Source organism: Opisthocomus hoazin, chromosome 1, assembly GCF_030867145.1.
Source record: "Opisthocomus hoazin isolate bOpiHoa1 chromosome 1, bOpiHoa1.hap1, whole genome shotgun sequence".
In the NCBI taxonomy this organism is placed as follows: domain Eukaryota; kingdom Metazoa; phylum Chordata; class Aves; order Opisthocomiformes; family Opisthocomidae; genus Opisthocomus; species Opisthocomus hoazin.
Genome location: NC_134414.1, coordinates 1,148,664 through 1,209,611, shown reverse-complemented (window position 1 = coordinate 1,209,611; position 60,948 = coordinate 1,148,664). Strand labels below are relative to the sequence as shown.

The 60,948-nt window shown below is 54.0% G+C and overlaps 1 protein-coding gene across 9 annotated transcripts; it reads right to left on the bottom strand.

Moving 5' to 3' along the window:
• Nucleotides 1-1,560: 1,560 nt before the first annotated feature.
• LOC142360571 (uncharacterized) lies at nt 1,561-44,700 on the bottom strand. Of its 9 annotated transcripts, XR_012763177.1 has the most exons (4): nt 44,350-44,557; nt 43,715-43,850; nt 34,134-37,857; nt 1,561-1,711 (listed from the first exon to the last, which is right to left on the bottom strand). XR_012763177.1 is itself a non-coding variant. In XM_075414011.1 (3 exons), the coding sequence occupies exon 3, from the start codon at nt 35,162-35,164 to the stop codon at nt 34,349-34,351; it is 816 nt and encodes a 271-aa protein (XP_075270126.1). In that variant the 5' UTR covers nt 35,165-37,857; nt 43,715-43,850; nt 44,652-44,700; the 3' UTR covers nt 32,009-34,348. The 9 variants fall into 8 exon arrangements, 8 of the variants coding, with proteins under 8 accessions (XP_075270126.1, XP_075270166.1, XP_075270177.1 ...); XM_075414011.1 differs by lacking the exons at nt 1,561-1,711; nt 44,350-44,557 and adding an exon at nt 44,652-44,700 and having other exon boundaries at nt 32,009-37,857; XM_075414062.1 differs by lacking the exons at nt 1,561-1,711; nt 44,350-44,557 and adding an exon at nt 44,652-44,700 and having other exon boundaries at nt 32,009-37,857; nt 43,766-43,850.
• Between the last annotated feature and the right edge of the window lie 16,248 nt (nt 44,701-60,948).

The window sequence follows — 60,948 nt, the reverse complement described above, 5'->3', positions numbered from 1 at the left end:
GAATCGTAAGAATTGCTAACGAGCTACGAAAAGCTGCTGAGATTGCCAAAAGAGACATGTTGGTAAGGAGGGGAAAGGGAATTCTGGCAGGGGGAGATGGTGATCACCGGCTCACGGCTCACCTACCCCAGTTATAGCCCAGATTCAAAAGATGAAGAAACGGAGCACGCGTACTAATTTACATGCTGGACGAAGACACTTTAACCAATCATTGAATAGAATAACAATGTATATGTATTAGGAAGATGAATATGGTAATGTTAAGGGCACAAATGACTGCTGATTTGTGCACAAGATGCGCTGTCTTGGGACAGTCACCTATATGTGCGCAAATACGGAATAAAATACCTCGGCTCTCTGTGTGTATTGTCATAGTGCACACCGGGTAAAGGGGTCGAGCAGGTCCAGGTCGAGTGGCAGATTCTCTAGTGTTAGCTAGGCAAGTGGCTTCTGCTGAATATGTATCCCAACGCTGGAATGTCCCGGCAGCCATCGCTGGTCGCCATCAAACTTGTTTTTCCAGGCCCAAGACAGTGTTCCGGGCAGTGGCATGGGTCACAGGGTACGTTGCCGACCATCCAGTAGTCGCTTCCACCATGCTAAGCACATAGAATCACAGAATCACAGAATAGTAGGGGTTGGAAGGGACCTCTGTGGGTCATCTAGTCCAACCCTCCTGCTGAAGCAGGGTCACCTACAGCAGGCTGCACAGGACCTTGTCCAGGCGGATCCTGAATATCTCCAGAGAAGGAGACTCCACAGCCTCCCTGGGCAGCCTGGGCCAGGGCTCCGGCACCCTCAGAGGGAAGAAGTTCTTCCTCGTCTTCAGCTGGAGCTTCCTCTGCTCCAGTTTGTGCCCGTTGCTCCTTGTCCTGTCGCTGGGCACCACTGAAAAGAGCTTGGCCCCATCCTCCTGACACCCACCCTGCAGATATTTGTAAGCATTTCGAAGGTCCCCTCGCAGCCTTCTCTTCTTCAGCCTGAACAAGCCCAGCTCCCTCAGCCTCTCCTCGTAGGGGAGATGTTCCAGTCCCCTCATCATCCTCGTAGCCCTCCGCTGGACTCTCTCCAGTAGCTCCTCATCTCTCTTGAACTGGGGAGCCCAGAACTGGACACAGTACTCCAGATGGGGCCTCACCAGGGTAGTGTAGAGGGGGAGGAGAACCTCTCTCGATCTGCTGCCCACACTCTTCTTGATGCACCCCAGGATTCCATTGGCTTTCTTGGCAGCCAGGGCACACTGCTGGCTCATGGTCACCCTGTCGTCCACCAGGACACCCAGGTCCCTCTCCGCAGAGCTGCTCTCCAGCAGGTCCGTCCCAAGCCTGTACTGGTGCGTGGGGTTGTTCCTCCCCATGGTGCTGGCCGTGGCGGGCTCCTGGTGGCATGACGTGATCAATCTGCCAGGCTTCTGCCGATGGACGTTTCAGCCATCCGCCTCTGTCCCAAAAAGGCTGTAGCCACTTGCTGTCTTTGATTCTGGCGCAGGGTTTCCCTTCATGGACAGCCTGTGCAATGGCATCAATGGTCAAGTCCACCCCTCAGTCACAATCCCCTTTTTTGGCTGCAGGGCCAGGTGTGGGGCTTCTCCTTCTTCCTTCTCCTTCTGCTTCTCCTTTGCCTACTCCTTTTCCTTCACCTTCTCCATCACCTTCACCTCTGCCTTTGCCTTCCCCAACTCCTTGCCCTTCTGCTTCCCTTCTATGTTCCCCTTCTCCTCTTCCCTCTCTCTCTCCTCCTCCTCCTCCTCCTCCTGCTTCTCCCTTCCCTCTTAAGCACCCATGGGTTCCCCCATCCTGCAGACTGCGGCCTTCTCCCAGCTGCCACCCCTGTTTTCTACATGGACGACGCAACCCCTCCTCAGACACTGCCTGCACAGCTCGGACTGCCCCGCGGTGTCACAAAGGGGGCCCTGGCATGGCTCACGGTGTCATAAAGGGGGGTGTGCCTGCCTGCTATAAAAGGGCTCTGCGAGAGCAGGCAGCTGGCTGGGGGCTTCAGTCTGGCGTTATCTCGGCAGACTGCAGCCTCAGCCTCGGCTACACCAGTAGTTCTGGGGGTCCCATCAGTGGGGTCCCAGGAGGTCGCTGCGGATCCGCATCTCCAGCCTGTGCGGGTGACTCGGAGTGCCGCGGACGCACCAGAGCTGGTGCCATGGGACACTCCAAAGTCCCCATCCTGGATTGCAGGGTCATGCTGCTGATGATGTACAGGCTGCTGTTCATCGTGGACACTGCCAGGTCGTGGGTCAGGCAGGCCAAGGTCGGTGACTGCTGCACCGCACTGCAAGGCAGCATGGCGTGGCGTGGGGTGGGGTGGGGTGGCGTTGGGTGGCGTGGGGGGCTGCAGCGTGGGCTCGGGAGCTGCTCTCGTCTCACCCAGCTCCTGGTTGCCCTGCAGCTTTTCTGGAAGAACCTGAAGCATTGGATGAACGTGGTGAGAGCCTGGCAACAGAACCGGAGAGGTGAGCGGCCCCAGCACCAAGCGCCCTGCAAACAGCCAACACCCCACGGCAGCGCTGAGCCGGGGCTGTGCCGGGGGCTGATGGCCGCTCACTCCATCTCCTCCCTCTATAGATTCTCCCACTGCTAATGGAGGAGCGGTGAAGGCCATGCCGAGCGTGGAGACAGTGTGAGTGCTGGGGGAGTCCCCAAATCCTGCCCCAGACCCTCTCCCCATGCCCTGCCCCTGCCCGCACTGCCCAGCCATGCCCGCCGGCCGAGGTCAGGGTGCTGCCCGTGGGTCCCGGTGGAGGGGCCGGGCTGCAGCGGGGTCTCTTCTCTCTCCTCCTCTGCAGGGACCGCACGGAGGAGTGGAGCAACGCCCCGCGGGACTCGCTGGCCTCCATGGACTCCGTGGGCTCCCAGGTCCCCCTGTCACAGAGCAGCTCCATTTCCACAGGCTCGCTCGACTCCTTCCCAGAGCCCTGGTATGATGCGATGATGGAGCCGCCGGCACTCAACCGCTCAGCACCGTCCCAGTCCCCCAACGCTGTCTGGTGCTCGGTGGGAGAGATGGAGCCAGATGGTGGCCAGGACCGCCCACTGCAGCCAGTGTCGGGGGCAGAGCAAGAGCAGGTCCCCGGGGACAAGGAGGACAGGGTACAGAGCCCCAGACATGTGAATCTGTCCCCCAGAAGCTCCCCAGACATGCCCATGACCATGGCGCAGTTCATCCCGGAGGTCATCTGCGACATCTGGGCCAACCTGCTGTCAACAGAGCAGCGGCGCGAGCTGCTGCAGGCACTGCAGGCTCTGGAGCAAGGGGGAGAGGGGGGCGGCAGGGGAGCCTGTGGTGGGACCTCCCCTGGGGAGCTCCCACATCCCCCCACCAAGATGGAGGAGGACGTCCCTCTGGCAGTGTGGCCCCAGAGCCTCGGAGAAGACGTGCCATGCATTGATGACAACGTGGACGAGGCTGTGGATGGGGTCCTACACTGGGACAGAGCAATGAGCCCGGAGACCCTCAGCTCCATGGAGGTGGAAAGGAGCAGCTCCATGGTGTCAGGAATCAGCACCTCCACGAGGCAGAGCGTGAGGAGCCTGACAGTATTAAAGAGGAGCAGCCCAGTGGGACCAGGCCGGAGCAGCCCCGTGCAGATGGACAAAAGAAGCCCAACAGAACTGAAGAGCAGCAGCCCCACGGGACCAGAAAGGACCAGTCCCAAGGGACTCCAGAGGACCAGTCCCAAGGGGCCAGACAGAAGAAGCTCCATCGCAGCAGACATCATTACCTCCATGGCAGGACCGGGCAGCAGCATCTCCGCTGGTCCGTGCAGCAGCACCCAGGCAGAGACCGGACCCCAGCAACGGGTGCCCACAGGAAAGGCGCATGGCCGGCCGGCCCCGGGGCCGTGCAGGGCCAGACGGTGCCTGCGGGAGGGCTGGCGACGCCTCAAGGCCTGCGGCAGACGCCGCTGTCGGCCCCAACGGACCGATGCTGCTGGCTGCGTGCTTCAGTCTGGCGTTATCTCGGCAGACTGCAGCCTCAGCTACACCAGTAGTTCTGAGGGTCCCATCAGTGGGGTCCCAGGAGGTCGCTGCGGATCCGCATCTCCAGCCTGTGCGGGTGACTCGGAGTGCCGTGGACGCACCAGAGCTGGTGCCATGGGACACTCCAAAGTCCCCACCCTGGATGACCTGATCATGCTGCTGATGATGCACACGCTGCTGTTCGTCAAGGACAATGTCTGGCCACGGGTCAGGCAGGCCAAGGTCGGTGACTGCTGCACCGCACTGCAAGGCAGCATGGCGTGGGGTGGGGTGGCGTTGGGTGGCGTGGGGGGCTGCAGCGTGGCCTCGGGAGCTGCTCTCGTCTCACCCAGCTCCTGGTTGCCCTGCAGCGTTTCTGGAAGCACCTGGAACGTCGGATGAACGTGGTGAGAGCCTGGCGACAGAACCGGAGAGGTGAGCGGCCCCAGCACCAAGCGCCCTGCAAACAGCCAACACCCCACGGCAGCGCTGAGCCGGGGCTGTGCCGGGGGCTGACGGCCGCTCACTCCATCTCCTCCCTCTATAGATTCTCCCACTGCTAATGGAGGAGCGGTGAAGGCCATGCTGGGCATGGACACAGGGTGAGTGCTGGGGGAGTCCCCAAATCCTGCCCCAGACCATGACACCGTGCCCTGCCCCTGCCCGCACTGCCCAGCCCTGCCCGCCGGCCGAGGTCGGGCTGCTGCCAGTGGGTCCCGGTGGAGGGGCCGGGGTGCAGCGGGGTCTCTTCTCTCTCCTCCTCTGCAGGGACAGCACGGAGGAGTGGAGCAACGCCCCGCTGGCCTTGCTGACCTCCATGGACTCCCTGGGCTCCCTGGTCCCCCTGTCACACAGCAGCTCCATTTCCACAGGCTCGCTCTACTCCTTCCCAGAGCCCTGGTGTGGTGCGATGATGGAGCCACCGGCACTCAACCACTCAGCACCCTCCCAGTCCCCCAGTGCTGTCTGGGGCTCGGTGGGGAGCCGCAGCCAGACCGTGGCCAGGACCGCCCACTGCAGCCAGTGTCGGGGCAGAGCAAGACCAGGTCCCCGGGGACAAGGAGGACAGGGTGCAGAGCCCCAGTCATGTGAAGCCGCAACCCAGCAGCTCCCCACACATGCCCATGACCGTGGCAAAGCTCATCCCGGAGGTCATCTGCAACATTTGGGCCAACCTGCTGTCAACAGAGCAGCAACGCGAGCTGCTGCAGGCACTGCAGGCTCAGGATCAAGGGGGAGAGGGGGGTGGCAGGGGAGCCTGTGGTGGGACCTCTCCTGGGGAGCTCCTATAACCCCCAACAAGAAGGAGGAGGACGTCCCTCTGGCAGTGTGGCCCCACAGCCTCGGAGAAGATGTGCTGTGGATTGATGATGATGTGGACGAGGCTGTGGATGGGGTCCTACACTGGGACAGAGCAATGGGCCCAGAGACCCTCAGCTCCATGGAGCTGGAAAGGCGCAGCTCCATGGTGTCAGGAAGGAGCAGCCCCACGGGGCAGAGCGTGAGGAGCCCGACAGTGTCAAAGAGGAGCAGCCCCATGGCACCAGAAAGGACCAGTCCCAAGGGGCTCCAGAGGAGCAGCCCCACGGGGCCAGCAAGAAGCAGCTCAGAGGTGGCAGACATCATTACCTCCATGGGAGGACCGGCCAGCAGCATCTCTGCTGCTTCCAACAGCAGCACCCAGGCAGAGACCGGACCCCAGCAACTGGAGCCCACAGGCAGGGCGCATGGCCGAGCGGCCTGGTCTCCATGCAGGGCAGGACGGTGCCTGCGGAAGGGCTGGCGACGCCTCAAGGCCTGGTGGAGATGCCACTTTCAGCCCCTACGTGACCGATGCTGCAAGTCCCAGTAGTGGCAGCGATGGTTCCACAAGGACAAGGGGATCCCCTACCACTGAGCGGCCGGGGCGTGCGGGGATGGGAACCCCCCCTGGGCTGCCCTCCCATCTGAATTGTTCAAATATTAAATGTTTTCTCTGTCCCTGGAGCCGTGGTTCATCCACCCATCTCGCGGCTGGGGGTGCAACCCCCTCAGTGCCCGAGCCCAGCGGGGACGGGCTGGCACCAGGCACCGCTGGCACCCACCAAACTGGGGCTGGGGCTGGCCGGTACCCCAGTGGGTGTGCTGGTGTCCAGAGGGACCTGGGGGGGCTGCAGAAATGGGCCAGCAGGAACCTCACCGAGTTCAGGCACATCTCTGCAGGGAGGTGCCAAGAGGATGGGGGCCGCAGGTGGTGGGCACAGCCGCGAGCAGTGGCAGCAGTTTGGGGTGCTGCTGGGTTTCTTGGGTGGTTTTGGGGTGGCGTGGGACCCTTGAAGGGCTAATTCTGACTGTAACTGCTCCACAGGGGTCACTGGTCAGCGAGGATCCATCTGGCCTGAAGGGCAAGGACACCCAATGGCAAGAAGGGGTTGAACTGGCTGGAAGCTGGGGTGCCAGGGACAGGAGGACTCCTTGCGAGGCAGTGAACTTTCCCTGGGTGCTGAGATAAGGAACAGCCTCAGCACTGTCTTGTAGCCGTCCTGGAAGGGGAGCGCTCAGGGCCCAAGCTCAGGGGCCACCTTAGGGCAGCAGAGCTGGGCAGGAGGATGGACCTGGGGCTGGGCTGAGGTGCCCCATGCCCGATCCTTCCCCCTGTCCCTTGCTGCATGTGTCCTGCTCTCCCTTGGCTACGTGTGGGCCTCAGCTTTGTGCTCCTCAGTTTTATGTGGGACCAGAAGCCACATGTGCGTAGCGTCTGAAGAACTTTCACATGGAGGGATCGAGTCCAAGCTCTGTCTTCTCACGCATGCCCGCGCCTCCCCTTCTATCTCTTTCCGCTGCACAGGCCTGTAGCTTTGTTGTTCCTCACAGAGAAAAGCTAAACTCTGAAGGCTTTTCACACAGAGGGGATCAGGTCACAGCTCTGTCTTGTTGGGGATGCTCAAACCTTCCCTCCTGCCCCTTGCTGCACATCTCCTGCTCTCCCTTCGTGCGGGCCACAGCCTTCTGCTCCTCTGATTAATGTGGGCCCAGGAGCTCAATGAGTGTAGCGTCTGAAGGGTTTTCGCGTGGAGGGCATCAAGTAAAAGCTCTGTCTTACTGGGGACGCTCAGACCTCCCCTCCTGTCCCTTGCTGCACATCTCCTGCTCTCCCTTTGCCATTTACAGGCCTCAGCGTCATGCTCCCTCAGTTTTATGTGGGCCCAGGAGCAGAATGGAGCCTCTGGCAGAAAGCGCCTGGAGAGACTCCAGGTCGCCCGTAGGGTGCTGGAGTCGGGGATCTGGAGGATCTGGAGAAACATTAGCAGCACATGGAGGAACTGGACTGCTTCCCAAGTGGTTGCTTCTGAAGCACAGCTCTTCTTGGCACCTCGATGGCCGGTGCCAAGCTGGGTGTCCAACGCGAGGGTCCCATCTGTCTGCAGTGATCACGCATCGCTGGAGTTCACAGTCCTGAGGGATGTGGGAGAGGAGTATAGTCAGGACCCTGAACTTTTGGGAAGCCAACTTGCAGCTCTTCAAACAGTCAGTCAGTCGGACCCCACGGGAAAGTGCCTGCAGGGACAAGAGAGCAGAAAAGAGTTGGCACTTCTTGAAGGATGCTTTCCAGAGAGCGCAGGAGCTCTTAGTCCCCAGGTGTAAGAAGTCAGGCAAGGAAGGGAAGAGACCAGCACGGCTGAGGCGAGACCTGCTGCTCAAACGAAAGGGCACGAGGGAACTGCACAGGCAGTGGAAGCGCGGACAGGTAGCTTGGGAAGAGTACCGGGATGCTGCCTGGTTGTGTAGGGATGAGGTCAGGAGGGCCAAGGCGCAGCTGGAGCTCAACTTGGCAAGGGATGCTAAGAATAACAAGCAGGGCTTCTCCGGGTATGTCAGCCAGAAATGGAAGGCTAAAGAAGGAGTACCCACCCCGCTGAACAAGAATGGTGACCTCCTATCAAGAGACGAGGAGAAGGCTGAGGTGCTCAGCTACAGTTTTGCCTCAGTCTTCACTGGCAACCTCTCTGCTCGCCCCTCCCCCGTCGATGGACTGCAAGGTGGGGACCAGAGGGGCAAAGCCTCTCCCTGCCAGCTTGGACTCATCAAAGAGCATCCCATCATCACGAAAGCCAACACCCCGGTGACAGCACCAGCCACGCAGCCAAGTGCTGAGCCGCATCACACACCTGCTCCTGCCTGCACCCCTTCCTTCAGATGCTCAGAGCAGAGCAAAGGACATCGTGAGCACCCACCCCCTCCAGCCGCAGCCCTGCAGCTTCGCACTCTGGCTGGATCCTGCCCACCTTCCCGCTGGCTGGGTGGACACCAACTGAAGGTGACTGTAGAGAATTTAGAATTTTGTGTCCATCTTGTTTCTTGTTTTACATATGTGTAAGATAATCGGTGTTTCTGTGTATGTCGAGAGACTCCCTCTTAAAATGGTTCGGACTTGAGTCGTAGGAAAGTCTGAGGGAGGGAAGCTATTGGATAAGAAATGGGCATTTTTCCTTAGGAGGAGTGTATGTCACTGCGGCAGGGTGGAAAGTAGCCCTAGATTGGGAACAGCCTCCGGTTACGGATATAGTCCTTAGAATCAGCAACCAGGCAAGGGAAATCCCGTGCCTGGAGTGTGGACTTGCCTCTGGACTGTAGGAAGCTTGCCATCAAGCATGGGTGTTGTTAACGTGTAGGCTGTGTGGAAGAAGGTGGTATTGTGCATCCAGTAGGCGGGGAGCAAAATGTCTGAAATGTCTTTTACAAAATCCGCAGTTTGATGGTTGGGAGAGTCCCAACAAGAGCCTGAGACAGCGAAGTGGTGTGTGGGAGAAGGCACCTAATCCCAGGGATCTGGGACGCGTGGACAGAGGACTGGGAGAAAACTATTAAACAGTGTAGAGAAATTTGCATGGAAGTTCATCAGGAGAGGAAGTAAAAAGGAGATAAGAATGGGTAACTCTCAGGGAGGAATTTTATGGAAGAGCCCTTTAGGTTGTGTACTTGCTCACTGGAAAGATACTGCTGGTACGGGTGGTACAGAGAATAAGAAAACCCTTATAAAGTATTGCAAGCAATGGTGTCCATTGCACAAGCCAGATGATGGAGAACAGTGGCCCCTTAACAGAACCTTAAATTATAATGTGTTATTACAACTAATGTTATTTTTAAGGAGGGAGGGAAAATGGGATGAAGCATCATATGCTGATATGTTCTTTACCCTCTGAAACCATCCTGAGCGGTGGAGGGATTGTGAGATGACATTACCACAAGACCCGGTGGTCCTCGCGTTGGAACGGGAAAGTAACAGAGAACAGAGAGGAAAATTGAGGAGATGCTGTTCAGCACGTAGCACAGGGCAGAGATGCCTTAAATTAGACAGGGTAGAGGATACCGAAGGAAAGGACCTACCAGAACACTACAAACCACCGGCTGAGATACCACAGAGAGACGAACGTGATTTGCAAACTCCTCCGCGAAGCCCAATATCCTCTCGCACTCGGAGAAAGGGGGAACGTACAATAACACAAGCACCCTTAAGGGAAGCAGTGGGACCAGAGGGAGGCCGTATTTTGATAAAGGTCCCTTTCTCCTCGTCTGACTTAGAAACATGGAAAAATACTGTAAAGAATCGCAGCGACTCTGTAGGGGTAACCAAACATTTCCAGTTCCTTATCAAACAACATAACCCCGACTGGAATGATGTCCAGCTGTTGTTGGACCATATGACGGAGACTGAGAAGCAGCTAATACTAAAAACAGCCCAAGATTTAGCAAGTGATCAGCTCAAAAATACCGGAGAAGACATCAAGGATGGTTTTCCATTACAGGTCCCCCACTGGGACCCCAACAGGGGAGCCCACATGAAATTGCTAAATACATATAGGAAATGGGTCGTCAAAGGGATGGAGAGAGCAATCCCAAGAACCATCACCTGGTCAGCTTTATATGCTGTCCAGCACGGTCCGAAAGAAACCCCCCTCGGAGTTTTTCCATTAATCACGGGACACTATGAGGCGACACACCCCTTTGGAGCCAGGATCAGAAATAGGGATCCAGCAGCTAGTGTCTCGATTTTTAGGCCAGTCCATGAGGGACATCCGAAGAAAGTCACAAAAGCTAAGGACAACAGACAGCAGAAGCTGAAGAGAGCTTGCTGGACGAAACACAGAGAGTATTTAGCAATGGGGAAGAAGAAGATCGAAGGAGGAATAAGCCAGTGTTGGTGGCGGCGTTGCAGGACAGCAAGGGATTTAGAAATGAAGGGTTTAAGAGACCTCTGGAGAAAAATCCATGTGCATGGTGTAAGCAGAGAGGGCACTGGAAAAAGGATTGTCCAGAAAGGTTATAGAGGAGAAAAGGGATACAGGCGCAGATCAAGGAGGATTGACGGGGACCTGGGGAATCTACCCTTTGACAAAGGGAAAGTAGAACTCCGGTGGGAAGCGAACAGCTAATTGAAGTTTTGAGTTTAGCCCTTATAGATGCCCCTGTTGACGCAGGGGTGCCTGAGAAAATTCAAAATCGGGTATATCCAGGAGTATGGGCTACGGAAATGCCAGGAAGAGCGAAAAGCGCTTCCCTGATTGTAGTCAAAGTTCAGCAGGGAACACAGTCTGTAAGAATTAGGCAATACCCCCTCAGAATGGAAGACAGGGAAGGAATTCGACCAGTAATTGAACGATTCATCAAATACGGACTATTAATTGAGTGTGAATCGGAATATAACACTGCCATTTTACCAGTTAGAAAACCGGATGGTAGTTACCGAATAGGACAAGATCTTAGGGCCATCAATATGATTGTGGAGGACTTACATCCTGTCGTAGCAAACCCTTACACGTTATTAACCAAACTGACACCTGAATTGGCCTGGTTTACCATCCTGGACCTAAAAGATGCTTCCTTTTGCCTCCCATTAAGTCCAGAAAGTCAGTGTTATTTGCATTTCAATGGGAAAACCCTCACTCTGGGAGAAAGACGCAGCTGACATGGACGGTGGTGCCACAGGGCTTTAAAAATAGCCCCACTCTTTCTGGAAATCAATTAGCCAAAGATGTGGAACAGTGGGAATGACCTCATGAGGCGGGAACAGTATTGCAGTATGTAGATGATTTATTAATAGCCACTGATACGAAGGAGTTTTGTATAATATGGACAGTCAGCCTGTTCAATTTCCTCGGACTTCATGGCTACCAAGTCTCTCCACAGAAGGCCCAAATCGCTCAACAACCGCTGAACTACCTTGGATACCAGATAACTGCGGGCCAACGAACATTGGGAACAGCAAGAAAAGAGGCCATCTGCCAGACCCCACCACCACAGACAGCGAAGGAGCTCCGCACCTTCTTGGGAATGATGGGGTGGTGTTGCTTCTGGATCTAGAACTATGGACTCTTGGTAAAACCGCTCTATGAACTATTAAAATCTGATAAAAAGATCCTCATTTGGAATGAGGAAGCAGAAAAGGCATTCCAACAGCTAAAGAAAAAGCTAATGGATGCCCTGGCTTTAGGACTGCCAGACACTACTAAGCCCCTCTGGTTATTTTCTCATGAGAAGCAGGGACTTGCCCTGGGAATCCTAGCGCAGAATCTGGGACCACATCAATGGGCAGTCGTGTACTTCTCTAAGCAGCTGGATGAAGTAAGCAAAGGCTGGCCTAGCTGCCTAAGGGCAACAGCAGCAGTGCTATTAAATATCCAAGAAGCACCTAAGTTTACCCTAGGCCAGAAGACCACGGTGTTGCTATCTCCTGCTGCGTCGGCAGTATTACAAGTAAAGGGGGGACATTGGCTCTCACCACAAAGGTTCCTTAAGTATCAAGCTATCCTGGTAGAGCAAGATGACATAGAAATAGTGGTTACTGACATTGTTGAGCCAGCATCTTTCCTCAGCGGGACCACAGGGGAACCAGTATCACATGACTGCTTGGAAGCGATTGAAGCAGTCTATTCCAGCCCACCTGACCTAAAAGCGAAGCCGCTGGAAGATGCTGAAGATTCCTGGTACACGGATGGAAGCAGCTTTGTTCAACAAGGTGTCCACAAGGCAGGATACGCGGTAACCACTACGGATCAGGTAATCGAGTCAAAAGCCCTTGCCCTGAGCACCTCAGCTCAAAAGGCAGAAATAATAGCTCCAACTCGAGCATTAGAACTAGCCAAAGGCAAGAAAATTAATATCTGGACAGATTCTAAATACGCTTTTGGGGTAACACACGCCCATGGGGCTGTAGAGAAGGAAAGAGGACTCCTATTTACCCAAGGAGAACATATCAAACATGCCAAAGAAATTCTTCAGCTCCTGGAAGCTGTACAACTACCTGAGAAAGTAGCTATCATGCACTGTAAAGCTCACCAGAGAGGGGACACTGCTCAACAGCTGGGCAATGCCATGGCAGATCCTGAGGCTGGAAGAGTGGCTGAACAGAGCGGATTGGGGGTGCAACCTTTAGTCCCAGGCGGTAAAATACAAATTGATTGTGAACCCAAATACTCTAAGGAGGACCAAAAATTAATTGAAGATTTGGGAGGAAAAACAGAGAAAGACAGGGGGGCTAAGACTCCTCAGGGTAAGATAAGAATACCATTTTCTCTCTTATGGGCTGTAGTTATGGCAGAACATAAGAAATCTCATTGGGGAACGGAAGCCCTGCATAAATATTTGAATCAGCTCATGGTTGCCCGAAATCTAGATAAAAATATTAAACAAGTGACCCAACAGTGTGAGGTGTGTCTACAAAGCAACCCAAAGGTCGGACCTAAGGCCCCACTAGGGCAGACAGGGAAAGGAAACTACACAGGGCAGCAGTGGCAAATTGAGTACCCACCCCGCTGAAAGAGAACGGTGACCTCCTATCAAGGGACAAGGAGAAGGCTGAGGTGCTCAACAACAGTTTTGCCTCAGTCTTCACTGGCAACCTCAGAGCAGAGGAAAGGACATCGTGAGCACCCACCCCCCTCCAGCCGCAGCCCCGCAGCTTCTCACTCTGGCTGGATCCTGCCCACCTTCCCGCTGGCCGTGCCATTCGTGCCCAGGGGAAGCAGCCACAGCGGCTGACAGTGCGTGTTCCTCACAAGCTGGGGCCTCCTCCAGCCACCCCCTGGCCCTCAGCACCCGGAAGGCAGCCGGCGTCACGGCATTCCCGGGCGGGCCCACAGGCGGCTGCCTCACTGCCCCTCAGCACAGAGTCCCCCTCGACGAGCCCTCGCCGCACCCTTCTGGGGCTCCTGGTGTGGGCGGCCGCTACCGTTCCCCATGGCAGAGCTTGCTCGCAGGTGGGACCCCCACAACCCTGGGGAGCCCCTGTGCCGACCCCCCTCAGGACAGAGGTGCAGGTCCATCAGGGGTTGCTGGGGGTCACAGCGTGGCCGTGGAGCCGGGGAGTGGAGCTGCCGGGGGTGGACGTACACAAGGCTGCAGATGAGACATGGACAAGGACAAGGACAGCAGCAGACTGCAGCAGCTCCGCGGAGCCGTGAAAAAACAGCCGGACGGGACCAACAGCGCAGAGCTGAGCAGGAGCAGCTCTGCACGCCTGCACAGAAGGTGCTTCATGGACCCAGGCAGGAGTAGCCCCACGGGGCTGGGCAGGACGATCCCAGTCGAAGAGACCAGCACCCCCAGCTACTTTTCTCTCGACTCAGCCACGCCAGTCTCTTGCCTCCCTTTCTGGATTTCATGCAGCTGGGGATTGAGAGCTCTTCTCTATGGAAAGCGTCCCTAAAGATCTGCCAGCTCTGTTCTGCTCCCTTGTCCCTCAGGGCAGTGTTCCAGGGCTCCCATTGACTCACTCCTTGAAGAGCTGGAAGTTTGCTTTCCTAAAATTCGGGCTCCTTGACTGTACTCTTTGCCTGACCCTCATCCCTCAGGACTGCGAAATGCACCAGTCCACTCTTCCCTAAGCCTGTGCCATTGCATGGGGTCGTTGTGACCATCCAACCAGTGAAGAGTACGCCTGTCCATGCCATGAGCTTGGACTCCTAGTTTGGGCAGCTGCCCAGCCCTGCCCGCCAGCCGAGGACGGGGTGCTGACCATAGGTCCCACCGGAGGGGCCGGGGTGCAGCGGGGTCTCTTCTCTCTCCTCCTCTGCACGGACAGCACGGAGGCGTGGAGCAAGGCCCCGCGGGCTTCGCTGGCTTCCGTGGACTCCCTGGGATCCCTGGCCTCCCTGTCACACAGCAGCTCCATTTCCATGGGCTCGCTCTACTCCCTCCTGGAGTCTTGGCCCAGTCCGATGGCGGAGCTGGCAGCACTCAACCGCTCAGCACCCTCCCAGTCCCCCAGCGCTGTCTGCGACTCGGTGGGGGAGCCGGAGCCAGACCGTGGCCAGGACCCATCACAGCCGCCAGTGTCGGGGGCAGAGCAAGACCAGGTCCCTGGGGACAAGGAGGACAGGGCACAGAGCCCCAAACATGTGCAGCCACCCCCCACCAGCTCCCCACACATGCCCATGACTGTGGCGCAGCTCATCCCAGAGTTCATCCGCGCCATCCGGGACAACCCGCTGTCAACGCAGCAGCGACGCGAGCTGCTGCAGGCACTGCAGGCTCAGGATCAAGGGGGAGGGGGGTCGGCAGGGGAGCCTGTGGTGGGACACCTCCCGGGGAGCTCCCATGTCCACCCACCAAGACAGAGGAGCAGGTCCAGCTGCAACAGCTGAGGGCCAGAGTGTGGCCCCAGAGCCCTGGAGCACAGCTGCCATGGATTGACGAGGACGTGGACGAAGCTTTGGATGGGGTCCTACACAAGGACAGAGAAGCGGGCCCAGAGACCCTCAGCTCCATGGAGGTGGAAAGGTGTGGCAGCATGCCACAATATGTTACGGCAGTCAAAAAGGAAGCAAGCACAGCAATAGAAAGCAGACAGAAGCAGAAGCACTTTACTGGGTATCCATAACATTTTTATATTCCCTTCTCCCCCACCCCCTGAATCTCATTGGTGAGGGTCTCTTGGCACGCGGTTCCTTTGTGCTTCTGATTGATCATCTTGTGTCGTTCACCCAATCTTCACGCTTGGCTAGCAGTTGGGGTCTGGCATCCTGTTTCTTTGTTCCTTTCCTCCTGTCCTTCAGCCACAGCTGCACCCCTCAAGGTACACCCTGGACTCCCCCATCCTTCCACATTACCCACCAGGTGCATGCAGGTGCTTGAGCAGAATCGATCCCGTGGATAGGTTTTCCCTGTCCCGAGGAGGGAAGAGCCCAGACTGTTTTTCCCGGCCAGTTCCTTAGATGTGTCCCAGGGACCTTCTCTCCTCCCACAGTGCGCAGGGGTTTGGGTCGAGCAGGTCCAGGCCGAGTGGCAGATTCCCTGGTGCTAGCGAGGCGAGTGGCTTCTTGTCTTGGTTTCGGCTGCCGCCGGCAACAAAAGCGCCACGCGGCCGCCCCTCCCCCCGCCGGCGTGCGGACGAGAATGGAAAGAAAAGAGGCAGAATCCGGTGGGTCGGGACAAGGGCCGTTTAACAGAACAGCAAACAGAGGGAAAACAGGAACAACAACGGTACAGATAAGGAGAAAACACAACGAACCACACGACCCAAACAGCCGCTCTCCCAGACAGGACCGGCGCCGTGCCCCCCCCAAACCACGAGAGCGTTCCCGCCGCACCGTCCCCCCCACTGGAACCCAGCGTCACGGCACATGGTATGGAATACCGGGCTCTGTTTGGCCAGGTGGGGTCAGCCCCCACCCCCCGGCTGTGCCCCTTCCTGGAGTCCTGTGAAAATTAACCCTCTCCTGGCCAAACCCAGGACATTATCCACCCCTTATTCCATACCATGTACGTCATGCCCAGGTCCCCCATTGTCCAGTTGATCACCACCACTTCTCCTGTCTCCAGATATCATTCCCTTAGTCTATGGATCATCACTCTAAAGTGTCCATTGAGTTCATTTAATCCATGACTTCGGGCTCCATCTGTCGTAATGGTCTTCCGTGGCAGGAGAGGTGATGTGTGGTGATGGGCGGTCACTTGCTGCATCCGGAGCTCATGGCTGATGTATCTGGTGCGGCCCGTGCCCACAGTCTGCAGGAGATGTTGATCTTGATGAAGTTGATGGATGCCAGTTGTTGAAAACCAGGTCCAGTTCCATCATCGCTGTGCTCTGCTAGGTTTTCATCAAAAAAGTCCATCCTTCTTTAATCTGGACAATTCTTACTATGCTACTACTGGTACAAAATATAACAATTATAACAGTGATATTAGAGACAGTGACAGGGTTATTTAACAATTAACTTTATACAATTTATTTATGGACTATTCTCGCCCAAAATTAAATCCCCATGAGGTACACATCGGACTTCCCCATCCTTCCGCATTACCCACCAGGTACACCCAGGTCCTTGAGCAAAAGCAATCCAGCGGACGGGCTTGCCTTTGCCCGAGGCAGGACTAACCCAAACCGTCTTCCCTAACATGTTCCGTATGTGCACTACAGGGACTTTATCCCCTTCTACGGGGCACTGAGGTTTTGACTGGGCAGGACCAGCCCGGTTGGTGGATCACCTGGTGTTAACCAACCAGGTGGCCTTTGCTAAATGGGTATCCCAATTTTTGAAAGTCCCACCCCCCATTGCCCTCAAAGTGGTTTTTAGCAGCCCATTGTAACGTTCGATCTTTCCAGAGGCTGGTGCATGGTAGGGGATGTGATACACCCACTCAATACTGTGTTCTTTGGCCCAGGTGTCTATGAGGCTGTTGCGAAAGTGAGTCCCGTTGTCCGACTCAATTCTTTCGGGAGTGCCATGTCCCCACAGGACTTGTTTTTCCAGGCCCAGGATTGTATTCCGGGCGGTGGCATGGGGCACAGGGTAGGTTTCCAGCCATCCGGTGGTGGCCTCCACCATTGTGAGCACATAGCGCTTGCCTTGGCGGGTTTGTGGCAGTGTGATGTAGTCAATCTGCCAAGCCTCCCCATATTTATATTTTAGCCATCGTCCTCCAGACCACTGAGGCTTTACCCGCTTGGCTTGCTTGATTGCAGCGCATGTTTCACATTCATGGATAACCTGTGCGATGGTATCCATGGTCAAGTCCACCCCTCGGTCACGAGCCCATCGGTATGTCGCGTCTCTTCCTTGGTGGCCCGAGGTGTCATGGGCCCACCGAGCTATAAACAGTTTGCCCTTATGTTGCCAGTCCAGATCCACCTGAGCCACTTCAATCTTAGCAGTCTGATCTACCTGGTGGTTGTTTTGATGTTCTTCAGTGGCCCGACTCTTAGGGACGTGGGCGTCCACGTGACGGACTTTTACAGCCAACTGCTCCAGCCGGGCAGCAATATCTTGCCACAATGGGGCAGCCCAGATGGGTTTGCCTCTGCGCTGCCAGTTGTTCTTCTTCCATTGCTGCAGCCACCCCCACAAGGCATTGGCCACCATCCAGGAGTCGGTGTAAAGATAGAGCACTGGCCACTTCTCTCGACTGGCAATGTCTAAAGCCAGCTGGATGGCTTTCACCTCTGCAAACTGGCTGGACTCACCTTCTCCCTCGGCAGTTTCCGCGACTTGTCGTGTAGGGCTCCATACAGCAGCCTTCCACCTCCGCTGCTTCCCCACAATGCGACAGGACCCACCCGTGAACAGGGCATACTGTTTCTTATCTTCTGGCAGCTGGTTATACAGTGGGGCCTCTTCAGCACGTGTCACCTCCTCCTCTGGCGATGCTCCAAAATCTTTGCCTTCTGGCCAGTCCATGATTACCTCCAGAATTCCTGGGCGACTGGGGTTTCCCATTCGGGCGCGCTGGGTGATCAGAGCGACCCACTTACACCAAGTAGCATCGGTGGCATGATGCGTAGAGGGGACCCTTTCTTTGAACATCCAGCCCAGGACCGGCAAGCATGGTGCTAGGAGGAGCTGTGCTTCAGTGCCGACCACTTCTGAAGCAGCTCAAACGCCTTCATATCCTGCCAGAATCTCTTTTTCAGTGGGAGTATAGCGGGCCTCGGATCCTTTGTGTCCCCGGCTCCAGAACCCCAGGGGTCGACCTCGAGTCTCCCCTGGTGCTTTCTGCCAGAGACTCCAGGTTGGGCCATTCTCCCCGGCTGCGGTGTAGAGCACGTTTTTAACATCTTGCCCTGACCAGACTGGACCAAGGGCTACGGCATGAACTATCTCCCGTTTAATCTGTTCAAATGCCTGTCGTTGCTCAGGGCCCCATTCAAAATCATTCTTCTTCTGGGTCACGTGGTACAGAGGACTTACAATCTGGCTGTAATTTGGGATATGCATCCTCCAAAAACCCACAACACCCAGGAAGGCCTGTGCTTCCTTTTTGCTGGTTGGTGGGGACATAGCTGCTATTTTGTTGATGACATCCATTGGGATTTGACGGCGCCCATCCTGCCATTTTATTCCCAAAAACTGGATCTCTTGCGCAGGTCCCTTGACTTTACTTCGCTTAATGGCGAAACCGGCTTTCAGAAGGATCTGAACTATTTTCTCCCCTTTCTCAAAAACCTCCTCCGCTGTGTCGCCCCATATAATGATGTCGTCGATGTACTGCAGATGTTCTGGAGCTTCACCTTTTTCCAGTGCAGTCTGGATTAGTCCATGGCAAATGGTGGGACTGTGTTTCCACCCCTGGGCCAGTCGATTCCAGGTGTACTGGATGCCCCTCCAGGTGAAAGCAAACTGTGGCCTGCACTCTGCTGCCAAAGGGATGGAGAAGAATGCATTAGCGATGTCAATTGTAGCATACCACTTGGCTGCCTTTGACTCCAGCTGATATTGAAGTTCTAACATGTCTGGCACGGCAGCACTCAGCGGTGGTGTGACTTCATTCAGGCCACGGTAGTCTATTGTCAGTCTCCACTCTCCAGTAGATTTTCTCACTGGCCATATGGGACTATTAAAGGGTGAGCGAGTTTTGGTGATCACTCCTTGACTCTCCAGCTGGCGGATCAGCTGATGAATGGGGAGAAGGGAGTCTCGGTTGGTACGATACTGTCGCCGGTGCACCGTTGTGGTCACGATTGGCACCTGTTGTTCTTCAACCCTCAGCAACCCCACAACGGAAGGATCCTCCGAGAGACCAGGCAAAATGGACAGCTGTTTAATTTCTTCCATCTCCACAGCAGCTATGCCAAAAGCCCACCGATACCCCCTTGGGTCCTTGAAATACCCTCTCCTAAGGTAGTCTATGCCAAGGATGCACGGAGCCTCGGGGCCAGTTACAATGGGGTGCTTCTGCCAGTCCTGCCCAGTGAGGCTCACTTCAGCCTCCAGTACACTCAGCTCTTGGGACCCCCCTGTCACTCCCGAAATGCAAATGGACTCTGACCCTTTGAACTCTGATGGCATTAAAGTACACTGTGCACCAGTGTCCACTAGAGCTTTATACTCTGGTGGATCTGACGTGCCAGGCCACTGAATCCACACCGTCCAATAAACACGGTTGTCCCTTTCCTCCACCTGGCTGGAGGCAGGGCCCCTCTAATCCTCGTCAGAGAATTTGCTGCTCACCTGCTGTAAAAATGACTTGGAGGTCCCCTCCAGAGGATCGGAATCAAGGTCAAACTGTCTACCTGGTCTGGAGAGCTGGCTGCTGGAAACTGGAGCGGCATTTTTCCTAACAGAATCCCCTTTGGTGATTGTTTTACCTCGCAACTCACGTACTCGTGCCTCTAGACTTGAGGTGGGTTTTACATCCCACTTCCTCATGTCCTCTCCGTGGTCACGCAGGTAGAACCACAGGGTGCCCCGGGGTGTATAGCCTCTGTATTCCCTCTCCTGAGCAGAGAAACGCTTGCCCCTAATAGCTGAGACACTGGCCCGTACAGGTGGGGAGTAGGACATGTTCTCTTTGATTTGCTGCACCTCCCGGGCCAGTTTCTCCACAGCTGAGACAAGGGAGGAAGAGAGACTTTCCTCATATTGCCAGAGTCTGACAGCCACCTCATCCACTGTTGGTGCCTCCTTACCCTTCCAGTTTACAACTGCCAGTGAGTTGGCATATGAGGAGGGTGCGCTCCGCACAAACTTCCTCCACATAGGTGCTGTGCACTGGACTTCATCTGGGTCTGTGGGTACCTGGTCATCATCTAGTTCATTATAAACCAGCTCCCGCACAGCTAATTCCCTCAAGTACTGAATACCCCTTTCCATATTGGTCCACTTGCCAGGATAGCATACAAAATCGTCACTGAAGGGGTACCTCTCCCTCACCCCTGACAGAAGTCTCCTCCAGAGGCGGAGGACTTGTTCCTTTTTCCCAATGGCCTTGTCAATGACCCCGTCCCTGGCCAGGGATCCCAGCTGCTTGGCTTCCTTGCCCTCTAACTCCAAGCTGCTGGCCCCGTTATCCCAGCACCGCAGCAGCCAGGTGGCAATGTGCTCGCCAGGGTGGCGGCTGAAATCTTTCCGCATGTCTCGCAGCTCGCCCAGGGACAGGGACCGGGTGATGATCTCTGTCTCTATCTCCCGCGATGACCCTGGCTCATCGTCATCCCTCCCGGAGCGATCTGCTCTCTTTGCATCTTTCTTTAGTTTTACAGGGGCGACTGCTACCGGCACAGGTTGGTCACTGGGCTCAGCCGCGATGCCTGCTGCTGGAGCTGGGGCGGGAGCAGCTGCTGTGCCTGCCAGGGAAACCGAGGCAGGCCCTGCAGCTGTGGCAGCGGTGGTGCTGGCTGGGGGGGCTGTGACTGCCTGCTGGGCTGGAGGGGCTGCAGGGCCGGCTGGGGGGGCAGCGCCAGTCGCAGTGCCTGCCGCTTCGCTTCCCCCCCCTTTCCCCTTTAGGGCACTGAACAGTGTTGAACAGGGCAGCTCGGTAGGCGTGGGCCAGACCCCAGCACGTTGCAGTGATCTGTGTCTCTCTGGAGTTCCCAGGGTGGCAGCACACTTTTTTCAGATATTTTACCAGATTGTCCGGATTCTGTATTTGTTCAGGGGTGAGTTTAAAACACACCGCAGGTGCCCACTGCTCTAGACATCTGCCCATGCTGTCCCACACACCCAGCCACTCACAGCTATCCAGCCCCGGGGCAGGTCTCTGCACGATGTTCTTAACGACTTGCTTAACCCTAAACAAAACCCAGAACCCATTCAGGAGGCAGAACAAAAGGAGAGTGCTGCCCTGAGCATCCCACGGGTACTCGAAATTCTCAAAAGCCGTTAGGACCAGCCTGAGGGAGAGAGGGGGGGCGAAAGAGTGGGGGAAGGTATCCCCTTCGGCTTTCCCCACAGACTGGGTTTGATTATTCACAAAATCTAAGACATAGGATCCGAGGTACCGAAATGACTGCAGTGCCGCATGCAAATACAAGACTAATTTCATGCACAGTGATGTTATCATATCGTAAGTCGATATGGTACAGTACAGCAAAATCATCATCTTAATCCTTTTTCCAGTGATGATGAACAGCATGGCAGTAAACACATACTGCAAATAAGGGTTCAAAAACCACAGCCATCTGAACAAAGTCAGCAACATTTTTACCGGCGACTATTTAACTAACACAGAAAAATGCCTATAACAAAATTTAACAAAATCTAAGAAAGCAGTTTTAACACCCGCTGCTCAGCCCTGCCGTTATCCCTGCCCCGCGCTTGGGCGCCAAATCAATGTCTTGGTTTCAGCTGCCGCCGGCAACAAAAGCGCCACGCGGCCGCCCCTCCCCCCGCCGGCGTGCAGAGGAGAATGAAAAAGAAAACAGGCAGAAACCGGTGGGTCAGGATAAGGGCAGTTTAACAGAACAGCAAACAGAGGGAACAGCAACAACAACGGTACAGATAAGGAGAAAACACAACAATGAACCGCACGACCCAGACAGCCGCTCTCCCGGACAGGACCGGCCCCACGCCCCCCCCCCAAACCGCGAGAGCGTTCCCGCCGCGCCGTCCCCCCCACCGGAACCCAGCGTGACGTCACATGGTATGGAATACCGGGCTCTGTTTGGCCAGGTGGGGCCAGCCCCCACCCCCGGGCTATGCCCTTCCTGGAGTCCGGTGAGAATTAACCCTGTCCTGGCCAAACCCAGGACACTTCTGCTGAATGTGCCTCCCAGTGCTGGAATGTCCCGGCACCCTGTACCTGTGCCCTGTACCCGGCACCCGTACCCTGTGCCTGCACAGCTCGGAATGCCCCGCGGTGTCACAAAGGGGGCCCTGGCATGGCTCACGGTGTCATAAAGGGGGGTGTGCCTGCCTGCTATAAAAGGGCTCTGCGAGAGCAGGCAGCTGGCTGGGTGCTTCAGTCTGCCGTTATCTCCTGGTTGCCCTGCAGCGTTTCTGGAAGCACCTGGAACGTCAGATGAACGTGGTGAGAGCGTGGGAACAGAACCGGAGAGGTGAGCGGCCCCAGCACCAAGCGCCCTGCAAACAGCCAACACCCCATGGCAGCGCTGAGCCGGGGCTGTGCCGGGGGCTGACAGCCGCTCACTCCATCTCCTCCCTCTATAGATTCTCCCACTGCTAATGGACGAGCGGTGAAGGCCATGCCGAGCGTGGAGACAGTGTGAGTGCTGGGGGAGTCCCCAGATCCTGCCCCAGACCCTCTCCCCATGCCCTGCCCCTGCCCGCACTGCCCAGCCCTGCCCGCCGGCCGAAGTCGGGGTGCTGGCCAAGGGTCGTGGATCCCGGTGGAGGGGCCGGGGTGCAGCGGGGTCTCTTCTCTCTCCTCCTCTGCAGGGACAGCACGGAGGAGTGGAGCAACGCCCCACGGGATTTGCTGGCCTCCATGGACTCCGTGGGCTCCCTGGTGCCCCTGTCACACAGCAGTTCCATTTCCATGGGCTCGCTCTACTCCTTCCCGGATTCAAGGCGTGGTGCAATGATGGAGCCGCCGGCACTCAACCGCTCAGCACCCTCCCAGTCCCGCAAGGCTGTTTGCGTCTTGGTAGGGCAGCCGGAGCCAGACCGTGGCCAGGACCGCCCACTGCAGCCAGTGTCGGGGGCAGAGCAAGACCAGGTCCCTGGGGAAAAGGAGGACAGGGCACAGAGCCCCAAACATGTGCAGCCACCCCCCACCAGCTCCCCTCACATGCCCATGACCGTGGCGCAGCTCATCCCAGAGTTCATCCGCGCCATCCGGGACAACCCGCTGTCAACGCAGCAGCGACGCGAGCTGCTGCAGGCACTGCAGGCTCAGGATCAAGGGGGAGAGGGGGGAAGCAGGGGAGCCTGTGGTGGGACCTCCCCTGGGGAGCTCCCACGTCCCCCCACCAAGACGGAGGAGGTCGTCCCTCTGGCAGTGTGGCCCCAGAGCCTCGGAGAAGACGTGCCATGCATTGATGACAACGTGGACGAGGCTGTGGATGGGGTCCTACACTGGGACAGAGCAGTGAGCCTGGAGACCCTCAGCTCCATGGAGCTGGAAAGGAGCAGCTCCATGATGTCAGAAATCAGCATCTCCACAGGGCAGAGCGTGAGGAGCCCGACAGTGTCAAAGAGGAGCAGCCCCATGGCACCAGAAAGGACCAGTCCCAAGGGGCTCCAGAGGAGCACCCCCACGGGGCCAGAAAGAAGCAGCTCAGAGGTGGCAGACATCATTACCTCCATGGGAGGACCGGCCAGCAGCATCTCTGCTGCTTCCAACAGCAGCACCCAGGCAGAGACCGGACCCCAGCAACTGGAGCCCACAGGCAGGGCGCATGGCCGAGCGGCCTGGTCTCCATGCAGGGCAGGACGGTGCCTGCGGAAGGGCTGGCGACGCCTCAAGGCCTGGTGGAGATGCCACTTTCAGCCCCTACGTGACCGATGCTGCAAGTCCCAGTAGTGGCAGCGATGGTTCCACAAGGACAAGGGGATCCCCTACCACTGAGCGGCTGGGGCGTGCGGGGATGGGAACACCCCTGGGCTGCCCTCCCATCTGAATTGTTCAAATATTAAATGTTTTCTCTGTCCCCGGTGTCGTGGGTCATCCACCCATCGTGCGGCTGGGGGTGCAACCCCCTCAGTGCCCGAGCCCAGCGGGGACGGGCTGGCACCAGGCACCGCTGGCACCCACCAGACTGGGGCAGGGGCTGGCCGGTACCCCAGTGGGTGTGCTGGTGTCCAGAGGGACCTGGGGGGGCTGGAGAAATGGGTCAGCTGGACCCTCCTGGAGTTCACCAAGTGAAAGTCCTGGCCCTGGGGAGGAGAACAAGGCTGGGGAGGGACGGGGTGCTAGTACGGGCCCTCAGCCTGATGCCCAGAGGCTACTGGGGGCTCGGTGGGGAGCTGGAGATGGACTCTGACTAGGGCCACCCACTGCAGCCAGGTTAGGGGACAGAGCAAGAGCAGGTTCCCAGGGACAAGGAGGACAGGGCACAGAGCCCCAGACATGTGAAGCCGCACCGCAGCGGCCACCTAGCCATGGCCAAGACCATGGGGCGGCTCATCCCGGCGTTCATCTGTGCCATCCGGGCCAACCAGGTGTCAACTGAGCAGCAACACGAGCTGCTGCGGGAGCTGCGGGCCCAGCGTCAAGGGGGAGAGGGGGGTGACAGGGAAGCCTGGGGCGGGATCCCTCCCGGGGAGCCCTCACTTCCCCACACCAAGACGGAGGAGCAGGTCCATCTGGCAGTGTGGCCCCAGAGCCTCGCGGTAGACTTGCCATGGAAGGACGAGGACGTGGACGAGGCTGTGGATGGGGTCCTACACTGGGACAGAGCAGTGGGCCTGGAGACATTCAGCTCCATGGAGGTGGAAAGGAGCAGCTCCATGGCGTTAGCAAGCAGCAGGTCCATGGGGCAGAGCGTGAGGATCGCGATAGTATCGAAGAGGAACAGCCCCATGGAGCCAGGCCGGAGAAGCCCCATGCAGCTGGACAAGAGAAGCCCGATAGTACAGAAGAAGAACCGTCCCGTGGAGCGGAAGACAAGCCCGACAGCACTTAAGAGGATCAGCCCAATGGGGCCGGGAACGACCAGTCTCAAGGGGCTCGAGAGGAGCAGCCCCACGGGGCCAGACAGAAGCAGCTCCATGGGACCAGACATGATTACCTCCATGGGAGGACCGGCCAGCACCATCCCTGCTGCTCTGGGCAGGAGCACCCTGGCAGAGACCAGAGCCCAGCAGCGGGTGCCCACAGGCAGGGCGCGTGGCCAGGCGTCCCCAGGGCCATGCAGGGCAGCATGGTGCCTGCGGGAGGGCTGCGCCCGGCTCTGGAGATGCCTCAAGGCCTGGTGGAGACACCGCTGCCGGCCCCGACACATCTGATGCTGCAAGCCCCCGTGTTGGCAGCGATGGTCCCACAAGGACAACGGGTGCCCCTACCACTGAGCCGCCAGGGCTTGCGAAGCTCGGAACCCGGAGAGAATCCGCTCCGGAGGACTCCAAAGGAGCAGCTCCATGGCGTCGGGCAGGAGCAGCCCCCGGGCAGCGGCAGGAGGAGCCTGGTGGAGCTGGAGAGGAGGAGCCCAATGGAAGTGAAGAGGAGCAGCTCCATGGGGCCGGGCTGGACCAGTCCCACGGGGCTGAAGAAGAGGAGCCAAAACTGGACATGAGGAGCCCCATAGGGCCAGGCAGGAGCAGGTCCATGGGACCGGCCAGCAGCACCCCGGCACAGACTGGACCCCGGCAACGACTGCCCACGGGCTGACCCTCTCCTCATGTCCTGCCCCTGCCCGCGCTGCCCAGCCCTGCCCGCCGGCCGAGGTCAGGGTGCTGCCCGTGGGTCCCAGTGGAGGGGCCAGGGTGCAGCGGGGTCTCTTCCCTCTCCTCTGCAGTGCCAGCACGAAGTCGTGGAGCAGGGAGCGCCTGTCCCCGCGGACCCCGCTGGCCTCCATGGACTCCCTGGGCTCCCTGGCCACCCTGTCGCAGAGCAGCTCCATTTCCATGGGCTCGCTCTACTCCTTCCTGGACCCTGGCCCAGAGCGATGGCGGAGCTGGCAGCACTCAACCACTTAGAAGCCTCCTGGTCCCCCAAGACTGTCGGGGGGGTCAGCTGGGGAGCCGGATCCAGACCGTGGCCAGGACCCCCCACTGCAGCCAGTGTCAGGGACAGAGCAAGAGCAGATCTCCAGGGTCAAGGAGGACAGGGCACAGAGCTCCGCAGAAGTGAAGCCGCACCCCAGCAGCCCCTCAGCCATGACCATGGGCACGGGGCAGCTCGTCCCAGAGCTCATCCGGGCCAAGCAGGTGTCAACAGAGCAGCAATGCAAGCTGCTGCTGGCACTGCTGGCCCGGCATCGAGGGGGAGCAGGAGATGGTGTGGGAGCCTGCGGTGGGACCCCCCCCGGTGACCTCCCATGTCCACCCACCAAGACAGAGGAGCAGGTCCAGCTGCAACAGCTGAGGGCCAGAGTGTGGCCCCAGAGCCCTGGAGCACAGCTGCCATGGATTGACGAGGACGTGGACGAAGCTTTGGATGGGGTCCTACACAAGGACAGAGAAGTGGGCCCAGAGACCCTCAGCTCCATGGAGGTGGAAAGGTGTGGCAGCATGCCACAATATGTTACGGCAGTCAAAAAGGAAGCAAGCACAGCAATAGAAAGCAGACAGAAGCAGAAGCACTTTACTGGGTATCCATAACATTTTTATATTCCCTTCTCCCCCACCCCCTGAATCTCATTGGTGAGGGTCTCTTGGCACGCGGTTCCTTTGTGCTTCTGATTGATCATCTTGTGTCGTTCACCCAATCTTCACGCTTGGCTAGCAGTTGGGGTCTGGCATCCTGTTTCTTTGTTCCTTTCCTCCTGTCCTTCAGCCACAGCTGCACCCCTCAAGGTACACCCTGGACTCCCCCATCCTTCCACATTACCCACCAGGTGCATGCAGGTGCTTGAGCAGAATCGATCCCGTGGATAGGTTTTCCCTGTCCCGAGGAGGGAAGAGCCCAGACTGTTTTTCCCGGCCAGTTCCTTAGATGTGTCCCAGGGACCTTCTCTCCTCCCACAGTGCGCAGGGGTTTGGGTCGAGCAGGTCCAGGCCGAGTGGCAGATTCCCTGGTGCTAGCGAGGCGAGTGGCTTCTGCTGAATGCGCCTCCCAGTGCTGGAATGTCCCGGCACCCTGTGCCTGTGCCCTGTACCCGGCACCCGTACCCTGTGCCTGCACAGCTCGGACTGCCCCGCGGTGTCACAAAGGGGGCCTGGCATGGCTCACGGTGTCATAAAGGGGGGTGTGCCTGCCTGCTATAAAAGGGCTCTGCGAGAGCAGGCAGCTGGCTGGGGGCTTCAGTCTGCCGTTATCTCCTGGTTGCCCTGCAGCGTTTCTGGAAGCACCTGGAACGTCGGGATGAACGTGGTGAGAGCCTGGGAACAGAACCGGAGAGGTGAGTGGCCCCAGCACCAAGCGCCCTGCAAACAGCCAACACCCCACGGCAGCGCTGAGCCGGGGCTGTGCCGGGGGCTGACGGCCGCTCACTCCATCTCCTCCCTCTGTAGATTCTCCCACTGCTAATGTAAGAGCGGTGAAGGCCTTGCCGAGCGTGGAGACAGTGTGAGTGCTGGGGGAGTCCCCAAATCCTGCCCCAGACCCCTCTCCCCATGCCCTGCCCCTGCCCGCACTGCCCAGCCCTGCCCGCCGGCCGAGGTCGGGGTGCTGCCCATGGGTCCCGGTGGATGGGCCGGGGTGCAGCAGGGTCTCTTCTCTCTCCTCCTCTGCAGGGACAGCACGGAGGAGTGGAGCACAGCCCCGCTGGCCTTGCTGACCTCCCTGGTCCCCCTGTCACACAGCAGCTCCATTTCCATGGGCTCGGTCTACACCTTCCCGCATTCCTGGCGTGGTGCGATGATGGAGCTGCCGGCACTCAACCGCTCAGCACCCTCCCAGTCCCGCAAGCCTCTTTGCATCTTGGTGGGGCAGGCGGAGCCAGACTGTGGCCAGGACCGCCCACTGCAGCCAGTGTCGTGGGCAGAGCAAGACCAGGACCCTGGGGACAAGGAGGACAGGGTACAGAGCCCCAAACATGTGCAGCCACCCCCCACCAGCTCCCCACACATGCCCATGACCGTGGCGCAGCTCATCCCAGAGTTCATCCGCGCCATCCGGGACAACCCGCTGTCAACGCAGCAGCGACGCGAGCTGCTGCAGGCACTGCAGGCTCAGGATCAAGGGGGAGAGGGGGGAAGCAGGGGAGCCTGTGGTGGGACCTCCCCTGGGGAGCTCCCACGTCCCCCCACCAAGACGGAGGAGGACGTCCCTCTGGCAGTGTGGCCCCAGAGCCTCAGAGAAGACGTGCCATGCATTGATGACAACGTGGACGAGGCTGTGGATGGGGTCCTACACTGGGACAGAGCAATGAGCCCGGAGACCCTCAGCTCCATGGAGCTGGAAAGGAGCAGCTCCATGGAGCTGGAAAGGAGCAGCCCCACGGGGCAGAGCGTGAGGAGCCCGACAGTGTCAAAGAGGAGCAGCCCCATGGCACCAGAAAGGACCAGTCCCAAGGGGCTCCAGAGGAGCAGCCCCACGGGGCCAGAAAGAAGCAGCTCAGAGGTGGCAGACATCATTACCTCCCTGGGAGGACCGGCCAGCAGCATCTCTGCTGCTTCCAACAGCAGCACCCAGGCAGAGACCGGACCCCAGCAACTGGAGCCCACAGGCAGGGCGCATGGCCGAGCGGCCTGGTCTCCATGCAGGGCAGGACGGTGCCTGCGGAAGGGCTGGCGACGCCTCAAGGCCTGGTGGAGATGCCACTTTCAGCCCCTACGTGACCGATGCTGCAAGTCCCAGTAGTGGCAGCAATGGTTCCACAAGGACAAGGGGATCCCCTACCACTGAGCGGCTGGGGCGTGCGGGGATGGGAACCCCCCTGGGCTGCCCTCCCATCTGAATTGTTCAAATATTAAATGTTTTCTCTGTCCCTGGTGTCGTGGTTCATCCACCCATCTCGCGGCTGGGGGTGCAACCCCCTCAGTGCCCGAGCCCAGCGGGGACGGGCTGGCACCAGGCACCGCTGGCACCCACCAAACTGGGGCTGGGGCTGGCCGGTACCCCAGTGGGTGTGCTGGTGTCCAGAGGGACCTGGGGGGGCTGCAGAAATGGGCCAGCAGGAACCTCACCGAGTTCAGGCACATCTCTGTAGGGAGGTGCCAAGAGGATGGGGGCCGCAGGTGGTGGGCACAGCCACGAGCAGTGGCAGCAGTTTGGGGTGCTGCTGGGTTTCTTGGGTGGTTTTGGGGTGGCGTGGGACCCTTGAAGGGCTAATTCTGACTGTAACTGCTCCACAGGGGTCACTGGTCAGCGAGGATCCATCTGGCCTGAAGGGCAAGGACACCCAATGGCAAGAAGGGGTTAAACTGGCTGGAAGCTGGGGTGCCAGGGACAGGAGGACTCCTTGCGAGGCAGTGAACTTTCCCTGGGTGCTGAGATAAGGAACAGCCTCAGCACTGTCTTGTAGCCGTCCTGGAAGGGGAGCGCTCAGGGCCGAAGCTCAGGGGCCACCTTAGTGCAGCAGAGCTGGGCAGGAGGATGGACCTGGGGCTGGGCTGAGGTGCCCCATGCCCGATCCTCCCCCCCTGTCCCTTGCTGCATGTGTCCTGCTCTCCCTTGGCTACGTGTGGGCCTCAGCTTTGTGCTCCTCAGTATTATGTGGGACCAGAAGCCACATGTGCGTAGCGTCTGAAGAACTTTCACGTGGAGGGGATCGAGTCCAAGCTCCGTCTTCTCACGCATGACCGCGCCTCCCCTTCTATCCCTCTGGGCTGCACAGGCCTGTAGTTCTGTATTTCCTCACAGAGAAAAGCTAAATTCTGAAGGCTTTTCACACAGAGGGGATCAGGTCAAAGCTCTGTCTTGTTGGGGACGCTCAAACTTTCCTTCCTGTCCTTTGCTGCACATCTTCTGCTCTCCCTTTGCCATGCGCGGGTCTTACTGTCTCATTAAAGGGGGGGTAAGGGGAGTCTGATATTCAACTAGCCTGCCAGAGCCCTTCCAAGGACTTTCACTGAAACAATTTCGCAAAGTTGAAACAATAGGTAATTTATTCAAGCGACAGTTATCACAGATTCGGAATTGCCGTTGATAAATTCACTGTCTACAAAAGTTGAGCTCAAAGTAATAGTTTAGCGCTTTAGTTAACAATGTGTTCCCGGGGATTCGTCTGACAAAGTCAGAGGCGCGACTCTTACCAAAAAGGCGTCCCTTCTTGGGGGGGGGGAAGAGAGGTTCAGGCCCGTTGACCCGTCCATCAGGTGAAGTTCTCGCTTGGCTCCTCCTCTCAAAGAGAGTTTTCAAGGGCCAGTTTTTATATGTTTGGAAATCTTTTTGCGAGGTGGGACTAAGTCAATTATTGTGTATCGATTGGCTCTTGGCATGGAATGTCGTGTCGTCAGAAGCGGGACTCAGCAGTGTGACACGCCTTCAGAGTGGGCATCTTGGTATGTGCATTCGGGGGCCATCTGTGCTTTGTCCAAAGCAATCTCTGAAGCAATCTCTGGCTGCGCAGCCTCCGCGGCGCCCCACAGATCACTGAGTTTACAGTGATGGGCTGTCCCCCCTTACTTTGGTCTGATAAGATAAGCACCAGTTATTTACTTCCTTTGTTAACTCTTCGGCTCTTGATGCCTCAGTCCGTTTGTCTTTTGTCTTGCATTCGACAAGTCCAGCAAGGCCATCGATTACACCAGGCTGGAGGCAAGAGGAGGAATTCATTGCAGTGTTCAACCTTATGGCCTAGTCCAAAGGGACCAGGGGTGGAGACTGTCATGGACGTGCCTTTAGATTGTTGTAAGCCATGATGGGAGTTGCATGGTGTAGGAAGCGCTGTGGATGGGGTCCTACACTGGGACAGAGCAAAGGCCCTGAAGACACTCAGCTCCATGGAGGTGGAAAGGAGCAGCTCCACGGCGTTAGCAAGCAGCAGGTCCATGGGCCAGAGCAGCAGAGCAGCTCCATTTCCATGGGCTCCCTCTACTCCTTCCCAGAGCCCTGGCCCAGTGTGATGGTGGAGCTGGCAGCACTCAACCACCTGAAGCCATGAAGGACAAACCTGATCTCACAAGAAGCACTGCAAGTGCAGCACTGACCCAACCTGAGCCGGCTTTGATTGCCCAGCAACTCCACCCAAGACACCACCTCTCCTGCCCCGGGTGACCACCATAACAGATGGAGCCCAAAGTCATGGACCAAATGAAATCCATGGACACCTTCTGGGTATTTATGGACATTTTGCCGACATCTTACAGGGCAGAGGTGGTTAATGAGGATGTGTTGCGATAGTGTGGTAAATGGCATGGAATCAGGGGTGGAGAATGTGCTGGTTTTGGCTGGGATTGAGCTAAATTTCTTCACAGTGGCTTGTATGGGGCTATGTTTTGGATTTGTGCTGAGAAGAGCTTTGCTAACCGAGGGATGTTTGTGCTACTGCTGACCGGTGCTTGCACAGTGTCGAGGCCTTTTCTGCTCCTCACCCTGGCCCACCAGTGAGTAGGCTGGAGGTGCACAAGGAGTTGGGAGGGGACGCAGCCAGGACAGCTGACCCCAGCTGACCAAAGGGATATTCCACATCAGAGGACATCGTGCTCAGCAACAAGACTGGGGAGGAGGTTGTCGCGGGGGGTGGCTGCTTGGGGACTGGCTGGGCATTGGTCCCTTGCTGGTGAGCAGTCGTTTTCATTTGCATTGAATATTTTTTCTTGGGTTTCATTATCTTCTCTCTTTGTTTTTTTGCCTTCCAAGTTTTTAAAGTGTCTTTTTAATTGTTAGAATCAGAGAATCATAGAAGGGCTTGGTTTGGAAAGGACCTTTCAAGGCCACCTATTCCAACGGGGATGCCGCTGGCCAGAACCATGGAGCTAATTATACCCAGGCTCATGGGATTGCTCCTCTTCATTCCATTGGGCTTCTCCTGCCCAGCCCCGGTGTCGCTTCTGCCCAGCGCCATGGAGCTGCTCCTTTCCAGCCCCTCGGCAACGATTCGGCATATCTCAATGAGGCAGCTCCTGCCTGGATGCTTGAAGCTGCTTCTCTTGTACTAAGCAATAAAAGGGGCAATTAAAAAGTGAAATGATAATTGAAATTAACCAGACTATTGCTGCTGTAGGTATTTTTGTAAAGCACTACCCTTACTACAGTTCCAAGTGTCAAATTAACTATACGAGGTTTAGAGAACTAAGAAACAGGATTTTGAAGAACGTGTTCTTGTTTCATAAGAAGGATCGTGGAATCATAGGATCATCGAGGTTGGAAAAGCCCTCTAAGATTATCAAGTCCAGCCGTCACCCCAACATCACCACGCCTGCTAACCCGTGTCCCCAAGGGCAACATCTACAACTTTTCTGAACACCTAGATGTACCTGTCCAAAGTGGAACCAGAGAGTGATGAATCGTGAGAATCGATAACGAGCTACGAAAAGCTGCTGAGATTGCCAAAAGAGACATGTTGGTAAGGAGGGGAAAGGGACTTCTGGCAGGGGGAGATGGTGATCACCGGCTCACGGCTCACCTACCCCAGTTATAGCCCAGACTCAAAAGATGAAGAAACGGAGCACGCGTACTAATTTACATGCTGGACGAAGAGACTTTAACCAATCATTGAATAGAATAACCATGTATATGTATTAGGAAGATGAATATGGTAATGTTAAGGGTACAAATGACTGCTGATTTGTGCACAAGATGCGCTGTCTTGGGACAGTCACCCATATGTGCGCAAATACGGAATAAAATACCTCGGCTCTCTGTGTGTATTGTCATAGTGCACACCGGGTAAAGGGGTCGAGCAGGTCCAGGTCGAGTGGCAGATTCTCTAGTGCTAGCTAGGCAAGTGGCTTCTGCTGAATATGTATCCCAACGCTGGAATGTCCCAGCACCCATCGCTGGTCTCCATCAAACTTGTTTTTCCAGGCCCAAGACAGTGTTCCGGGCAGTGGCATGGGTCACAGGGTACGTTGCCGACCATCCAGTAGTCGCTTCCACCATGCTAAGCACATAGAATCACAGAATCACAGAATAGTAGGGGTTGGAAGGGACCTCTGTGGGTCATCTAGTCCAACCCTCCTGCTGAAGCAGGGTCACCTACAGCAGGCTGCACAGGAACTTGTCCAGGCGGGTCTTGAATATCTCCAGAGAAGGAGACTCCACAGCCTCCCTGGGCAGCCTGGGCCAGGGCTCCGTCACCCTCAGAGGGAAGAAGTTCTTCCTCGGGTTCAGAGGGAACTTCCTGTGCCTCAGTTTGTGCCCATTGCCCCTTGTCCTGTCACTGGGCACCACTGAAAAGAGCTTGGCCCCATCCTCCTGACCCCCACCCTGCAGATATTTATAAGCATTTATTAGGTCCCCTCGCAGCCTTCTCTTCTTCAGCCTGAACAAGCCCAGCTCCCTAAACCTCTCCTCGTAGGGGAGATGCTCCAGTCCCCTCATCATCCTCGCAGCCCTCCGCTGGACTCTCTCCAGTAGCTCCTCATCTTTCTTGAACTGGGGAGCCCAGAACTGGACACAGTACTCCAGATGGGGCCTCACCAGGGTAGTGTAGAGGGGGAGGAGAACCTCCCTCGTCCTGCTGGCCACACTCTTCTTGATGCACCCCAGGATTCCATTGGCTTTCTTGGCAGCCAGGGCACACTGCTGGCTCATGGTCACCCTGTCGTCCAACAGGACACCCAGGTCCCTCTCCGCAGAGCTGCACTCCAGCAGGTCCGTCCCAAGCCTGTACTGATGCGTGGGGTTGTTCCTCCCCATGGTGCTGGCCGTGGCGGGCTCGTGGTGGCATGACGTGATCAATCTGCCAGGCTTCTGCCGATGGATGTTTCAGCCATCCGCCTCTGTCCCAGAAAGGCTGTAGCCACTTGCTGTCTTTGATTCTGGCGCAGGGTTTCCCTTCATGGACAGCCTGTGCAATAGCATCAATGGTCAAGTCCACCCCTCGGTCACAATCCCCTTTGTATGCGGCTTCCCTTCCCAGATGTCCTGATGTGTCCTGGGGCCATCGAGCTAGAAGGAGCTCACCTTGATGTTCCCAGACCCGATCCGCCTGAGCCGCTTCAATTCTAGCAGCCGGGTCCACCTGCTCGTTGTTGCAATGTCCTCCAGGGACCCGACTCTTGCCTAGGTGAGCACCTGTGTGACGTACTTTTAGCACCAGCTTCTCCACCCAGGCAGCAATACATTGCCACAGCTCAGCAGCCCCAACGGCTTTGCACCTGCGCTGCCCGTTGCTCCACTTCCATTGCTGGAAAGCCCCCTGAGCCACCTCTTCTCCAACCTGGGCTCAGCACTGGGGGGATCCTCGTTCCTTTCAAAAGCTCTGGCCAGCGCTGCTGTTGGCTGCAGGGCCAGGTGTGGGGCTTCTCCTTCTTCCTTCTCCTTCTGCTTCTCCTTTGCCTACTCCTTTTCCTTCACCTTCTCCATCACCTTCACCTCTGCCTTTGCCTTCCCCAACTCCTTGCCCTTCTGCTTCCCTTCTATGTTCCCCTTCTCCTCTTCCCTCTCTCTCTCCTCCTCCTCCTCCTGCTTCTCCCTTCCCTCTTAATCACCCTTGGGTTCCCCCATCCTGCAGACTGCGGCCTTCTCCCAGCTGCCACCCCTGTTTTCTACATGGACGACCCAACCCCTCCTCAGACACTGCCTGCACAGCTCGGACTGCCCCGCGGTGTCACAAAGGGGGCCCTGGCATGGCTCACGGTGTCATAAAGGGGGGTGTGCCTGCCTGCTATAAAAGGGCTCTGCGAGAGCAGGCAGCTGGCTGGGGGCTTCAGTCTGGCGTTATCTCGGCAGACTGCAGCCTCAGCCTCGGCTACACCAGTAGTTCTGGGGGTCCCATCAGTGGGGTCCCAGGAGGTCGCTGCGGATCCGCATCTCCAGCCTGTGCGGGTGACTCGGAGTGCCGCGGACGCACCAGAGCTGGTGCCATGGGACACACCAAAGTCCTCACCGTGGATGACCTGGTCATGCTGATGATGATGCACACGCTGCTGTTCGTCAAGGACAATGTCTGGCCACGGGTCAGGCAGGCCAAGGTCGGTGACTGCTGCACCGCACTGCAAGGCAGCATGGCGTGGCGTAGGGTGGAGTGGGGTGGCGTTGGGTGGCGTGGGGGGCTGCAGCGTGGGCTCGGGAGCTGCTCTCGTCTCACCCAGCTCCTGGTTCCCCTGCAGCGTTTCTGGAAGCACATGGAACGTCGGATGAACGTGGTGAGAGCCTGGCGACAGAACGGGAGAGGTGAGCGGCCCCAGCACCAAGCGCCCTGCAAACAGCCAACACCCCACGGCAGCGCTGAGCCGGGGCTGTGCCGGGGGCTGACGGCCGCTCACTCCATCTCCTCCCTCTATAGATTCTCCCACTGCTAATGGAGAGGAGAAGCCCTTGCTGAGCATGGACACAGGGTGAGTGCTGGGGGAGTCCCCAAATCCTGCCCCAGACCCTCTCCCCATGCCCTGCCCCTGCCCGCATTGCCCAGCCCTGCCCGCCGGCCGAGGTCGGGGTGCTGCCCGTGGGTCCCGGTGGAGGGGCCGGGGTGCAGCGGGGTCTCTTCTCTCTCCTCCTCTGCAGGGACAGCACGGAGGAGTGGAGCACAGCCCCGCTGGCCTTGCTGACCTCCATGGTCCCCCTGTCACAGAGCAGCTCCATTTCCATGGGCTCGGTCTACACCTTCCCGCATTCCTGGCGTGGTGCAATGATGGAGCTGCCGGCACTCAACCGCTCAGCACCCTCCCAGTCCCGCAAGGCTCTTTGCATCTTGGTGGGGCAGGCGGAGCCAGACTGTGGCCAGGACCGCCCACTGCAGCCAGTGTCGTGGGCAGAGCAAGACCAGGTCCCTGGGGACAAGGAGGACAGGGTACAGAGCCCCAAACATGTGCCGCCACCCCCCACCAGCTCCCCAGACATGCCCATGACCGTGGCGCAGCTCATCCCAGAGTTCATCCGCGCCATCCGGGACAACCCGCTGTCAACGCAGCAGCGACGCGAGCTGCTGCAGGCACTGCAGGCTCAGGATCAAGGGGGAGAGGGGGCAAGCAGGGGAGCCTGTGGTGGGACCTCCCCTGGGGAGCTCCCACGTCCCCCCACCAAGACGGAGGAGGACGGCCCTCTGGCAGTGTGGCCCCAGAGCCTCGGAGAAGACGTGCCATGCACTGATGACAACGTGGACGAGGCTGTGGATGGGGTCCTACACAAGGACAGAGCAATGAGCCCGGAGACCCTCAGCTCCATGGAGCTGGAAAGGAGCAGCTCCATGGTGTCAGGAAGGAGCAGCCCCACGGGGCAGAGCGTGAGGAGCCCGACAGTGTCAAAGAGGAGCAGCCCCATGGCACCAGAAAGGACCAGTCCCAAGGGGCTCCAGAGGAGCAGCCCCACGGGGCCAGAAAGAAGCAGCTCAGAGGTGGCAGACATCATTACCTCCATGGGAGGACCGGCCAGCAGCATCTCTGCTGCTTCCAACAGCAGCACCCAGGCAGAGACCGGACCCCAGCAACTGGAGCCCACAGGCAGGGCGCATGGCCGAGCGGCCTGGTCTCCATGCAGGGCAGGACGGTGCCTGCGGAAGGGCTGGCGACACCTCAAGGCCTGGTGGAGATGCCACTTTCAGCCCCTACGTGACCGATGCTGCAAGTCCCAGTAGTGGCAGCGATGGTTCCACAAGGACAAGGGGATCCCCTACCACTGAGCGGCTGGGGCATGCGGGGATGGGAACCCCCCTGGGCTGCCCTCCCATCTGAATTGTTCAAATATTAAATGTTTTCTCTGTCCCTGGTGTCGTGGTTCATCCACCCATCTCGCGGCTGGGGGTGCAACCCCCTCAGTGCCCTAGCCCAGCGGGGACGGGCTGGCACCAGGCACCGCTGGCACCCACCAAACTGGGGCAGGGGCTGGCCGGTACCCCAGTGGGTGTGCTGGTGTGGGTGGGGGGGCTGCAGAAATGGGCCAGCAGGACCCTCCTGGAGTTCAGGCACATCTCTGCAGGGAGGTGCCAACAGGATGGCGGCCGCAGGTGGTGGGCACAGCCATGAGCAGTGGCAGCAGTTTGGGGTGCTGCTGGGTTTCTTGGGTGGTTTTGGGGGGGCGTGGGACCCTTGAAGGGCTAATTCTGACTGTAACTGCTCCACAGGGGTCACTGGTCAGCGAGGATCCATCTGGCCTTAAGGGCAAGGACACCCAATGGCAAGAAGGGGTTAAACTGGCTGGAAGCTGGGGTGCCAGGGACAGGAGGACTCCTTGCGAGGCAGTGAACTTTCCCTGGGTGCTGAGATAAGGAACAGCCTCAGCACTGTCTTGTAGCCATCCTGGAAGGGGAGCGCTCAGGGCCCAAGCTCAGGGGCCAGCTTAGGGCAGCAGAGCTGGGCAGGAGGATGGACCTGGGGCTGGGCTGAGGTGCCCCATGCCCGATCTTCCCCCCCTGTCCCTTGCTGCACATCTCCTGCTCTCACTTGGCCTCGTGTTGGCCTCAGCTTTGTGCTGCTCAGTTTTATGTGGGACCAGAAGCCACATGTGCGTAGTGTCTGAAGAACTTTCACGTGGAGGGGATCGAGTCCAAGCTCTGTCTTCTCATGGATGCCCACGCCTCCCCTTCTATCCCTCTGGGCTGCACAGCCCTTTAGTTCTGTATTTCCTCACAGAGAAAAGCCAAACTCTGAAGGCTTTTCACACAGAGGGGATCAGGTCACAGCTCTGTCTTGTTGGGGATGCTCAAACCTTCCCTCCTGCCCCTTGCTGCACATCTCCTGCTCTCCCTTTGCCATTTACAGGCCTCAGCGTCATGCTCCCTCAGTTTTATGTGGGCCCAGGGGCAGAATGGAGCCTCTGGCAGAAAGCGCCTGGAGAGACTCCAGGTCGCCCGTAGGGTGCTGGAGTCGGGGATCTGGAGGATCTGGAGAAACATTAGCAGCACATGGAGGAACTGGACTGCTTCCCAAGTGGTTGCTCCTGAAGCACAGCTCTTCTTGGCACCTCGATTGCCGGTGCCAAGCTGGGTGTCCAACACGAGGGTCCCATCTGTCTGCAGTGATCACGCATCGCTGGAGTTCACAGTCCTGAGGGATGTGGGAGAGGAGTATAGTCAGGACCCTGAACTTTTGGGAAGCGAACTTGCAGCTCTTCAAACAGTCAGTCAGACCCCACGTGAAAGTGCCTGCAGGGACAAGAGAGCAGAAAAGAGTTGGCACTTCTTGAAGGATGCTTTCCAGAGAGCGCAGGAGCTCTTAGTCCCCAGGTGTAAGAAATCAGGCAAGGAAGGGAAGAGACCAGCACGGCTGAGTCGAGACCTGCTGCTCAAACGAAAGGGCATGAGGGAACTGCACAGGCAGTGGAAGCGGGGACAGGTAGCTTGGGAAGAGTACCGGGATGCTGCCCGGTTGTGTAGGGATGAGGTCAGGAGGGCCAAGGCGCAGCTGGAGCTCAACTTGGCAAGGGATGCTAAGAATAACAAGCAGGGCTTCTCCGGGTAAGTCAGCCAGAAATAGAAGGCTAAAGAAAGAGTACCCACCCCGCTGAACAAGAATGGTGACCTCCTATCAAGAGACGAGGAGAAGGTTGAGGTGCTCAGCAACAGTTTTGCCTCAGTCTTCACTGGCAACCTCTCTGCTCGCCCCTCCCCCGTCGATGGACTGCAAGGTGGGGACCAGAGGGGCAAAGCCTCTCCCTGCCAGCTTGGACTCATCAAAGAGCGTCCCATCATCACGAAAGCCAACACCCTGGTGACAGCACCAGCCACGCAGCCAAGTGCTGAGCTGCATCACACACCTGCTCCTGCCTGCACCCCTTCCTTCAGATGCTCAGAGCAGAGCAAAGGACATCGTGAGCACCCACCCCCTCCAGTCGCAGCCCCGCAGCTTCGCACTCTGGCTGGATCTTGCCCACCTTCCCACTGGCTGGGTGGACACCAACTGAAGGTGACTGTAGAGAATTTAGAATTTTGTGTCCATCTTGTTTCTTGTTTTACATATGTGTAAGATAATCGGTGTTTCTGTGTATGTCGAGAGACTCCCTCTTAAAATGGTTCGGACTTGAGTCGTAGGAAAGTCTGAGGGAGGGAAGCTATTGGATAAGAAATGGGCATTTTTCCTTAGGAAGAGTGTATGTCACTGCGGCAGGGTGGAAAGTAGCCCTAGATTGGGAACAGCCTCCGGTTACGGATATAGTCCTTAGAATCAGCAACCAGGCAAGGGAAATCCCCTGCCTGGAGTGTGGACTTGCCTCTGGACTGTAGGAAGCTTGCCATCAAGCATGGGTGTTGTTAACGTGTAGGCTGTGTGGAAGAAGGTGGTATTGTGCATCCAGTAGGCGGGGAGCAAAATGTCTGAAATGTCTTTTACAAAATCCGCAGTTTGATGGTTGGGAGAGTCCCAACAAGAGCCTGAGACAGCGAAGTGGTGTGTGGGAAAAGGCACCTAATCCCAGGGATCTGGGACGCGTGGACAGAGGACTGGGAGAAAACTGTTAAACAGTGTAGAGAAATTTGCATGGAAGTTCATCAGGAGAGGAAGTAAAAAGGAGATAAGAATGGGTAACTCTCAGGGAGGAATTTTGTGGAAGAGCCCTTTAGGTTGTGTACTTGCTCACTGGAAAGATACTGCTGGTACGGGTGGTACAGAGAATAAGAAAACCCTTATCAAGTATTGCAAGCAATGGTGTCCATTGCACAAGCCAGATGATGGAGAACAGTGGCCCCTTAACAGAACCTTAAATTATAATGTGTTATTACAACTAATGTTATTTTTAAGGAGGGAGGGAAAATGGGATGAAGCATCATATGCTGATATGTTCTTTACCCTCTGAAACCATCCTGAGCGGTGGAGGGATTGTGAGATGACATTACCACAAGACCCGGTGGTCCTTGCGTTGGAACGGGAAAGTAACAGAGAACAGAGAGGAAAATTGAGGAGATGCTGTTCAGCACGTAGCACAGGGCAGAGATGCCTTAAATTAGACAGGGCAGAGGATACAGAAGGAAAGGACCTACCAGAACACTACAAACCACTGGCTGAGATACCACAGAGAGACGAACGTGACTTGCAAACTCCTCCGCGAAGCCCAATATCCTCTCGCACTCGGAGAAAGGGGGAACGTACAATAACACAAGCACCCTTAAGGGAAGCAGTGGGACCAGAGGGAGGCCGTACTTTGATAAAGGTCCCTTTCTCCTCGTCTGACTTAGAAACATGGAAAAATACTGTAAAGAATTATCGCAGCGACTCTGTAGGGGTAACCAAACATTTCCAGTTCCTTATCAAACAACATAACCCCGACTGGAATGATGTCCAGCTGTTGTTGGACCATATGACGGAGACTGAGAAGCAGCTGATACTAAAAACAGCCCAAGATTTAGCAAGTGATCAGCTCAAAAATACCGGAGAAGACATCAAGGATGGTTTTCCATTACAGGTCCCCCACTGGGACCCCAACAGGGGAGCCCACAGGAAATTGCTAAATACATATAGGAAATGGGTTGTCAAAGGGATGGAGAGAGCAATCCCAAGAACCATCACCTGGTCAGCTTTATATGCTGTCCAGCACGGTCCGAAAGAAACCCCCTCGGAGTTTTTCCATTAATCACGGGACACTATGAGGCGACACACCCCTTTGGAGCCAGGATCAGAAATAGGGATCCAGCAGCTAGTGTCTCGATTTTTAGGCCAGTCCTAAGAAGAAAGTCACAAAAGCTAAGGACAACGGACAGCAGAAACTGAAGAGAGCTTGCTGGATGAAACACAGAGAGTATTTAGCAATGGGGAAGAAGAAGATCGAAGGAGGGATAAGCCAATGTTGGTGGCGGCGTTGCAGGACAGCAAGGGATTTAGAAATGAAGGGTTTAAGAGACCTCTGGAGAAAAATCCATGTGCATGGTGTAAGCAGAGAGGGCACTGGAAAAAGGATTGTCCAGAAAGGTTACAGAGGAGAAAAGGGACACAGGCGCAGATCAAGGAGGATTGACGGGGACCTGGGGAATCTACCCTAGCAGATCCACTGGTCGTATTAGAGCTAGGGAAGCCAAAACGGAACTTAGAATTTTTGGTCGATACCGGGGCAACGTTTTCAGTTTTAAATCAAACCTTGACACCTGTGGACGACGACTTTGTAACGGCAAAGGGAGCTACTGGCCAAAGTGAAAAGGCATACTTTCTAAAGCCTGTCAAATTCAAATTAGGCAAACAACTAGGGGTACATAAATTTTTATATATGCCCGATTTGCCAAGGCCACTGTTAGGACCAGATCTGTTGGAACAATTCAAAGCAGAAATCCGATTTGACAAAGGGAAAGTAGAACTCCGGTGGGAAGCGAACAGCTAATTGAAGTTTTGAGTTTAGCCCTTATAGATGCCCCTGTTGACGCAGGGGTGCCTGAGAAAATTCAAAATCGGGTATATCCAGGAGTATGGGCTACGGAAATGCCAGGAAGAGCGAAAAGTGCTTCCCTGATTGTAGTCAAACTTCAGCAGGGAACACAGTCTGTAAGAATTAGGCAATACCCCCTCAGAATGGAAGACAGGGAAGGAATTCGACCAGTAATTGAACGATTCATCAAATACGGACTATTAATTGAGTGTGAATCGGAATATAACACTGCCATTTTACCAGTTAGAAAACCGGATGGTAGTTACCGAATAGGACAAGATCTTAGGGCCATCAATATGATTGTGGAGGACTTACATCCTGTCGTAGCAAACCCTTACACATTATTAACCAAACTGACACCTGAATTGGCCTGGTTTACCATCCTGGACCTAAAAGATGCTTCCTTTTGCCTCCCATTAAGTCCAGAAAGTCAGTTGTTATTTGCATTTCAATGGGAAAACCCTCACTCTGGGAGAAAGACGCAGCTGACATGGACGGTGGTGCCACAGGGCTTTAAAAATAGCCCCACTCTTTCTGGAAATCAATTAGCCAAAGACTTGGAACAGTGGGAATGACCTCATGAGGCGGGAACAGTATTGCAGTATGTAGATGATTTATTAATAGCCACTGAAACGAAGGAGTTTTGTATAATGTGGACAGTCAGCCTGTTCAATTTCCTCGGACTTCATGGCTATCAAGTCTCTCCACAGAAGGCCCAAATCGCTCAACAACCGCTGAACTACCTTGGATACCAGATAACTGCGGGCCAACGAACATTGGGAACAGCAAGAAAAGAGGCCATCTGCCAGACCCCACCACCACAGACAGCGAAGGAGCTCCGCACCTTCTTGGGAATGACGGGGTGGTGTTGCTTCTGGATCTAGAACTATGGACTCTTGGTAAAACCGCTCTATGAACTATTAAAATCTGATAAAAAGATCCTCATTTGGAATGAGGAAGCAGAAAAGGCATTCCAACAGCTAAAGAAAAAGCTAATGGATGCCCCGGCTTTGGGACTGCCAGACACTACTAAGCCCCTCTGGTTATTTTCTCATGAGCAGCAGGGACTTGCCCTGGGAATCCTAGCGCAGAATCTGGGACCACATCAATGGGCAGTCGTGTACTTCTCTAAGCAGCTGGATGAAGTAAGCAAAGGCTGGCCTAGCTGCCTAAGGGCAACAGCAGCAGTGCTATTAAATATCCAAGAAGCACCTAAGTTTACCCTAGGCCAGAAGACCACGGTGTTGCTATCTCCTGCTGCGTCGGCAGTATTACAAGTAAAGGGGGGACATTGGCTCTCACCACAAAGGTTCCTTAAGTACCAAGCTATCCTGGTAGAGCAAGATGACATAGAAATAGTGGTTACTGACATTGTCGAGCCAGCATCTTTCCTCAGCGGGACCACAGGGGAACCAGTATCGCATGACTGCTTGGAAGCGATTGAAGCAGTCTATTCCAGCCCACCTGACCTAAAAGCGAAGCCGCTGGAAGATGCTGAAGATTCCTGGTACACGGATGGAAGCAGCTTTGTTCAACAAGGTGTCCACAAGGCAGGATACGCGGTAACCACTACGGATCAGGTAATCGAGTCAAAAGCCCTTGCCCTGAGCACCTCAGCTCAAAAGGCAGAAATAATAGCTCCAACTCGAGCATTAGAACTAGCCAAAGGCAAGAAAATTAATATCTGGACAGATTCTAAATACGCTTTTGGGGTAACACACGCCCATGGGGCTGTAGAGAAGGAAAGAGGACTCCTATTTACCCAAGGAGAACATATCAAACATGCCGAAGAAATTCTTCAGCTCCTGGAAGCTGTACAACTACCTGAGAAAGTAGCTATCATGCACTGTAAAGCTCACCAGAGAGGGGACACTGCTCAACAGCTGGGCAATGCCATGGCAGATCCTGAGGCTGGAAGAGTGGCTGAACAGAGCGGATTGGGGGTGCAACCTTTAGTCCCAGGCGGTAAAATACAAATTGATTGTGAACCCAAATACTCTAAGGAGGACCAAAAATTAATTGAAGATTTGGGAGGAAAAACAGAGAAAGACAGGGGGGCTAAGACTCCTCAGGGTAAGATAAGAATACCATTTTCTCTCTTATGGGCTGTAGTTATGGCAGAACATAAGAAATCTCATTGGGGAACGGAAGCCCTGCATAAATATTTGAATCAGCTCATGGTTGCCCGAAATCTAGATACAACTATTAAACAAGTGACCCAACAGTGTGAGGTGTGTCTACAAAGCAACCCAAAGGTCGGACCTAAGGCCCCACTAGGGCAGACAGGGAAAGGAAACTATCCAGGGCAGCAGTGGCAAATTGAGTACCCACCCCGCTGAAAGAGAACGGTGACCTCCTATCAAGGGACAAGGAGAAGGCTGAGGTGCTCAGCAACAGTTTTGCCTCAGTCTTCATTGGCAACCTCCCTGCTCGCCCCTCCCCCGTCGATGGACTGCAAGGCGGGGACCAGAGGGGCAAAGCCTCTCCCTGCCAGCTTGGACTCATCAAAGAGCGTCCCATCATCACGAAAGCCAAAACCCCGGTGACAGCACCAGCCACGCAGCCAAGTGCTGAGCCGCATCACACACCTGCTCCTGCCTGCACCCCTTCCTTCAGATGCTCAGAGCAGAGCAAAGGACATCGTGAGCACCCACCCCCTCCAGCTGCAGCCCCGCAGCTTCGCACTCTGGCTGGATCCTGCCCACCTTCCCGCTGGCCGTGCCATTCGTGCCCAGGAGAAGCAGCCACAGCGGCTGACAGTGCGTGTTCCTCACAAGCTGGGGCCTCCTCCTGATGAAGAGAAATAAAGAAATAAATAAGCTTAGACAGTGCTTATGAAGACTTAGGGAATGCTAGTCTAGCTCAGCTCGGCAAATTCCTGAGCTCCCCAAATTCTGTATCCGTTTGAGTGATAAGGCTGGAAAGAAGAGTTACACAACAAGAAGCCTACACTTCAAGCCAGCCGTAGCCAGTTCCGGAGTTTGGGAAAAGGCCCAGAAGTAACTGAGCCTGCGTGAAGTTCAAAGGTTACTAGCAGTGACCAAGAGGAGTCACCTATCTTCATCCCCAAGACCCTGACGACCACCCCAAGGAGGCACCGCGCAAGCGCAGTCGGGAGGAGTCCATGGAAACGACTTCTTGGAACTAATCTTAATACAGAGCAGGAAAGGCTGTGCCTGTGTCTGTGAATATGCAGAACAGAGCTGTCCAAGTTACAGACGGCCTGGCGATATCGGCGCGCCCGCCTCTGGCGGTGCTGCCCCCGTGCCCAGCGCTGAACAAAACAGACCTACTTGAAATCGGAGCGCGGTGGAGTCTCCCCTTGTCCGCAAGTCCCTCCTCCAGCCACGGCCCGGCCCTCAGCACCCGGAAGGCAGCCGGCGGCACGGCATTCCCGGCCGGGCCCACAGCCGCCTGCCTCGCTGCCCCTCAGCACAGAGTCCCCCTCGCTGAGCCCTCGCCGCTCCCTCCCGGGGCTCCCCCCGGCACAGCTCGCTCGCAGCCGCCCGGCGCTGCCCGCACCCCGGCCCTGCCCCGGCCCCCGCCGCAGGACGCTGCCCCGCCCAGCGCAGCCCCGCTCGCCCGCCGCACCCGGCCCCGACTCGCCGCCCGCCAAGCTCCCAACATGGCGCCGCCCGCCCCGCCGGGACACGACGGCCCCGGCCCCGGCCCGCGGCGCGCGCAGCGGCCGTTGACCGGCGGGGGCGCAGCCGCGGCGGCTCCGGCCCCGCCCAGGTGCCGCCAGCCGCTCTCGCGAGAGCGGGCGGGGCGCGCGGCTCCCTCGCTCGCCTCAGGGCTCGCTGGTGGGGCGGGAAGGGGCGCGCGCCGGAGCCGCTGAGGGGAGCGGGCGGGAGCGGGACCCGCGGGGGGCGACACCGGGCGCGGGGAGCCGTCCCGCAGCAGCCCCGCGCCGGGCCGGGGCCGGGGCGTGGGGGGCTCGTGCCGGAGCGCTGCGAGCTGCTGCGGGGCCGGCGGGGAGGGGAGACTGCGGCGGGACAGCCCCCCCCCCCCCCCCCCCCCCCCCCATTAGGGCGGCCGCGGGCCGAGTTCCCTCAGGACGGAGGCGCGGGGGGGTCCGAGGCTGCGGGGGGGTCCGAGGCTGCGGGGGCCGGAGAGCGGCCCTGGAGCTGGGGAGTGTCACTGCAATCTTCAAAAAGGGCAAGAAGGAGGACCCAGGGAACTACAGGCCGGGCAGCCTCACCTCCATCCCGGGAAAGGTGATGGAGCAGCTTATCCTGGAGGCCATCAACGAGCAACTGGAGGAAAAGAAGGTTATCGGGAGTAGTCAGCATGGATTCACCAAGGGGAAATCATGCCTGCCCCATCTGATAGCTTTCTGTGATGACATGACTGGCTGGGTAGACGAAGGGAGAGCCACAGATGTTGTCTACCTCGACTTCAGCAAGGCTTTCGACACGGTCTGCCATCACATCCTCCTAGGGAAGCTCAGGAAGTGTGGGCTGGATGAGTGGTCAGTGAGGTGGATTGAGAACTGGCTGAATGGCAGAGCTCGGAGGGTTGGCATCAGCGGCGCTGAGTCTGGTTGGAGGCCGGTAACTGGTGGTGTCCCTCAGGGGTCAGTACTGGGCCCAGTCTTGTTCAACTTCTTCATCAATGACCTGGATGAAGAGTTAGAGTGTACCCTCAGCCAGTTTACTGATGACACCAAACTGGGAGGAGTGGTGGACACACCAGAAGGCTGTGCTGCCATTCAGCGTGACCTGGACAGGCTGGAGAGTTGGGCAGAGAGGAACCTGATGAGGTTCAACAAGGGCAAGGGCAGGGTCCTGGCCCTGGGGAGGAACAACCCCAGGCACCAGGACAGGCTGGGGCTGAGCTGCTGGAGAGCAGCTCTGCGGAGAGGGACTGGGAGTGCTGGGGGACTGATTCGAAGATCCGGTAAGAAAAACCTAACAGCACAATGTACACTGCTCAGCAGGGATTCTTTATTGCGGCGCCGGGCACATGGGGGATTTCTCCTCCAAACGTGCGCGCCAGACACCCTGTTGCTTCAGGTTAAATACAATCACACAGGTCATTATTCATTATATTTCTAGGAACTAATTAGCATATGTAAATATCTTTCACGCATGTCAGTTAGTATCTTTGAGTGGTCTTCGGGGGTCCCAAGATGAAGGCCCATCCTCTTCATCACGCTGTTCACTGATTGACATTTGTTTCTGCGCAAACTCAGTTCTAGCATCACGTCCATCGTGTCCTTCAGGTTGTTTTGCTCCAGTCTTGTTGCTCTCTTGGTGCCTCCTTATCTCTGTAGCTTGGCGCATTTGCCCTCCCAAGGCTGAGCTGTCTGGAGTAGAGTTATTTAGAAGTCTCTTTTATCCCACAATTATCCCAATTATTTGCTGAGAATCAAGACCACTTTTGTTTCACTTAATTATTTTGTCTAACGACTAAGTGATAGCTTGTGCCCATGTCCTTCCACTACATTCCTTAATGAGAAAACAGGGATTAGTGTAACAGTTATATTGTTAGATCACTATGCATGCAGGAATACAAGCTACAGTACTAAAGACTACTAAAAACTGGAAAATATTAAGGCTTTTTGTTATAGTTTCACATTTCTTACAATCCCCTCTATCATTCCCCCCTTTTCTTTTAAGACTTTTGCTTCTTTTAGATCAAAAAGTCTTAGTAATCATCAGATCAGTCCATTCTTACATTGCCAACATAATCGATGACAGCACTTGCAGCATTGAATCATTATGCAGGCCAAAACACATACACCTACTATCACAAGAGCTAGGAAAAATAGGTTCTTGAACCAGGATAAATTTGGTAGCCATGAGGTGAGTTTATTCCACATTTCCTCAAATCCGTAGGAAGTATCATCTTTAACTACTTCGTGTAATATTCTGGTTTGTTTCCAAATTTCCTCTAGATCCGTCGAGACTCTACCACTTTGGTCTATATACACACGGCAGCTTGTGTTTGTGACTGTGCAGACACCACCCTGTGAGGCTAGTAGTAAATCAAGGGCCAGTCTGTTTTGGATCACTACCTTTGATAGGCTCGATACTTCAGTTTGCAGGGCACTTATGGCATCTGTGGTTCTATTTTCGATGTTTTCTATCACTGCTGATATGTTTACCATGGCTTTTTCTAATTCACTTACTCCAAGCCATGGGAGGAACCATCTTACAAAGCGGTGAAAGCTAGTAGGCCTTTCTACGATGGGATTGGGAGTATTTGGGGTCCTTTTAATTCGCCTAAAGAAAGTCTTGATCCATCCCTCCTGTTGATGTATTTTCTCAGTAATTGTAATATTGGGGATTACAGCTCCCAGAGTCATACCCCTTTCCACCCAAAAGGCAGAACCTTCCAAGCTCGATTTCCGCACAGCCGATACCATCCTGTTTTCTCAGGACTTTTAGGCACCGGCCACCCAACGTCAGGTTTAGTATTAGTTGCCTTAAAGCCCGCTAGTAAATCTTCGTCCCAACTTCCCTCCCCAAACAAATCTTTATATCTGCTACACCCTGTTGTTTTCCCCACATCTATGGCAGTATTACTCTTGCAGAATGGGGTGTTGATCTCTCCCTGTATGTGGCATCGTTGTATGCAGGTATAATTGTACCATGTTTTGGGTTCCTCTATTTGAATTTCTTGCTGAGTGCTCATGTTACCCGATTCCCATTTTTGGTCTACCTTTAAATGTAAGCTGCCGGGGATGGGTATCCCTATGAGGGTTCCCCTGCTCTCTCCTGAAGTTGGCATTTGAGTACAAATCCAACAATCATTTTTGTGTAGTATCTGAGTGATGTTCTGGACTAGGATCAGATGCAAATTCCTGTCCCATTGTATTGTCCAAATAGCTGGACTCATGGCTACCATCATTACCCCCGGAGTTAGATCCGTCATGGTCGTCTTGTTATTTTTATCTTGAGAGGTGACTGTTGTTCTACAGTCCAGGGAACAGAGGCTTTCTTGACCCTTGAATAACGAATCCAAACTGGCTGTTCTCGGATTTTGATTGCAGTAGAAGTGGTTAGCAGCACTTGATAAGGTCCGTTCCACTTCTCTCCAAGGGGATCACCTGAAAGAGTCTTAACAAAAACCCAATCTCCAGGTTTAATCAAGTGTATTGGTTGGTCTAGGCCCCTACCCCGTGTTTCCAGAACTAATTTCTGAACATTATTTATCTGCTTTCCCAAAGCTATCAGATATTCTTGTAAGTATCCCTCCCCAATTTGCACCATATCCTCCCCTTGATATGACAATTGATAAGGCCTTCCAAACCAAATTTCAAATGGACTAATGCCCTCTTTGCTCCTGGGTTTTACTCTGATTCTCAGTAAAGCTAAGGGTAGAGCTTTGTCCCAAGACAAATTTGCCTCCTGACCGATTTTTGCCAGTTGTTGTTTGATCAAATGATTCATTTTTTCTACTTGGCCACTTGCCTGTGGTCTGTAGGGGGTGTGTAGCTGCCAATCAATACCCAAAATTTTACTGATGTGTTGTACTATTTGTGCACAAAAATGTGACCCTCTATCTGAGGATATGATTGCTGGTACCCCAAACCGTGGTATGATTTCATTTAACAGAATTCGTACCACTTCCCGAGCCTTATTTGTTCTACAGGGAAACGCTGCAGGCCATCCGGCAAACGTGTCTGTTATAACCAATAAGTATCTATACCCCCCTTTTCTTGGAAGTTCTGAAAAATCTATTTGCCAATGTTGTCCTGGTATGTTCCCCTTTCCAATTTTCCCCAAGTGTACTTTGCATGTTGTATTTGGATTATTTCTCAGACAAATTTCACACATTTGTGTTGCTTGTTTTACAGTAGTGTACAGGTTTCTGCCTACTATTCTCTTGTTCAGATCTTTATATAGTGCATCTGCTCCCCAGTGAGTTTTGTTGTGTTCTTTTCTGACTGCTTCCCATAATAGATTTGAAGGTATAACTGTACGATTATCTGGTGTTAAATACATCTTACCTTGTTCACTTGCTCCCAAGTCTTTTACTAATTTCATATCTTCTTTTGAATATTTAAATTCCATTTCTGTATCTACGAGTTTACCGTCTGGTACCAGTGCCAAGGTTTTTACAAAACTTCTTTCTGCTGCCCTTTTAGCCTCTTGATCTGCTAGTTTATTTCCCAGTTCCTGTTCAGTGTTGCCTTTTTGATGTCCTCTGCAATGCATTATTGCCACTTGTTCTGGTAGATTTATAGCTTCCAAAAGCTGTAAGATTTCTTTTGCATGTTTGATCTGTTTACCTTGAGCTGTGAGCAGTCCTCGTTCTTTCCACAATGCTCCATGAGCATGGACGACCCCGAAGGCGTATTTGGAGTCTGTCCAAATATTTATTTTCTTTCCTTTCGCCAATTCTAAGCTCTGGTTAAAGCGATTATCTCTGCCTTTTGAGCAGACGCACCTGCAGGTAAAGGTTCTGCCTCGATTACCTTGTGTGCGGTGGTTACTGCATACCCTGCTTTACGAGCTCCGTCTTTTATGAAGCTGCTGCCATCGGTGAACCAGGAGTCCTCTGCGCTTTCCAGCGGTTCCTCCTTTAAATCAGGTCTGCTGGAACAGACTGTTTCAATAGTCTCCAAGCAGTCGTGCGTTAGGGGTTCCATAGTGGCGGAATCTTTACTAAGAAAAGATGCTGGATTTACAATGTTAGCTGTCACAATATTAACATCATCTTGTTCCACCAAAACAGCCTGGTGCTTTAGGAATCGGGATGGTGAGAGCCAATGGCCCCCTTTTTGTTCCAATACTGCAGAAACTGTGTGTGAGACTACGACTGTCATTTTCTGGCCCATAGTGAACTTAGGAGCTTCTTGAATGTTAAGGACAACTGCTGCAACAGCTCGCAGACACCCAGGCCATCCTCTGCTTACCTCATCCAATTGCTTGGAGAAATATGGCACTGCTCTCTTGTGCGGCCCCAGCTGTTGAGCCAGCACTCCCAGGGCAATGCCTTGTCTCTCGTGAGAAAATAGCCAAAAGGGTTTTAGAACATTTGGAAGTCCAAGAGCCGGGGCTCTCATAAGTTCCTTTTTTAACTGTTCAAAAGCCCTTTTTGCATCTCCGGTCCAAATCAGGTATCTGGCATTATTTTTCAACAGTTCATACAAGGGCTTTACCATTAGTCCATAATTATATATCCATAGTCTACACCATCCTGTCATTCCTAAAAAGGTTCTTAATTCTTTTACCGTTTGTGGTTCTGGAGTCCGGCAGATTGCTTCTTTCCTCTCTCTTCCCAGTTCTCGTTGTCCTCTTGAGATTTTGAGTCCGAGGTGAGTCACTTGTTGTTGAATCATCTGAGCTTTCTGTTGAGAAACTCGATAACCATTAAGTCCCAGAAAATTAAGAAGACTCACTGTCCATTTTTTGCAATCCCCCTCTGTTTCTGCAGCGATGAGGAGATCATCGACAGATTGTAACCAAGTCCCCTTTTGTGTCAGAGGATTCCATTTTTCGAGATCCCGAGCTAGCTGATTTCCAAAGATGGTAGGGCTATTTTTGAAACCTAGGGGTAACACTGTCCAGGTTAACTGGGTTTTTCGTCCAGAATCTGGATTTTCCCATTCAAAAGCGAATAGGTTCTGACTGTTTGAGGCCAGAGGTAAACAGAAAAAGGCATCTTTTAAATCCAGTACGGTAAACCATCCCTGGCTATCTTCCAGTTTATTCAACAAGGTATAGGGATTAGCTACTACTGGGTAGAGATCTTCCACGATTTTATTAATTGCCCTCAAATCTTGTACTACCCTGTAACTTTTCCCATCCGACTTTTCACTGGCAAAATGGGGGTGTTGTATTCAGATTCACATTCTATTAACAATCCAAAATTTATAAAACTATCAATTATTTTCTGAATTCCTCTTCGGTCCTCTAGCTTAAGGGGGTATTGTTTGATCTTAACTGGTCGAGCTCCAGGCTTCAATTTTATCTCTATTGGGTCTGCATTTTTGGCTCTGCCTGGAGTTCCCGAAGCCCATACACCTGCATACACTTGGTCCAGTATATCCTGAGGTATTTCTCCTTTTTCTGTAATTTGAATCAATGCCAGGCTCAGAATTTCGGTTAATTTAGTATCCTCAATTTTAAATTTTATTTGTCCCTTTCTGAAAATTATTGTGGCATTCAGTTGTTCCAATAGGTCTCGTCCTAGAAGGGACTTAGGGGCCCCAGGCAGGTACAAAAATCTGTGTATTCCAATGTGTTTACCTAATTTGTACTTTAATGGTTTTAGAAAAGATGCCTTTTCCGATTGGCCTGTAGCGCCCACAACGGTTATAAAATCCTTATCCAAAGGCATCAGTTGTTGATTTAAAACAGAAAACGACGCACCAGTGTCTACCAAAAATTCCACATTCTGTTTCCCAGCTTTATGTTAACCCGTGGATCCGCTAGGGTGGATCCCCAGGTCCCCGTCATTCAGTGTCCTGTAGGTCAGCAGCTATTCTGGGGCAGGGTGCCTTTCTCTGCTGTGGACATTCCCTCTGCCAATGTCCGAATCCCTTACAACGAGCCCACTGACTGCTTTTTAGTCTCCTTTGGTCGTAATTCCTCTTACTGTTCTCATCCCTGTTACGATACACTCGCCACGCCTCTTCCACTAGTGTCTCCAAATTCCTTACATCTGGTTCTTTAAGTCTCTGCAGCTTCTTTCTAATATCATTAGCAGCCTGTCCTATCAATAGAGATATTAGCTGCTGTCTAGCTGCATCTGATGCCGGATCCATGGTAGTGTATTTCCGCACTGCTGTTCGTAATCTATCCAGGAATTCTGTCGGAGTTTCTGTCGGACCTTGTTTTACTTCATACAAGGCTGACCAGTTTACTGCTTTCGGGATCCCGCGTTCCAGCCCACACTGAACCCAAATACGGTATTGCTGTAACAGTCGATACTGCGTGTGATCATTAGGGTCCCACCCCGGGTCTCTGAGTGGAACATGTTGTTCCTCGGTCCCTTGTAAAGTACCTGCAGTAATTTGTGCCCTCACATGATCCCTTGCTGTTTTTAACACAATTCCTTTCTCAGTCTCTGTCATTGCCTCGGACATCAAATCCACATCTTTCCAATCCGGATCCAAATTCTTAACTATCCATTCAAATTTATTGGCTCCCCTGCTAGGATCTTCCCTGTACTCCCTTACAGTTTCTCTCCATTTGTCTATATCTTCCACTTGGAAGGGTGTTCTTATCAGAGTCGGCCCCCCCGGCCCCATCGCCTGTCTTAAAGGGGCTTGGATGATGGGTCCCACCCTACTACGAGTCCGAGCAGTGATGGGACTTGACCGCTAGGTGGCGCTCCGCCCTCATCAGAGGCCTCGTCCCCGTCTGCGCGGGCGGGGGTTCCCGCAGCCGACCCAGCATCAGGGAGAGGGGGCGGTGACACAAAATCCTCCATACGCTCCTCTAATTTCTTCCGATTCCCTTTTGTTTTTAGACACCTTTGCCCTATGCTGCACGCAGAACAACACCGCTTAAGTTTTCCCGGCTCTTTCTTTCTATCCCTTTCCAATGCCAACACAAGGGGATCCTGCGGGGCTAGATTTATACCACTTTCTTTTTGCCACTCGGGGTGATTTCGCAAAGTGAAAAACATATAGGCATATGAGACCTCATCCCATTTTCCTTCTCTTCTCAAGAACAACATTAGCTGTAGCAAAGTATTATAATCCAGGGTCCCATTCTCAGGCCACTTTGCCTCCTCATCTAACTTGTATAACGGCCACCATTGATTACAATACTTAACTAACGTCCTTTTATTCACACTACCTCCCGGGGGTCCCCCTATCTCCTTCCAATGTTGCAAAATACAGCCCAAGGGGCTCTTCTTCAGAATCTCTTTGCTCTGTGAAGTTCCCATTGTGCAGCACGTCCACCTCTTTGTTCCCCAATCAATGTACAGCAAACCCTAACAAACAAACCTAAACAAATCCTTCTAACGCCGATAGCTCTAATTACTTAACCAAAATTCTATACTTTAAGCTAAGAGAAATAATTACTGAACCGCGATTTTACACCAGAACGTTATACGACACTTATAACAAAACAACTATTATAATTATCACTAGTAGTATTCCGTCGATAACAACAATGGGATAATTACTTTAAAATAAACAGTCACTGTTTTCTTACGCTTTGTTCTTTACCGGCTGCTTCCCTCGCGGGAGAACAGAACCGCAGGTCAAAACTCCACCCTCACCCTTGTTTCTATGTCTCATTCACACAGAGGCCTCACACACAGTCACACAATTTTAACCCGGAGTTACTGCAATCCGAACCGTTTGCCAGAACCGTAGGCAATTTCCAGAATAATGATCCATGTATCAGTCAAGACCGTGTCCAGTGGGGACTCAAACCCCTGCAGTGGGGACTCAAACCCCCCACAGTGGGGACTCAAACCCCTACATACCTCTAAGGTGCTAGCAGCCCGGTATACTCTCCCTGCGTAATTAAATTACGACTTAGGGGACTCGAACCCCGTTGCTTAGTAAAAAGGAGTAAAAGAACACCTTTACTCACGGATGGTCCTTGTCTGTTCCCACGCTGATCCAGATAAGGCGAGGAGCCCCTTCGGGAAAAGACTCCCGAGGGCCCAAGGGGGTCCTGTTCGTACCGGGTCCCGCAGCCGAACAGAGTGAGGCCCATCTGGGGGGCCAAATTGATTCGAAGATCCGGTAAGAAAAACCTAACAGCACAATGTACACTGTTCAGCAGGGATTCTTTATTGCGGCGCCGGGCACACGGGGGATTTCTCCTCCAAACGTGCACGCCAGACACCCTGTTGCTTCAGGTTAAATACAATCACACAGGTCATTATTCATTACATTTCTAGGAACTAATTAGCATATGTAAATATCTTTCATGCATGTCTGTTAGTATCTTTGAGTGGTCTTCGGGGGTCCCAAGATGAAGGCCCGTCCTCTTCATCACGCTGTTCACTGATTGACATTTGTTTCTGCGCAAACTCAGTTCTAGCATCACGTCCATCATGTCCTTCAGGTTGTTTTGCTCCAGTCTTGTTGCTCTCTTGGTGCCTCCTTATCTCTGTAGCTTGGCGCATTTGCCCTCCCAAGGCTGAGTTGTCTGGAGTAGAGTTATTTAGGAGTCTCTTTTATCCCACAATTATCCCAATTATTTGCTGAGAATCAAGACCACTTTTGTTTCACTTAATTATTTTGTCTAATGACTAAGTGATAGCTTGTGCCCATGTCCTTCCACTACATTCCTTAATGAGAAAACAGGGATTAGTGTAACAGTTATATTGTTAGATCACTATGCATGCAGAAATACAAGTTACAGTACTAAAGATTACTAAAAACTAGCAAATATTAAGGCTTTTTGTTATAGTTTAACATTTCTTACAATCCCCTCTATCACCGGCTGCCTTCTGGGTGCTGAGGGCCGGGCCGTGGCTGGAGGAGGGACTTGCGGACAAGGTGAGACTCCACCGCGCTCCGATTTCAAGTAGGTCTGTTTTGTTCAGCGCTGGGCACGGGGGCAGCACCACCAGAGGCGGGCGCGCCGATATCGCCAGGCCGTCTGTAACTTGGACAGCTCTGTTCTGCATATTCACAGACACAGGCACAGCCTTTCCTGCTCTGTATTAAGATTAGTTCCAAGAAGTCGTTTCCATGAACTCCTCCCGACTGCGCTTGCGCGGTGCCTCCTTGGGGTGGTCGTCAGGGTCTTGGGGATGAAGATAGGTGACTCCTCTTGGTCACCGCTAGTAACCTTTGAACTTCACGCAGGCTCAGTTCCTTCTGGGCCTTTTCCCAAACTCCAGAACTGGCTACGGCTGGCTTGAAGTGTAGACTTGTTGTTGTGTAACTCTTCTTTCCAGCCTTATCACTCAAACAGATACAGAATTTGGGGAGCTCAGGAATTTGGGGAGCTCAGGAATTTGCCGAGCTGAGCTAGACTAGCATTCCCTAAGTCTTCATAAGCACTGTCTAAGCTTATTTATTTCTTTATTTCTCTTCATCAGGAGGAGGCCCCAGCTTGTGAGGAACACGCACTGTCAGCTGCTGTGGCTGCTTCCCCTGGGCACGAATGGCACGGCCAGCGGGAAGGTGGGCAGGATCCAGCCAGAGTGCGAAGCTGCGGGGCTGCGGCTGGAGGGGGTGGGTGCTCACGATGTCCTTTCCTCTGCTCTGAGGTTGCCAGTGAAGACTGAGGCAAAACTTTTGTTGAGCACCTCAGCCTTCTCCTTGTCCCTTGATAGGAGGTCACCGTTCTCTTTCATCGGGGTGGGTACTCAATTTGCCACTGCTGCCCTGGATAGTTTCCTTTCCCTATCTGTCCTATTGGGGCCTTACGTCCGATGTTTGGGTTGCTTTGTAGACACACCTCACACTGTTGGGTCACTTGTTTAATAGTTGTATCTAGATTTCGGGCAACCATGAGCCGATTCAAATATTTATGCAGGGCTTCCGTTCCCCAATGAGATTTCTTATGTTCTGCCATAACTACAGCCCATAAGAGAGAAAATGGTATTCTTATCTTACCCTGAGGAGTCTTAGCCCCCCTGTCTTTCTCTGTTTTTCCTCCCAAGTCTTCAATTAATTTCTGGTCCTCCTTAGAGTATTTGGGTTCACAATCAATTTGTATTTTACCGCCTGGGACTAAAGGTTGCACCCCCAATCCGCTCTGTTCAGCCACTCTTCCAGCCTCAGGATCTGCCATGGCATTGCCCAGCTGTTGAGCAGTGTCCCCTCTCTGGTGAGCTTTACAGTGCATGATAGCTACTTTCTCAGGTAGTTGTACAGCTTCCAGGAGCTGAAGAATTTCTTCGGCATGTTTGATATGTTCTCCTTGGGTAAATGGGAGTCCTCTTTCCTTCTCTACAGCCCCATGGGCGTGTGTTACCCCAAAAGCGTATTTAGAATCTGTCCAGATATTAATTTTCTTGCCTTTGGCTAGTTCTAATGCTCGAGTTGGAGCTATTATTTCTGCCTTTTGAGCTGAGGTGCTCAGGGCAAGGGCTTTTGACTCGATTACCTGATCCGTAGTGGTTACCGCGTATCCTGCCTTGTGGACACCTTGTTGAACAAAGCTGCTTCCATCGGTGTACCAGGAATCTTCAGCATCTTCCAGCGGCTTCGCTTTTAGGTCAGGTGGGCTGGAATAGACTGCTTCAATCGCTTCCAAGCAGTCATGTGATACTGGTTCCCCTGTGGTCCCGCTGAGGAAAGATGCTGGCTCGACAATGTCAGTAACCACTATTTCTATGTCATCTTGCTCTACCAGGATAGCTTGGTACTTAAGGAACCTTTGTGGTGAGAGCCAATGTCCCCCCTTTACTTGTAATACTGCTGACGCAGCAGGAGATAGCAACACCGTGGTCTTCTGGCCTAGGGTAAACTTAGGTGCTTCTTGGATATTTAATAGCACTGCTGCTGTTGCCCTTAGGCAGCTAGGCCAGCCTTTGCTTACTTCATCCAGCTGCTTAGAGAAGTACACGACTGCCCATTGATGTGGTCCCAGATTCTGCGCTAGGATTCCCAGGGCAAGTCCCTGCTTCTCATGAGAAAATAACCAGAGGGGCTTAGTAGTGTCTGGCAGTCCCAAAGCCGGGGCATCCATTAGCTTTTTCTTTAGCTGTTGGAATGCCTTTTCTGCTTCCTCATTCCAAATGAGGATCTTTTTATCAGATTTTAATAGTTCATAGAGCGGTTTTACCAAGAGTCCATGGTTCTAGATCCAGAAGCAACACCACCCCGTCATTCCCAAGAAGGTGCGGAGCTCCTTCGCTGTCTGTGGTGGTGGTGTCTGGCAGATGGCCTCTTTTCTTGCTGTTCCCAATGTTCGTTGCCCGCATTTATCTGGTATCCAAGGTAGTTCAGCGGTTGTTGAGCGATTTGGGCCTTCTGTGGAGAGACTTGATAGCCATGAAGTCCGAGGAAATTGAACAGGCTGACTGTCCATATTATACAAAACTCCTTCGTTTCAGTGGCTATTAATAAATCATCTACATACTGCAATACTGTTCCCGCCTCATGAGGTCATTCCCACTGTTCCAAGTCTTTGGCTAATTGATTTCCAGAAAGAGTGGGGCTATTTTTAAAGCCCTGTGGCACCACCGTCCATGTCAGCTGCGTCTTTCTCCCAGAGTGAGGCTTTTCTCATTGAAATGCAAATAACAACTGACTTTCTGGACTTAATGGGAGGCAAAAGGAAGCATCTTTTAGGTCCAGGATGGTAAACCAGGCCAATTCAGGTGTCAGTTTGGTTAATAACGTGTAAGGGTTTGCTACGACAGGATGTAAGTCCTCCACAATCATACTGATGGCCCTAAGATCTTGTCCTATTCGGTAACTACCATCCGGTTTTCTAACTGGTAAAATGGCAGTGTTATATTCCGATTCACACTCAATTAATAGTCCGTATTTGATGAATCGTTCAATTACTGGTCGAATTCCTTCCCTGTCTTCCATTCTGAGGGGGTATTGCCTAATTCTTACAGACTGTGTTCCCTGCTGAACTTTGACTACAATCAGGGAAGCGCTTTTCGCTCTTCCTGGCATTTCCGTAGCCCATACTCCTGGATATACCCGATTTTGAATTTTCTCAGGCACCCCTGCGTCAACAGGGGCATCTATAAGGGCTAAACTCAAAACTTCAATTAGCTGTTCGCTTCCCACCGGAGTTCTACTTTCCCTTTGTCAAATCGGATTTCTGCTTTGAATTGTTCCAACAGATCTGGTCCTAACAGTGGCCTTGGCAAATCGGGCATATATAAAAATTTATGTACCCCTAGTTGTTTGCCTAATTTGAATTTGAGAGGCTTTAGAAAGTATGCCTTTTCACTTTGGCCAGTAGCTCCCTTTACCGTTACAAAGTCGTAGTCCACAGGTGTCAAGGTTTGATTTAAAACTGAAAACGTTGCCCCGGTATCAACCAAAAATTCTAAGTTCCGTTTTGGCTTCCCTAGCTCTAATACGACCAGTGGATCTGCTAGGGTAGATTCCCCAGGTCCCCGTCAATCCTCCTTGATCTGCGCCTGTAGCCCTTTTCTCCTCTGTAATCTTTCTGGACAATCCTTTTTCCAGTGCCCTCTCTGCTTACACCATGCACATGGATTTTTCTCCAGAGGTCTCTTAAACCCTTCATTTCTAAATCCCTTGCTGTCCTGCAACGCCACCACCAACATTGGCTTATCCCTCCTTCGATCTTCTTCTTCCCCATTGCTAAATACTCTCTGTGTTTCGTCCAGCAAGCTCTCTTCAGCTTCTGCTGTCTGTTGTCCTTAGCTTTTGTGACTTTCTTCGGATGTCCCTCATGGACTGGCCTAAAAATCGAGACACTAGCTGCTGGATCCCTATTTCTGATCCTGGCTCCAAAGGGGTGTGTCGCCTCATAGTGTCCCGTGATTAATGGAAAAACTCCGAGGGGGTTTCTTTCGGACCGTGCTGGACAGCATATAAAGCTGACCAGGTGATGGTTCTTGGGATTGCTCTCTCCATCCCTTTGGCGACCCATTTCCTATATGTATTTAGCAATTTCCTGTGGGCTCCCCTGTTGGGGTCCCAGTGGGGGACCAGTAATGGAAAACCATCCTTGATGTCTTCTCCGGTATTTTTGAGCTGATCACTTGCTAAATCTTGGGCTGTTTTTAGTATCAGCTGCTTCTCAGTCCCTCCACCGCTCAGGATGGTTTCAGAGGGTAAAGAACGTATCAGCATATGATGCTTCATCCCATTTTCCCTTCCTCCTTAAAAATAACATTAGTTGTAATAACACATTATAATTTAAGGTTCTGTTAAGGGGCCACTTTTCTCCATCATCTGGCTTGTGCAATGGACACCATTGCTTGCAATACTTTATAAGGGTTTTCTTATTCTCTGTACCACCCGTACCAGCAGTATCTTTCCAGTGAGCAAGTACACAACCTAAAGGGCTCTTCCACAAAATTCCTCCCTGAGAGTTACCCATTCTTATCTCCTTTTTACTTCCTCTCCTGATGAACTTCCATGCAAATTTCTCTACACTGTTTAATAGTTTTCTCCCAGTCCTCTGTCCACGCGTCCCAGATCCCTGGGATTAGGTGCCTTTTCCCACACACCACTTCGCTGTCTCAGGCTCTTGTTGGGACTCTCCCAAACATCAAACTGCGGATTTTGTAAAAGACATTTCAAACATTTTGCTCCCCGCCTACTGGACGCACAATACCACCTTCTTCCACACAGCCTACACGTTAACAACACCCATGCTTGATGGCAAGCTTCCTACAGTCCAGAGGCAAGTCCACACTCCAGGCAGGGGATTTCCCTTGCCTGGTTGCTGATTCTAAGGACTATTGATAGAGAGGATTGTAAGAAATGTGAAACTACAACAAAAAGGCCTTAATATTCTCTAGTTTTTAGTAGTCTTTAGTATTGTAACTTGTATTTCTGCATGCATAGTGATCTAACAATATAACTGTTACACTAATCCCTGTTTTCTCATTAAGGAATGTAGTGGAAGGACATGGGCACAAGCTATCACTTAGTCGTTAGACAAAATAATTAAGTGAAACAAAAGTGGTCTTGATTTTCAGCAAATAATTGGGATAATTGTGGGATAAAAGAGACTCCTAAATAACTCTACTCCAGACAGCTCAGCCTTGGGAGGGCAAATGCGCTAAGCTACAGAGATAAGGAGGCACCAAGAGAGCAACAAGACTGGAGCAAAACAACCTGAAGGACATGATATACGTAATGCTAGAACTGAGTTTGCGCAGAAAACAAATGTCAATCAGTGAACAGCGTGATGAAGAGGATGGACCTTCATCTTGGGACCCCCGAAGACCACCCAAAGATACTAGCAGACATGCGTGAAATATATTTACATATGCTAATTAGTTCCTAGAAATATAATGAATAATTACCTGTGTGATTGTATTTAACCTGAAGCAACAGGGTGTCTGGCACGCACGTTTGGAGGAGAAATCCCCCGTGTGCCCGGCGCCGCAATAAAGAATACCTGCTTAACAGTATACATTGTACTGTTAGGTTTTTCTTACCGGATCTTCGAATCAATTTGGCACCCCAGATGGGACACACTCTGTTCGGCTGCGGGACCCGGTAAGAACAGGACCCCCTCGGGCCCTCGGGAGCCTTTTCCCGAAGGGGCTCCTCGCCTTATCTGGATCACCGCGGGAACAGACAAGGACCATCCGTGAGTAAAGGTATTCTTTTACTACTTTTTACTAAGCAACGGGGTTCGAGTCCCCTAAGTCGTAATTTAATTACGCAGGGAGAGTATACCGGGCTGCTAGCACCTTAGAGGTATGTAGGGGTTTGAGTCCCCACTGTGGGGGGTTTGAGTCCCCACTGGACACGGTCTTGACTGATATATGGATCATTATTCTGGAAATTGACTACGGTTCTGGCAAACGGTTCGGATTGCAGTAACTCCGGGTTAAAATTGTGTGACTGTGTGTGAGGCCTCTGTGTGAATGAGACATAGAAACAAGGGTGAGTGTGGAGTTTTGACCTGCGGTTCTGTTCTCCCGCGAGGGAAGCAGCCGGTAAAGAACAAAGCGTAAGAAAACAGTGAATGTTTATTTTAAAGTAATTATCCCATTGTTGTTATCGACGGAATACTACTAGTGATAATTATAATAGTTGTTTTGTTATAAGTGTCGTATAACGTTCTGGTGTAAAATCGCGGTTCAGTAATTATTTCTCTTAGCTTAAAGTATAGAATTTTCGTTAAGTAATTAGAGCTATCGGCATTAGAAGGATTTGTTTAGATTTGTTTGTTAGGGTTTGCTGTACATTGATTGGGGAACAAAGAGGTGGACGTGCTGCATAATGGGAACTTCACAGAGCAAAGAGATTCTGAAGAAGAGCCCCTTGGGCTGTATTTTGCAACATTGGAAGGAGATAGGGGGACCCCCAGGAGGTAGTGTGAATAAA

Excerpts from the sequence above, each read along its gene's own strand:
- LOC142360571 (XM_075414011.1), bottom strand. The coding sequence starts at position 35,164 with ATGGGGAGAGGGTCTGGGGCAGGATTTGGGGACTCCCCCAGCACTCAC.